The sequence below is a fragment of the Lepidochelys kempii genome, chromosome 1, assembly GCF_965140285.1.
Source record: "Lepidochelys kempii isolate rLepKem1 chromosome 1, rLepKem1.hap1, whole genome shotgun sequence".
In the NCBI taxonomy this organism is placed as follows: Eukaryota; Metazoa; Chordata; order Testudines; family Cheloniidae; genus Lepidochelys; species Lepidochelys kempii.
The window spans coordinates 11,653,620-11,724,901 of record NC_136380.1 but is presented as its reverse complement, the minus strand read 5'-3'; the positions used below and the strand labels follow the sequence as shown (position 1 = coordinate 11,724,901).

General features: G+C 50.0%; 2 protein-coding genes across 2 annotated transcripts; both read left to right on the top strand.

Annotated features, from left to right (window-relative positions):
• Positions 1–5,504: 5,504 nt before the first annotated feature.
• On the top strand, positions 5,505–10,897 carry LIPT2 (lipoyl(octanoyl) transferase 2). The gene is made up of 2 exons (XM_073334048.2): positions 5,505–6,111; positions 8,334–10,897. The coding sequence occupies exons 1-2, from the start codon at positions 5,631–5,633 to the stop codon at positions 8,564–8,566; spliced, it is 714 nt and encodes a 237-aa protein (XP_073190149.1). The 5' UTR covers positions 5,505–5,630; the 3' UTR covers positions 8,567–10,897.
• Positions 10,898–38,201: 27,304 nt separating this feature from the next.
• KCNE3 (potassium voltage-gated channel subfamily E regulatory subunit 3) lies at positions 38,202–56,177 on the top strand. The gene is made up of 3 exons (XM_073315801.1): positions 38,202–38,299; positions 51,814–52,019; positions 54,093–56,177. Exons 2-3 carry the CDS (start codon positions 52,006–52,008, stop codon positions 54,418–54,420), a joined length of 342 nt encoding a protein of 113 aa, XP_073171902.1. The 5' UTR covers positions 38,202–38,299; positions 51,814–52,005; the 3' UTR covers positions 54,421–56,177.
• The last annotated feature ends 15,105 nt before the right edge of the window (positions 56,178–71,282 follow it).

The window sequence follows — 71,282 nt, the reverse complement described above, 5'->3', positions numbered from 1 at the left end:
TGAAGCACTTACACAAGAGGAAAGTGATCAGGAACAGTCAGCATGGATTCACCAAGGAAAGGTCATGCCTGACTAATCTAATCACCTTCTATGATGAGATTACTGGTTCTGTGGATGAAGGGAAAGCAGTGGATGTATTGTTTCTTGACTTTAGCAAAGCTTTTGACACCGTCTCCCACAATATTCTTGTCAGCAAGTTAAAGAAGTATGGGCTGGATGAATGCACTATAAGGTGGGTAGAAAGTTGGCTAGATTGTCGAGCTCAATGGGTAGTGATCAATGGCTCCATGTCTAGTTGGCAGCTGGTATCAAGTGGAGTGCCCCAAGGGTTGGTCCTGGGGCCGGTTTTGTTCAGTATCTTCATAAATGATCTGGAGGATGGTGTGGATTGCACTCTCAGCAAATTTGCGGATGATACTAAACTAGGAGGAGTGGTAGATACGGTGTCAGGTAGAGGTAGGATACAGAGGGACCTAGACAAATTGGAGAATAGGGCCAAAAGAAATCTGATGAGGTTCAACAAGGATAAGTGCAGGGTCCTGCACTTAGGACGGAAGAATCCAATGCACCGTTACAGACTAGGGACCGAATGGCTAGGCAGCAGTTCTGCGGAAAAGGACCTAGGGGTGACAGTGGACGAGAAGCTGGATATGAGTCAACAGTGTGCCCTTGTTGCCAAGAAGGCCAATGGCATTTTGGGATGTATAAGTAGGGGCATTGCCAGCAGATCGAAGGACGTGATCGTTCCCCTCTATTCAACATTGGTGAGACCTCATCTGGAGTACTATGTCCAGTTTTGGGCCCCACACTACAAGAAGGATGTGGAAAAATTGGAGAGAGTCCAGCGAAGGGCAACAAAAATGATTAGGGGTCTGGAACACATGACTTATGAGGAGAGGCTGAGGGAACTGGGATTGTTTAGTCTGCAGAAGAGAAGAATGAGGGGGGATTTGATAGCTGCTTTCAACTACTTGAGAGGTGGTTCCAAAGAGGATGGTTCTAGACTATTCTCAGTGGTAGAAGATGACAGAACAAGGAGTAATGGTCTCAAGTTGCAGTGCGGGAGGTTTAGGTTGGATATTAGGAAAAACGTTTTCACTAGGAGGGTGGTGAAACACTGGAATGCATTACCTAGGGAGGTGGTAGAATCTCCTTCCTTAGAAGTTTTTAAGGTCAGGCTTGACAAAGCCCTGGCTGGGGTATTTAATTGGGGATTGGTCCTGCTTTGAGCAGGGGGTTGGACTAGATGACCTCCTGAGGTCCCTTCCAACACTGATATTCTATGATTCTATGATTCATTTTGAAGCACTTGGAGGAGAGGAAGGTGATCAGGAACAGTCAACATGGATTCACCAAGGGCAAGTCATGCCTGACCAACCTGATTGCCTTCTATGATGAGATAACTGGCTCTGTGGATATGGGGAAAGCAGTGGACGTGATATATCTTGACGTTAGCAAAACTTTTGATACCGTCTCCCACAGTATTTTTGCCAGCAAATTAAAAAAGTATGGATTGGATGAATGGATTATAAGGTGGATAGAAAACTGGCTAAATTGTCAGGCTCAACAGGTAGTGATCAATGGTTCGATGTTTAGTTGGCAACCAGTATCAAACAGCATACCCCAGGGGTTGGTCCTGAGGTCAGTTTTGTTCAACATCTTTATTAATGATCTGGATGATGGGATGGATTGCACCCTCAGCCAGTTCAAGATGATACTAAGCTGGGGGGAGAGGTAGATATGCTGGAGGGTAGGGATAGGGTCTAGAGTAACCTAGACAAATTGGAGGATTGGGCCAAAAGAAATCTGATGAGGTTCAACAAGGACAAGTGCAGAGTCTTGCACTTAGGATGGAAGAATCTCATGCACTGCTACAGGCTGGGGACCGACTGGCTTCGCAGCAATGCAGGAAAAGGCCTGGGGATTACAGTGGATGAAAAACTGGATGTGAGTCAGCAGTGTGCCCTTGTTGCCAAGAAGGCCAACGGCATATTGTGCTGCATTAGCAGGAGCATTGCCAGCAGATCAAGGGAAGTGATTATTCCCCTCTATTTAGCACCGGTGAGGCCACATCTGGAGTATTGCATCCAGTTTTGGGCCCCCCACCAATGTTCCCTCTAATTTTTGACAGGCCATGTGTGCAAAAAATTTCTTCTGTGCAAATTTTTGACAGGCCATGTGCACAAAAAATTTCTTCTGTGCAGATTGTTGTGCTTCTGTGTACATTTTTGTGTGCACGGTGTTTCATCGTGTGCACGGGGTTTAGGATCTGTGTGCGCGTGCACATGCGTACAGCTTAGCGGGAACAGTGTCCCCCACTACAGAAAGGATGTGGACAAATTGGAGACAGTCCAGTGGAAGGCAACAAAAATGATCAGGGGGCTGGGGCACATGACTTACGAGGAGGGAACTGGGCTCGTTTGGTCTACACAAGAGAAGGGCGGGGTGGATTTGATAGTAACCTTCAACTACCTGAAGGGGGGTTCCAAAGAGGATGGAGCTCGGTTGTTCTCAGTGGTGGCAGATGACAGAACAAAGAGTAATGGTCTCTAGTTGCAGTGGAGGAGGTCTAGGTTGGATATTAGGAAACACTGTTTCACTAGGAGGGTGGTGAAGCACTGGAATGGGTTACCTAGGGAGGTGGTGGAATCTCCACCCTCTCTAGACTTTTGAGGCCCGGCTTGACAAAGCCCTGGCTGGGATGATTTAGTTGGGGATTGGTCCTGCTTTGAGCAGGGGGTTGGACTAGATGACCTCTTGTCTCTTCTAACCCTAATCTTCTATGATTCTGTGATTTACAATAATCATTTGTAAGTTTAACTACAATATAATTCTAGACTTGGTTTTGTTACTAAAATTCATTAGCTCCATTTTGCACAAATGGGTTTATTAAAAGGCTGCTCAGTAGTGCTGTGGAGTTTTGCTCTGGTTTGTTATGGTAGGGTTACTCATCACAGATTGGTATGTTCCTGGAGCATGCTTGTGAATGCTGGGTAAGGGGAACACTGGAGTGTCGCTGTAGAGTTGTTGCAGTGAGATGAGCTCCTTGCAGTTTTGTTTAAGAAAAAACTCAAACAATATATTTTGCTGCTTTCTAAAAAAACATATTAACTAATCTATACTAAATGTCATGTGGGGAATTTCCCCACTCAGGCTGGTAAGATCCATTCCTTACTTCTGCCTGAAATGAAACCTACATTTCACAGGGCATACAACTGCACAAGTCACAGGCCCTCCACTGGGCCAACAGCAGTCTGTGATAACTTGACACATGCCATGCACCCACAGGTTTTGCCTGTTGAGGTTGCTCTTAGGATTTGATGGCCATTCTTTGTACTGTTCCAATGTGCAACGGAGCACAGAAGAGGGGCTGTGCACACTGTATAAGAATCTCCAGGGCAGCTCACTCCCAGTAGTTGTAGAGGCAAACTTCATTAGTGTAAAGAGAGAGCTGGACAAATTTATGAGTGCAGTTGTATGACAGGGTTGCTCCTGATGGTCAGAGGCAGGGCTCAGCAGCCCTGGGGCTCACTTCCAGTTTGTTTCCTTAATCCGGGTTTCAGCCAGCCACCTGTAGGGATCAAAAAAGGATTATTTTTCTCCCCCACCCAATGTATTCTGTTTTGGGGTTTTTTTTTTTTGTTTTATTTGTTTTTGTCCCCTTCCTCTGAAGCATCAGAGATAGCCAGGGCTGGAAATGGACACTGGACAAGGAGGGCCAGGGCTGTGAGGTGGGCGACACCAAGCACACCTTCTCAGGTGCTATTCTTGCTCACATGCTCAGGGACTGATTGCCATACATGGGATAGGGAAGGAATTTTTCCACAGGTCAGACTGGCAGTGACCTTGGGGGGCTTTCACCTTCCTCTGCAGCATGGAATGGGGGTCACTTGCCAAAGTTATATCTGGGTCTATCTCACTTAATCACATCCCTTCCATTGCAGGGGCCTCAGGCACTGATGCATCTTGGTCCCTTGTATTGTCTCCCTGTGGCACATAACAGTCTAGTCTCCAGCAGGCTGAAATACTTTGGTCTAATTTGGGTTGTTGGGTTAGTATGCGGATGCTGGATGGTGTTGGTAGCCTATGATATACAGGGGGTCACACTTGATGATCTGATGGTCCCTTCTGGCCTTAATCTCTATCACTCTAACTCACCAGAGTCAGTTAAAAGGACATGACATGTAAACCACTGGAAAGCATCAATTCCACTTAAACTAAATAACAAGATGCAATGGTGGGGAAAGCAAAGCTTCAGCTGTTGATGGGTCAGACACTTGGCTGATGGGCATGGGGCTAAGAGCACAGACTAACCCACTACATTTTACCTAACTTCACCCTACCCCACCTCCTGCTCCACCCCCAGACACCCCTATGCTACCCAAAATCAACCCCACCCCTGATTCCCCATCCCACCCTTTCCCCACCTTCACCTAACCTCTACACTCACGCTACCCTACCTCTGTCCCCTACTGTATCCCACCCCAACCCCAACTCTGAGCCTACTTACAGCCCATCCCAGCCTAACCTCAGCTCCACCTCTGACCCCTTCCTCACCCTGCCTTCCCCCGCCTGTCCCCTACCCACCCCTGACTCCACCCCAATGCCATCTCTGAACACTACCCCACCTTACATTCCCCTGCTTCTGACCCCACCCCCAGAGCCGCCTGACCCGTACCTGACCCCACCCTGCCTGCCCCTACCCCCCCTCTGACACTACCCCACGCTGCCTTCCCCAACCCCTCTCATACTCCTATCCCAGTCTGCCTTCTCCAACCTCCCTCATACCCCTACCCCACATTCCCCTGTTGCTGACCCCACCCCCAGATCCTCTTGACCCCTACCCCACCCTGCGTTCCCCTACCCCCCCACCCTGCCTTCCCCACCTCTGATCCCACCACACCCTGCCTTCCCCCACCCCGCCTCTCACCCCTACCCCACCCTGCCTTCCCCTACCCCAACCCCCCTCTCACCCCCTACTCCACCCTGCCTTCCCCAACCTCCCTCTTACCCCTACCCCACCCTACATTCCCCTACTGCTGACCCCACCCCCAGATCCTCTTGACCCCTACCCCACCCTGCGTTCCCCTACCCCCCCACCCTGCCTTCCCCACCTCTGATCCCACCACACCCCGCCTCTCACCCCTACCCCGCCTCTCACCCCTACCCCACCCTGCCTTCCCCTACCCCAACCCCCCTCTCACCCCCTACTCCACCCTGCCTTCCCCAACCTCCCTCTTACCCCTACCCCACCCTACATTCCCCTACTGCTGACCCCACCCCCAGATCCACCTGACCCCTACCCTACCCTACCCTACCCTGCCTCTCACCCCTACCCCACCCTACCTTCCCCAACCTCCCTCTTACCCCTACCCCACCCTATATTCCCCAGCTGCTGACCCCACCCCTAGATCCACCTGACCCCTACCCCGCCTCTCACCCCACCCAACCCTACACCTTCCCCTACCCTACATCTCACCCCACCCTGCCTTCCCCTACCCCAACCCCCCACCCCACCGTACATTCCCCTGCTGCTGACCCCTACCCACCCCGCCTCACCTCACTCCCAGCCCCGCCTCGAGTCGCCCCCCGTGACCCCTCCCCGCGCCCCCCCAGGCAGCGGCGGGGCGATGCGGGCCCGGCCGGCGGTGCGGCTGCTGCGGCTGGGCCGCCTGGCCTACGCGGAGTCGCTGGCGGCGCAGGAGCGCTGCGTGGGGCGGCAGCGGGCGGCGGCGGGGCCGGGGCCGGGGCCGGGGCCCGGGCCGGGCGCGGCGGGCTGGCTGCTGCTCTCCGAGCCGGCGGGGCCCGTGTACACGCGCGGGCTGCGGGGCGCCCCGGAGCCGGCGGCCGAGGAGCGGCGGCTGCGGGCGCTGGGCGCCGAGTTCCGGCGGGCGGCGCGCGGCGGGCTGCTCACCTTCCACGGCCCGGGCCAGCTGCTGGCCTACCCGGTGCTGGACCTGCGGCGCCTCGGCCTCTCGCTGCGCGCCTACGTCGGGGCGCTGGAGGCCGCGGCCCTGGGCCTCTGCCGCCGCCTGGGCCTGCCCGCCGCCGCCGCCCGGCCGCCGCCCTACACCGGCGTGTGGCTGCGGGGCCGCAAGCTCTGCGCCGTGGGTGAGCGCCGGGACGGGGACATGGGGGGCAGCGGGGGGGGGTGTGGGAGGAGTGCGGGGTTCGGGGGGTCCCGGGGGAGGAGGGGAACATGGGGGGCAGGAGAGAGGTCGGGGGTGGGGGGGGCTCGGGGTCCCTGGGGAGGAGGCAGGAAGGGAGTGAGGAGGGGAACATGGGGGGCAGGAGAGAGGTGGGTTGTGGGGGGGGCTCGGGGTCCCTGGGGAGGAGGCAGGAAGGGAGTGAGGAGGGGAACATGGGGGGCAGGAGAGAGGTCGGGGCTGGGGGGGGGGCTCGGGGTCCCTGGGGAGGAGGCAGGAAGGGAGTGAGGAGGGGAACATGGGGGGCAGGAGAGAGGTCGGGGGTGGGGGGGGGCTCGGGGTCCCTGGGGAGGAGGCAGGAAGGGAGTGAGGAGGGGAACATGGGGGGCAGGAGAGAGGTGGGGGGGGGCTCGGGGTCCTTGGGGAGGAGGCAGGAAGGGAGTGAGGAGGGGAACATGGGGGGCAGGAGAGAGGTCGGGGGGGGGGCTCGGGGTCCCTGGGGAGGAGGCAGGAAGGGAGTGAGGAGGGGAACATGGGGGGCAGGAGAGAGGTTGGGGGTGGGGGGGGGCTCGGGGTCCCTGGGGAGGAGGCAGGAAGGGAGTGAGGAGGGGAACATGGGGGGCAGGAGATAGGCCGGGGGTGTGGGGGGGCTCGGGATCCCTAGGGAGGAGGCAGGAAGGGAGTGAGGGGAACATGGGGGGCAGGAGAAAGGTGGGGGGTGTGGGGCACTGGCAAAAATTTTTGCACTTTTTTTTGTGGGTGGTGTAGTCTAGTCATCAAGCATGGAAAAAATCACACCCCATAACTGACCTGTTGGTGGTGGCAAAACCATAAGTGTAGATGCAGTTATACAACATGCTTTTGGTGATATAGTTTATTTCATTTAGGGAACTGGTATAAGTTATACCAGCAAATGCACTGTTTTCCTAGTATAAACGGCACCTCCACTAAGATGGTTTGCCAGTATAGTTACACTGGCAGATCCTTTCTAGCAGAGACAAGGCAGTATGCCTATATTAAACTGCTTCTCCTTTCGTGTGTTGCTGTGTGAAAGATCCATGGAAAATAGCAGGTAGCGTGAACAGATTATACATGAAGTGTGGCTAAAGGCAGTCCACATAGTGGAATAATAGATTCCCCCCCACCCATGCTAATCTCAATTCTAATGATTTTAGGGGTTACTTGTAAATCACTAGAAGCAACACTTTTATGCCTATTCCTGGAAAGATTTATGCACGTGTGTACCATTGCTCATGTGTGTAATCTCATTGGATTACTTCTCTGACTAAAATTGTGCACATGTGTAAATCTTTCAGGATGTGGGCCTTAATAATTCCTGGAAATTTTCTGCTACTGAAAAGCTCTATGATTCTCTATAAACAATGGTCACAGAAGGAATCTACTGGAATCAGGAATCTACTATGTAGATCAGAAATCTACTATGTATGACTGTGAAAAATTGCACATCATGCTGTCCTTTGTCCTCATTCGCTACCAGAGCCAAGCCTGCGAATAGGCAGGATTTTCTTGGCTAACAAGTAGATATTTACAAGAATTTCACTTCCTCATGAGGGACTGCACACCGTGCATGCATGTCTCTGCAATAACAATGAACCCAGTGTCCTGAGCTATCTTACTTACTGTTATTTACAATTGGTATTGTAATAGGGTCTGGGAACCCCAGTCACAATTACAGTACAGATAGACGGGTGTCTGCCCCCAAAAGAGCTTGCAGTTGAAGTGTAAGACGAGATAACAGATGCAGTCAGCAGATGGTGGGGGAGTACAAGGAAATATTGAGACGGTATTGGTGAATGGGATAAACTATGGTATGTGATAAGCTATGATAAGCACCACAGCACTGTTGTCTCATCAGCTGGACAACCTGTGTGGTAAGGTGGATAGGAGTCTTAGTGTGAAGGGGACATTTAACCATTGGAACAACTTGCCAAACGCTGTAGTGGATTGTCCATCACTGATAATTTTTAAAGCATTGGATGTTTTTCTGAAAGATCTGATCTAGAGGTTATTTGGGGGAACTGCTACAGCCTGTGTTGTACAGGTCCGACTAGATGATCACGATGGTCCCTTCTGGCCTTGGAATCTGACATTTAAGACGACTTTGGGGAAGGGGTGGTGTGTGGTTCATAGCACTGAACGAGGTGACATGTATGGTTTGCTTTTCAGGTGTCCATTGTGGAAGGCATATAACCTCTCATGGTCTGGCACTGAACTGCTGCACAGACCTTACGTGGTTTGATCACATTGTTCCTTGTGGACTCGAAGGGACGGGTGTCACCTCCCTGAGCGAAGAACTCCAGAGACATGTCACAGTTGATGAAATCACTGAGCCTTTTCTGGATGCTTTTGAAGAAGTGTTTCAGTGTACCCTAACTTCCCATGAGGAATCTATGGGATAAAGGGCTCCCAGCACCTCACTTACCTGTGGAAATGTGAATATACTTTGGTGCTTTCATGTTTTACTAGAAATCCAGCTTGCTTGTTCTGTCTTCCTTTCAGCAATTAAATATGTGTAACAAACGGTACTCCCAGCATTTGAAACCTATTTCTTGCTTTTGTAAAAATGAGCTGCTGTGTCTTTAAGTGTACATTGCATTCTGACACTGATCCTGGCCACCGGGAGCTCTTTCTCTTAATGATCAAATGACATACAAAACTGGGCAAAAAACCCAAAAGGGGTTTAATTTTCCTTTACATTAAACCCCCTTTACACCATTCTGGTGGTATTACAATGCTTTAAAGTGGGTGCAGGTGCAATTTACTCCCACTTCAAGCCCCCAGTGTACTGCCAGAGCAGTGAAAAGGGGTTATAGCATAAATGGGGATAAAGCCCAGGAATTTCATTTACGAACTAGGTGCTGTGACTGAGTTGAGCTTTCCCGGAGAAGTAAGTTTGAAATTGAAACAGGAAGGGCTATGTGATTCATGTCTAGTTTATGATTCATGCTAGCAGCCAGATCCTTTTCTGCAGTACTCCTGCCTAGGCGGTTATTTCCCACTACGTATTTGTGCCATTGATTATTCCTTCCTAAGTGTAGTACTTTGCATTTGTCCTTACTGAATTTCATTGCATTTATTTCAGACCACTTTACCAGTTTGTCAAGATCATTTTGAATTCTAATCCTGTCTTCTAAAGCGCTTGCAACCCCTCCCAGCTTGATATCATCTGCAGACTATAAGTTTGGTTCTCCGTGCCATTATACAAATCATTTATGAAGATATTGAGTAGAACTGGACCCTGGACAGATTCCTGTGGGACCCCACTTAATATCCCCTTCCAGCTTGACTGTGAACCATTGATAATGGCTCTTTGAGTATGCTTTTCCAACCAGTTATGCACCCACCTTACAGTAGGTTCATCTAAGTTATATTTCCTTAGTTTGTATATGAGCAGGTCATATGAGATGGTATCAAAAGCCTTAGGCTAAAGTTAAGATATATTACAAGGCTTCAGAGTAACAGCCGTGTTAGTCTGTATTCGCAAAAAGAAGAGGAGGACTTGTGGCACCTTGCTTATGCTCAAATAAATTGTTTAGTCTCTAAGGTGCCACAAGTCCTCCTCTTCTTATTACAAGGCTTGTTATCCTGTCAAAGAAGGATATTAAGTTGGTTTAACATGATTTGTTCTTTGACTAATCCATGTTGACTGTTACTTATCACCTTATCTTCTAGGTGCTTACAAATTGATTTTTTGATTATTTGCTCCATTATCTTTCTAGGTAACAAAATTAAGATGATTGGTCTGACCGGTCAGACCAATTCTTTAATTTGTCACGGTCATTTTGAATTCTAATACTGTTCTCCAAAGTGCTTCCATCCCTCTCAGCTTGGTGTCATTCTCAGATTTTATAAGCATACTTTCCACTCCATTATCCAAGTTAGTAATAAAAATATTGACTAATATTGGACCTCTGAGTGACCCCTGCGGGATCCCACTAGATATGCTCTCCCAGTGAACCCTTGAGAGCTACTCTCTGAGTTCAAACAATAAGGAGTACTTGTGGCACCTCACAGACTAACAAATTTATTTGGGCATAAGCTTTCATGGGCTAAAACAGGAAGGGCTATGTGACTCATGTTTAGTTTGTGATTCACGCTAACAGCCTAATTTGAACAGACTCCAACGAGAAACTGCAGAACTGGAATTAATTTGCAAACTTGACACCATCAAATTAGGTCTGAATAAAGACTGGGAGTGGATGGGTCACTACAAAAACTAATTTCCCCCTACTGTTATTCACACCTTCTTGTCAACTGTTTGAAATAGGCCACCCTGATTACATTGGCCTCATTACCACTACAAAAGTGATTTTTTTTCCTCCCTTGGTATTCTACTGTTGAGAATAGCCCACTTCCACTTTAAGTGAATTGTCTTGTTAGCACTGACCCCCCACTTGGTAAGGCAACTCCCATCTTTTTGTGTACTGTGTTTATATACCTGCCTACTATATTTTCCACTCCATGCATCCGATGAAGTGGGTTTTAGCCCACGAAAGCTTATGCCCAAATAAATTTGTTAGTCTCTAAGGTGCCACAAGTCCTCCTCATTGTTTTTGCTGATACAGACGAACACGGCTACCATTCTGAAACCTGTCTCTGAGTTCAGTCTTTCAATCAGCTGTGCACCAATGTTATATTATTTCATCTAGACCACACTTCCCTAGTTTGCTTATGAAAATGTTACATGGGACTGTGTCAGACACCTTTCTAAAATAAACATATACCATGTCTACTGTTTCCCTCCTATCTGCTAGGTTTGTAACCCTGTCAAAGAAGGAAATTCGGTTGGTTGGCATGTTTTGTTCTTGAAAAAATCTATGCTGGCTATTCCTTAGAACCCTATTATCATTTAGGTACTTATAAGTTGACCATTTAATATTGATGGTTCGAGTATCTTTCCAGGTATTGAAGTTAGGCTGACTGGTCTATAGTTCCCCGGCTTGCCTTGTTCCCCAAGAAGAATGATACCAGGAGCATGTAATGGAATTGAACTAGATAGTTATTTATTAATAACCTGATCAAATTATTTCTTTCAGTGAATTCCCTTCTGGCATTTACAGTGCGTGGGTCCTCATCTTGCAATAACCTCTGCTCAGGTGGACTCCACTGCAGAGCTCCCATGACTCTACTGGGTCTCCATACAGTCATAGCTCTCTGCCCATGTAGTGCACCCTTGCAGGACTGGGACCTTAGATCTCTTCCCCCCCGGAAGACTGTGTGGACAACTGGGAAAGTGACAAGATTACCAAAATCCTTAAACAATGGGAGGAAGGGTTGTCTAGTTGACAACTGAGCACAGGACTGCGACTCGGGAGATGTGGGTTTGACTCAGCCACAGGTTTTCTAAGTGCTTCCTTGGGAGAGATTTCCAAAGGCACAGAGGACAATTAGGCACCAAATACCCACTGAAAGTCACTGGGAGTTGGGTACATAACTCTGATTCAGGCCTTTGAAAATATCCCCCTTTATCTCTCCATTCTCAAGTCCCCATCTGTGCAATGAGGATAATACTTTCCTACCTCACAGGGGTGTTGTGAGGATAAAATCTATTGATGACTGATGCGCTCAGGAAGAGCCTCGCATGGATACAAAATTTGTATCCACGTCCAATCCACTATCTGCAAACATGGTATGCGGTTATCGGCAGATTTGCAGAGCTCTACACTTAGGTACCACGGTGATAAGGGCCGCCTAAGTGCTTGGTAGATATTGGATGCCATACAAATGAAACCTGGTTAACAAAGAGGGGAAGTGATTGTTATTCAGACTGTTTAACTCAAGCTGACACACAGCTGGAAGGAAAGATTTTGATTCAACACCCATGTAAATCGATTAATGGCTGCAAGAGCTGACATCCCGGTTCTCGTGGCCCTGCAAGGGCATGTGCAAGACATGATTTGATATTGCTAAAGTAACAAGAAAAAAGCAGGTCCTCCCACCAACTGCATTAAAAAAAAAAAAAAAGCATGGCCCCCTCCCACCTCCTTTGCAGTCATCTTTAACAGCATATGTATTTTTAGTGTGATTCCAGTGCAGGCAGGCTAAGGCTGCTATCGTTTTCTTTGGGATTGTCTGTAGAAGACTCTTAAGGAAGTGGCCAGTCACCCTCAACTAGCTCCCCCTTGTCTATCTAACATAAGCTACTTGTCTTCACTTTCAAGACCTATCCTCACCCTACTTATCTCTCATTCAACCTATGATATTCATCGCGGTGACATTCCCCAGAGTACAATCTGGACTGATGGACAGCTGTGTCCCCTCAATTCTACAACCTGGGGGTGCCTTTTACACTGCTTTGCTGTGAGAACAACCACTCCCAGCCTTCTCACAGCCAGCCTCTAGCATGTAAATTATTCTAGCTGAGTTAAATGAGTGCTCTTCGCCAGCCATTCCTGAATTATATTTCAGAGTGACACCAGAAACTTCCCAGTCCCAAATTTGTCTCCAGAAATGTGCTTCTTGTACTGCCCACCCAGTACCTTCCACACATATTTACCAGGACAATAACGTTCAGCAGGTTATGAGCTTTCAAATGATACTTCACAACGCATACTTTATACAAAGTTTATCATAGGCTGGTAAAACACAAGGGTACAGACTGTCACAATTGCCCACTTGTTAAATTTTAAACAAGCACCTTTGTGCTTTCTCCCATGGTGCCCTTAAGCTTGGGAGGTTCTCCCTATAAACATCTGCAAAACTAACTTGTTGTCCTACTCCACAGCCCTTCTTAAAATTCTCCTTTTCCATGATGTCTGTTAAACACCTGACAACAGTTAGGCTGCTGGTATGCTGAGACCACCGCCTGTCATGCTGACCAGTGGTGTCTCATTGTTACCCTGTACTCCCCCATCTCTCTCTATCCATCTGTTGTCTCTTATCTACACTTAGGCCTGATCTACACAAGAAATTTACATCGGTACAGCTACATCCACACCCCAAGAGCCATAGCTATGCCAACCTAACCCCTGGTGTAGACTGCCTAGCTACCACCTCTTGGGGAGGTGGATTACTTATGCCGATGGAGAACCCCTCCTGTCAGTGTAGGTAGTGTCCACACTAAAACACTACAGCAGTGCAGCTGCAACAGTGTTTTAAGTGTAGCTATATCCCTAGACTGTAAGCTCCTTGGGGCAGGGGCCATCTTCTAGTTCTATGTTTGTATAGCACCCAGCATAATGCTGTCCCAGTCTATTACGAGGATTCCTATCTTAATACAAGTAATTAATTCTAATAATAATGTTGAAGGGCTTATTCAGAAATGCAGGATACAGCGTGCATCCTTTCAGCACCTGGGGAACTTTAGAAGAAAAATGCCACTTATTTTTAAAGTCTCATCACTTCACCTGCTTATAAAAATAGATAAAACAGTAATACAATAAGATTAAATATAATAAAACAAGTAAAGAAGCAGGTGTTATTTTGCTTGTCTAGTGACACAAAATCTAGGGTTGCTGGTTTGCGTAATACATTGTGTATTTACCTTTAGGCCTTCAGCCAAGCCCTTGAGAATGTGTTCAATGAATAATAGCTTGCTTTTATTGTACAGCCAGAGAAACTCCTTTGGTTTCATTGAAAAGCAAAGGATCCATATTATGTTGTCAGAACGGGTTGAAAAATGGTGCCAAAGGCAGATAAATATCCGGAAAAGGTGATTTAAAAAATTCCACTAGCAGGGCGAAAGGGTGGAAAAGTTAAGTAAAAGGAAAAATGACAGAGTGGCAGAAAAACAGTGAGCAGAAAATAGGAGGGTGGTTTGAACTGACACGGCCCAAGGTCAATATTTGGTTTGAAAACAAGTTAAAAGATTTCTTGTTAATCTGTTTTCCTCTCCCATTTAATTGTGATTCAGTTGAGGAATTCAGTCTCTCAGGGTTTTTGCCTTCAGTAACCAACTACCAACATTTTGATGTATTGGAAGGGAGAGATTTAAACAAAGAGGACGTTACCACCAGAATGAATTCAGGGGACAACATTCTCTAAGTGGAGGCTGAATTCATTTCTGAAGTGAGTGGAGCCCCAGCATTAAAACCCTCCTCAAGCTTTGATCCCATCCCAGGCAATAACCACTTAAAATGTGCAACTTTGAGGGGGAGGAGGCTGAGATTTTAAAAATTGCCTAGGGGATGCTCAGTTCCCATTGACTTTAATGGAATTTGGGCATCTCAGGTGGCTCTGATACTCTCAGCCTTTGTTTGCATGGTTTTTTAACCTACTCTTCAATGCAGTCAAAGGGAGGAGCGATACAATCCATGGCCTTGGCTAAGTCAGTTACACTTTGGCCCTCTGCTTCTGGATCATGGCAATGATAATGCCTAGAGCTCATGGGGACATTGGGAGGCTTAAAGGATTTTGAGACTTTCAAGACAATTAGGTGGCATGAGGTGAATTCCACTTTGTGAGGTAGAGGACCACAAAGTATACAAGTGTACAATATTTTCTGCCAGTACTCCTGACTTACTGTTGAGAAGACAGGATAAAACTAGCCAGCCCAGTGGACGTGATATACCTTGACTTTGGCAAAGCTTTTGATACGGTCTCCCACAGTATTCTTTCCAGCAAGTTAAAGAAGTATGGATTGGATGAATGGACTATAAAGTGGATAGAAAGCTGGCTTGATCGTCAGGCTCAATGGGTGGTGATCAACAGCTTGATGTCTAGTTGGCAGCCGGTATCAAGCAGAGTGCCCCAGGGGTCTGTCCTGGGGCCAGTTTTGTTCAACATCTTTATTAATGGTCTGGATGATAGGATGGATTGCACCCTTAGCAAGTTCGCGGATGACACTAAGCTGGGGGGAGAGGTAGATACGCTGGAGGGTAGGGGTAGGGGTAGGGTCCAAAGTGACCTGGACAAATTGGAGGATTGGGTCAAAAGAAATCAGATGAGGTTCAACAAGGACAAGTGCAGAATCCTGCACTTACGATGGAAGAATCCCATGCACTGCTACAGGCTGGGGACTGAATAGCCAGAAAAGGACCTGGGGATTACAGTGGACGAGAAGCTGAATATGAGTCAACAGCATGGCCTTGTTTCCAAGAAGGCTAATGGCATATTGGGCTGCATTAGTAGGAACATTGCCAGCAGATCAAGGGAAGTGATTATTCTCCTCTATTCGGCATTGGTGAGGCCACATCTGGAGTATTGCGTCCAGTTTTGGGCCCCCCACTACAGAAAGGATGTGGACAAATTAGAGAGAGTCCAGCGGAGGGCAACAAAAATGATTGGGGGCTGGGGCACATGATTTACAAGGAGAGGCTGAGGGAACTGGGCTTATTTAGTCTGCAGAAGAGAAAAGTGAGGGGGGATTTGATAGTAGCCTTCAACTACCTGAAGTGGGGGTTCCAAAGAGGATGGAGCTCAGCTGTTCTCAGTGGTGGCAGATGACAGAACAAGGAACAGTGGTCTCAAGTTGCAGTGGGGGAGGTCTAGGTTGGATATTAGGAAAAGCTATTTCACTAGGAGGGTGGTGAAGCACTGGAATGGGTTACCTAAGGAAGTGGTGGAATCGCCACCCTTAGAGGTTTTTAAGGCCCAGCTTGACAAAGCCCTGGCTGGGATGATTTAGTTGGGGTTGGTCCTGCTTTGAGCAGGGGGTTGGACTGGGTGACCTCCTGAGGTCTCTTTCAACCCTGATCTTCTCTGATTTACACCTTCATTCCAATCCTCCCCATCCGTAACCATATTATAGCAGAGTACCAGCTCTGTTGCAGTTAAGGTTGAGGGTTGCTACCTCTTGAAAGTTGGACTATTCTAAGTGCTCTACAAGCCACATGCTGAAGTGGATTGTCTTGAAATTTGCCACACCTCATGGGGGCTAGGGTTAGTGATCCAAATTTGGGGTCATTTGATCAAGGGCTTCCTGAGGTGCAGCCCCTGCAAGCAAACAGCATTTTACAAAATCATCTTATTCTTAAAAACTTTTTTCTGTGTTTTGCGCACACCTGGGGCTTTAGCTATGGCTTTGATCCTTCCCACATTGGTCTCAGTCATTCAGGGTGTACGTCAACTACTGCATGGTCCCCCACAGTTCCCTTGGAGAAGCCATGGTGAAAAAGTCATTAAGGGTAAGTTTGTCACTCCCAGTCTGTGTGAACGAAACGGCGCCAAATGTACATGTGCGGCAAGAGGGTTTCCAGGCACTCTGTTGTCATAGTAACTGGGCGACTCAAGGGGACATGCTGTAGCCATTCAATCCCAGCTTCACCCATAGAAAATGCCCTCAAACTTTGTTTGTGCAGAGCTCAGGTTGCGCAATGGTGCCTTGTGCCCTTCCAAAATGTGGAGCGTGACTAAACTTAAAAATGCCTGAAAACCAGGAAATACAAAGTTAAGGTCGCAGTGTAACCTTAACTCTGCCCCCCCTGGAGCTGGCAATAACCACTGGGAAGGGTTCAGTAAGAGGGATGCAAAACTTAAACTACCAAGGGAAGTGGTGGATTCTTGTCTCTTGATGTCTTCAAATCAAGACCAGATGCCTTTCTGGAAGATGCTTTAATCATTATAAATTACTGGCTCAATATGGGAACGCCTGGGTGAAATTCTTTGGCCTGTGATATAAAAGGAGATCACTGACATAAAATCTATGACTCTGCTACATGTAGATATGAGGAAGGACTAAGAGAACATGCCATGGTTTGTGGCGTTCTACAGATTTGAATTCTAGCATTTGTTTGCATGCACTCTAGCTATGCTGGCCGTGTGAAGAGTAGCTGTGCTGAATGGTGGCGGGATTACTTGGAGCAGCTGGACACAGATGTGACTGCGACTGAGAGGTGCACATGTGCCTTGAGAGATCATATATGCCTCATTCTGTAGGTTGTGTATGTAGAGATCTACCAGGGTATCTTCTTGCCATGGGGATTGTCAGCAGCCTGGTGGCAGACCTGACAGTGGTTGCTGGGGCTTAGTGAGGGGTAGCTGAAGGCAATGCTTCAGAAGGAATCCCAAGGGCAAGGGTGAAGAGGCATGTCATGACTCATTTGTGGTAGAGCGCCCCCCCTTGGGCTACATGGGAAGCGTGCACACGAGCCCAGTGAATCTCTCATCCTGGCAGGTGTTTCAGGGTGTCTTTCTACCAGGCCAGTGCTTAATTCTCCAGCTAAGGCCTCTCAACCTTCTCATCTCCTCTCAGGGTCCCAGCTGAAATCACAGAACAGCTCACACTCAGCAAGCGGGGTTAAGCAAAAGAAAGGTAAAGAAAAACCTGTGAGCATCTCCCTCCAGGCTATGAGCCTCTCTTACTTCAGAGGGGGCTGTGCGAGTACCACGGCCCACTTCAGAGTCCACTGGGATTGCCGTGCACGTCTCAGTCCTTTTCCCCCTTCAGCTCAGGGGTTCTGCACCCACTTTCTGCGAGGGCAGGGGGCTGCAGGATGTCAGTCCTCTCTCCAGGGCTGGAGAAGCTCCACAAGATTACCCCCATCTCAGCGGAGTTCTGTCCTTTTAACTCCTCCTCCAGTCCTGGCATGATTTGCCAGTATGGCAGGGGGGACCACTCCAGCCCAAAGCAGCTCCTTAACCCCTTCCATGCTACTGCGGGGTTTATATGACCATGTCACAGGGTGGTGGCATTTAGCAAGGCTGGGGTGTTTGCGTGAAGTAGGCTCGGGGTTGAGTGTAGGTAGCTCCTGTGTGTGACACCTGACTTAAGCCCGAGCTCTGCCTTAGCGAAGCGAAGGTGTTGGACTTTGTCCTACAGTGCCCATGGTGCTGAATGCCCAAGTATTCTATAGCATCTGTAAGTGGAGAATCTTAGTATGTGTGTTATTGGAGTGCTGGGGCATGGCTCAAAGAGGACTTGGTCACATTGTGGAGGTGGCATGCACCTTCACTTCTTATTTCAGAAGTTTAGGTTTAGCCACTCCACATTTTGGAAGGGCATGAGGTACCACAGAGCAACCTGATCTCTGATTAACAAAGTTTTGGGGCATTCAATACCCTTCATAGCAACAACCATGATTTCTGAACTCGGTTGTTCAGAGAACACACTCAGATACTGCAGCTTCGCTCCATAACCAGTGGCTGGGGGTTATGAAGAAGGGTTGTCCTCTTTCTTTTAAAACCCAAGAGTAACATTTGCATATTGTTCCCAGCCAGCAAACCCCACCCCATACTCTCCCCATAAAACCAAACCAAATCCTGAGACCCAAACCCCAAGATTTGGAGATCTGGAATCTGTGACTGTTGAGACTCAAGATTGGTTGTTTGCCACCCACTGCATCTTCCTTACCCAGGACAATCCACATCCTAGAGGCCACCCTGTTCTTACAGGGAAGGAGAAGCTTGGGCCTTCGACATCAGCCGTGGGTTCATGTTCAGATTTCACCAACTTCTCAGCAGGTGTAAATCCCATAGCTCCATGGACTTTAGCAGAGCCATGTGGATTTGAACCAACTCAGGATCTGGCCCAGGGTGAACAATCCGGTGCTTCCATATAAAATATGCACCTCGGCTGCATTGCTTCTCGCGGTTTGTTTGGAAAGGCAGCGTGAGAACATGCCCTTTTTCAACTTTATTATAATAGACATTACAATAGCAGCTAGCAGTCCCAACAAGGGCAGCCCCAGCCATTCTGCTGGCGAGGGCAGCAAACGTTTTTGGCACCCTGCTGGCCACTCAGTCGAGAGGGTGGAAAAAACCCCAAGTGGCACAGCAGTCCAACAGCTGCTCTGATTGCCCACCCCTGGGTCCCAACCATGACTGGGACCCTGTTGTGCTCGGCCCTGTACACAGTGAGAGCCAGTCTCTGCCTCAAAGACCTTACCGTGTAAATAGGCAAAGGACAGGAGGGGAAACTGAGGCATGCAGAGGTGAACTGACTTGCCCAAAGCAGATTAGTGCCAGAGCCACAACAGAACGAAAGTCTCCTGGCTCCAAGGTCAGTGTCCCCGCCTCTCCTCCAGGTCAGTGCAGTAGAGAAGAGAGTGAGGGTGTGACATTCCAGGGGTACAATCCAGACTAGTGGGGGGCTGTGTCGCTGCCTTACAATGCCTTGCTATAGGAGTTCCCACCTGGGCTGCTCACAAAGAGCCTTCCAGCATGCAGGTCACACCCTGAGTGTCTGTGTGTAACTGCAGCCTGCTAGCTACACCCTCTCTCACCAGCCTCAGTTATCCTGCACCCCGGGGTGAAAGTAAGTCTAGGGACTCACTGGTACAGGGCTGGGCTGGGGACGGCTCTGGCCCCCGGAAGGGGCGGGGCCTTGGGCAGAAGGGGTTGGGCTGAGGGAGGACAAAGCCAGCCCCGGCCCACCCTGTACCGGCACGTGCCTCCTTCCCCCCACCCTGGGTAACAACAGCAGCCGGGGGCTCTGGCAGCGGTTTAAAGGGCCCTGGGCAGTAGCGGTGGCCGGAGCCCTGGGTCCTTTAAATCATTCCCAGAGCCCCACCACCGTTTCCCCCGGGGCTCCAACAGCAGGGATCTGGGGACAGGGCTCCGGCTGCCACTACTGCCCTGGGCCCTTTAAAATCATCCCCGGAGCCTGCCCGAGCCCTGGAGAAGTGGCGGCGGGGCTCTGGGGATGATTTAAAAGGCCCAGGGCTCAGCCACCGCTACCGCCCCGGGCCCTTTAAATCTCCACCCCGGCCCTGCTGCCGCTACCCCAGGGCTCCGGCAGCAATTTAAAGGGCTGGGGGCTCCAGCCACTGCAGGCCCTTTAAATAGCGCCTTGGGAAGCCGATCCATCCCAGTACAGCGCACCGGCTCTTGCCGGTACGCCGTACTGGGGTGTACCGGCTTACTTTCACCTCTGCCTGCACCCTCCCACACCTCCAGTCCTGGAGCTCCCCCCAGAAATGTACATCCTGTACTGCCCAGCCCTCTCCTGGACAGTGCAAATATATTAAGTCTCTTATTCCTCTAAGGGAATAATATGCCACTTTATTATTTTAAATAGAGTATCCAGACATTCCAAATGAAACTCACTGGATTAGATAAAACAGTAAAACAGGTTTATTACCTACAAAGAGAGAGATTTTGAGTACAAGTAATGAAGTAGACAAGTCAGAAATGGTTACAAGAAAAATAAAGATAAAATGCTTACCAGTATCTATTTAAGAAACTAACAGTATCTGTTTAAGAAACTAACAGTTTAAAAGGAAAATTTCTCGCCATGTTTCCAGCATGGTTACTACAGGTCAGGACTCCTCCCCCAAAGTCCAAAGGCTGTTTATTCTTGTCTTCTCAGGAGCAGAGAATGAGGTGTGCGTGTGGGGGGGGGGAGGTTTATGATGGGTTCAGTCACAGAGACCCCCTTGGGACTGTCACCTGACATGCTGAGATTACCTCTGAGTCCGGTTTCCCTGCCAGCTTGGGACTCCAGAACCCTGCCTTGTTGAGCCAGACACGCCAGCCTGCTGCAACACAGACCCAGGTCTGATCCACGCTCCCAAAGCTGCAGGCTTTAACCAAAAACTGCTCAGCAGGTTACTTGCCTCCACCACCCAGACACCCAGCTCCCAGTGGGCTCCAAACCCCAAATAAATCCCTTTCACTCTGTATAAAGCTTACACAGGGTAAACTCATAAATTGTCTGCCCTCTATATCACTGATCAAGAGATGTGCCCAGCTGTTTGCTCCCCCAGGTATTAATCACTTACTCTGGGTTTATTAATAAACAAAAGTGATTTTATAAGTATAAAAAGTAGGATTTAAGTGGTTTCCAGTAATAACAGATAGAACAAAGTAAGTCACCAAGCAAAATAAAGCAAAAACACGCAAGTCTAAGCCTAATACATTAAGAAACAGTTTACAGGTAAAATCTCACCCTCAGAGATGTTCCAATAAGCTTCTTTCACAGACTAGACTCCTTCCTAGTCTGGGCCAAATCCTTTCCCCTGGTACAGTCCTTGTCAGCTCCAGCAGACATCTTAGGTGGAAAGCAGGGGTGTTTTCATGATGGCAGCCCCTTTTGTTCTGTTCCACCCCCTTTTATAGCTTTGGCACAAGGCGGGAATCTTTTGTCTCTCTGGGTCCCCACCCCTCCTTCTAAATGGAAAAGCACCTGGTTTAAGATGGATTCCAGTATCAGGTGACATGTTCACATGTCCTCCGAGACCCCAGCCTCCATTCTTCCTGGGTGGGCTCACACAAACACAGGAAAGCTTGCAGGTAAATAAATATTTACAACCAATTGTCCTAGTCAATGGGAGCCATTAAGATTCTAAACCACCATTAAAGGCCCACACTTTGCATAATTACAATATGACCTCAGAGTTACACTTCACATTTCTAGCTTCAGATACAAGAATGATACATGTATACAAATAGGAGGAATATATTCAGTAGGTTATAACCTTTGTAATGATACCTTACAAGAGACCTTTTGCATAAAACATATTCCAGTTACATCATATTCACACTCATAAGCACATTTCCATAAAACATTATGGAGTGCAACATCACAGGGGTGTCTTGGGGTGTCCATCCCTCCTTTTTGTAGTTTCAGTCCCCCTCTTGAAACACATTTCCAGCTGAGCCCCAGGAGAAAAAGAGTCCATGTGGAAGGATGAACCCTGCTGTTTTTTTCATCTGTTTGAACTTCCTTGGTTTTCTACTGCTTAAATTAAGGCATGCACATATTCCTTCCACTGTTTAGAGAGACATGGTGGGGTGAGTAATATAGTTTATTGGACAAATTTCTGTTTGTGAGGGAGACAAGCTCTTGAGCCACACAGAGCTAGGGTGACCAGAAAGCAAGTGTGAAAAATCGGGACAGGGATGGGTTGGTGGGGGTAATAGGTGCCTATATAAGATAAAGCCCCAAATATTGTGTCTGTCCCTATAAAATCGGGACATCTGGTCACCCTACACAGAGCTCTTCTTCAGGTCTGGGTAAGGAATTCCCAGCAGCACAGCAAAATGCGAGGCGTAACAGACTGGTTACCTGGTCAGCGCATTATAGATGGTGAGACCTCAGGGGATGATGTTTTGTTTAATGCATTTGCTCAGGAAGTAGATGTCACTATTAAATTTTGCTTCCTTCTTCTTCATGTGGTAGTGTTTCAGAGCTGACTTCTGCCTCGGCAGGACTGTGGGGTTTGGAACATGTGTTAATAACATCACAGAGGGGAATCTTATAACTTCACATGCAAAGTTGCCACACATATTTGACCAGGACAATACTGACCAGCAAATTCTGAGTTTTCAAATGATACCTCACAAGGCATTCTTAGAACAAAGATTATTATGATAGTGTATAGGCTGTAGACACAGGGTACGTTCTGTCACAGAGGGAAGATGCTAAGTTGTGCTGATCAATCAAATTTAAAATGACTTCATTTGAGTTGACTGAATTCCATGTTTCATTCTATATTTTGCTTGGAATTTCAAAATGTTTTTTTTTTTTGCATGACTTGCAGAAAGACACATCAACAACTGAGGTTTACAAAAAGTCTTTCACCCTGATCGATCCCAAAGGCTTTGCTATGCAGATGGCAGCACTGAAATGCAGCCATCTCTGGGGTGGAGGGTCAGCAGATGTTATTATTCACAGTTAGTGCTTAGAGGCCACAATCTGGGCTGGGTCTTATCATACAGGCACTGTACAAACAGAGAGAAAAGGAGAGTCCCTGCCCCAAAGAGCTCACAGTCTAACAAATGAGGTACTGTCAGGTGGATGAGGCAAAAATGGGGTTCAGTTGTTGTCAAGGTTCCTTCCCCACTCTGAATTCTAGGGTACAGATGTGGGGACCTGCATGAAAACCTCCTAAGCTTACTTTTACCAGCTTAGGTTAAAACTTCCCCAAGGTACAAACTATTTTCCTTTTTCCCTTGGACTTTCATTGCTGCCACCACCAAACGTCTAACCGGGTTTATTTTATTAGGAAAGAGCCTGTTTGGAAACGTCTTTCCCCCCCAAATCCTCACCAAAACCTTGCACCCCCCTTCCTGGGGAAGCTTTGATAAAAATCCTCACCAATTTGCACAGGTGACCACAGACCCAAACCCTTGGATTTTAAGAACTAATGAAAAAAGCATTCAGTTTATTAAAAGAAGAATTTTAATAGATGAAAAAGTAAAAAAGAATCACCTCTGTAAAATCAGGATCGTAAATACCTTACAGGGTAATTAGATTCAAAACATAGAGAATCCCTCTAGGCAAAACCTTAAGTTACAAAAAGACACAAAAACAGGAATATCCATTCCATTCAGCACAGCTTGTTTCCTCAGCCATTTAAAGAAATCATAATCTAACACATATCTAGCTAGATTACTTACTAAGTTCTAAGACTCCATTCCTGTTCTGTCCCCGGCCAAAGCATCACACAGACAGACCCAGACCCTTTGTTTCTCCCCCCCTTCCAGCTTTGAAAGTATCTTGTCTCCTCATTGGTCATTGTGGTCAGGTGCCAGCGAGGTTACCTTTAGCTTCTTAACTCTTTACAGGTGAAAGGGTTTTTCCTCTGGCCAGGAGGGATTTTAAAGGTGTTTACCCTTCCCTTTATATTTATGACAAGTGTTATGCTGGGAAAATACAGGGTGACAGAACCAACAGGATGTGTGCAATGCTTCAGTGAATAATGGGCACACAGTGTATTGGACAACAGTACTATAGGGGGGTGAAGTGAAATAAGGATGTAGTTTTGGCCAGTTATACCAGGGCAAACTGCTTCTCATACCAGAAGTGCCATGGGATCTTTAATGTCAAACAATGCAGCCTTAACCTTGGGCTCTTCTGAAAGCATCACCTAGTGCAGGGGTGGCCAACTTGTGACTCCAGAGCCACGTGCGGCTCTTCAGAAGTTAATATGCGGCTCCTTGTATAGGCACCGACTCTGCGGCTGGAGCAACAGGTGCCACCTTTCCAATATGCCAGGGCTGCTCACTGCTCAACCCCTGGCTCTGCCACAGGCCCTGCCCCCACTCCACCCTCTCCCGTCCCCTTCCCTGAGCCTGCCATGCCCTTGCTCCTCCCCCATCCCCGCCTCAGCTTCCTGCACAAAACAGCTAATCGGGAGGTGTGGGGAGGGAGGGGGACGCGCTGATCGGTGGGGCTGCCAGTGGGCGGGAGGCGCTGGGAGCAGGGTGGGGGGGAGCTGATGAGGGGCTGCTGACGTATTACTGTGGCTCTTTGGCAATGTACATGGTAAACTCTGGCTCCTTCTCAGGCTCAGGTTGGCCACCCCTGACCTAGTGCCAGGTGTTTCTGGCTCTTGGTCCTATGCTTAGACCGCTAGCCCATACGTCTCTTGACTGTAGATTGAGTCTCTCAAAGAAAGTGGTGGAAGCCATATTGCTTGAGTCACAAATCTACAGGATAAAGCAATGGAAATAATCCCCCATTGATCCTTACATCCATTTTACACCTGCGTAAATGGAGGCACTGAGAAGTCGTCCCATAGGTCATGCAGTGAAATGATGGCAGAGTCGGGACTGGAACTCACATCTCCTGATGTTCTGCCCATTCCACCAGAAGAACAATTGGTGAGTTGTGATCAGCACCGTGGAAAACCCTGGACTTCTTTAGAAGAAACGAGAGAAGAAAGTATCTCATGGTGAGCCATGAAACTCCTCCCTCCCTTCCTCTATCAGGTGCAATTTAGAAACAGTCTATTAATAATTCTAGAGAAGGGTCACCCCTTTTAAATGATAATTAAATCATCTATGAGTAAGACTCAGTGATTAAATGGGTAAATCACAAAAGACTAAGTAACCTTTGGAAGTGGCACCATTTCAGCTAGCAAACCAGCTCCTCCTGTTTTGATTCCCTCCATACCAGCTAACAGGCAGCTAAATCACAGCTTGGAGCCTTTCTGCCAAACACGCCAGGCTCTTTTACATCCAGATGTAAACCACTTTGCCAGCTGTGCATTTGGTTCAAAGTTGCTGCAATTGCCTCTTGCATCTTGATAGGCTTGGGATAGTCGTTGCCCTAGCAGACCCCGGACACATAGTCTAAGGCAGCGGTTCTCAAACTAGGGTCACTGCTTGTTCAGGGAAAGCTGCTGGTGGGCCGGGCCGGTTTGTTTACCTGCCGTGTCCACAGGTTTGGCCGATCACGGCTCCCACTGACTGCGGTTCGCCGCTCCAGGCCAACGGGGGCTGCGGGAAGCGGCATGGACCGAGGGATGTGCTGGCCGCCCTTCCTGCAGCCCCCATTGGCCTGGAGCGGCGAACCGCGGACAGTGGGAGCTGCAATTGGCTGAACCTGTGGATGCAGCAGGTAAACAAACCGGTCTGGTGCGCCAGGGGCTTTCCCTGAACAAGCAGCGGCCCTAGTTTGAGAACCACTGGTCTATGGTACTTATATGGCCTCCATCACCATAGCAACTGAGGTTCTTACAATCTTTAATGTATTTATACTCAGAACACCCCTGGGAGGCAGGGCAGTGCTGTTATGCCCATTGCACAGTGCAGATCTGGGACTCAGAGACTAAGTATCTTGCCCAAGGTCACAAAGGAAGTCTGTGGCAGGGGAGGGACTTGAGAAAGGATGTCACTCTTGGTGTCCTGGCTAAGTTTCAGTTTGTGTAGTTAATGGTCATTTTTCTCCTTATATTTTCCCTGAAGTTTCATATGGATCCAGAATTCTTCTATATTTCCTGTTCTAAAATGTTAGGTAGTGTTGCCCTGTGCTGTGAAACAACTGCCATGTTACACCCTAGAACTGGCTGCGTTTCGGTGGTGGTGGAACTGATACCTGCAGTTCATGCCATCTGGAAAGCTCTTTAGATTCTTTGAGCAAATGGGAACAATTATTCATAAACATTCCTTCCCTGACAGCTATTGGCCAAACAATGACAGGTCAAAATTGCATTAGTGCTTTCAGAAAGCTGAGGCCACAAACTCATTTCACCTCTGACCTCCGCCAAAGTTGAAACTACTGGGCCATCTATTTCAATACGAATCTGAGAACAGAAAAACATGTGAGCGAAGAATTAAACCAAGTTGAAGGAATCTGTTGAACTATGTTGTCTCCTAATCATTTTGTTCTAAGCAAGCTGTCTTTTTCCCCCTACATCATTTTGGGATCGTGGGGGAGGAGAATTTGGTAACTTATTTTGAATAGAAACAAAGATGAGAGCCTCTGTGTCAGGACAGGGGGAGCTGGAAGTTGGCAGGGGCAGTTGGAGGACGTCAGGCCTGATAGCTCAAATGAGTAATGCATCATCTGTCTAGTGCATGGGCTTGTAAGACAAGTATTCATGGGGTAATATCAGATGATCTATGGAAATCCCTGACCCACAGCTAACTTCTGCCTAATAACACAATAGCAATCCTGTGGGCACCCAGGATATGTGGCTGTAGATTTGTTACACTGGCAGGATTGAGTGTAGGTAAAACCCAGACATGGGAGCACACGTTTTTCGTAAAAAGAGGAGTGTGCAATGAACTAGCTAGTTTGTATAGGAACCACTGTCTTCTATGGAATGGAATTGATCAACTCTTTGTCATAGGCCCTATACTGCTAACATTAATGAAGATTCTCCTTCAGTTCAATGGAAAGGGCCTGTGCTTTCTGAGTAGGAGGATCTGAGCTCAATCACAGTTGTCACTGAGGTATCTGGGTGCTCCTGGTGCCCAGCACAGGGACATAGGCAGACATGGATTTGCTCCAGTAGAATAGAATAATTAGCCATGGGGGATCACTGTCATACCACCCCCCGCCCCAGCAATAATACATATTGAATAGAAACAAATGCATACATATGCATGTGCTCCCTGTCCCTGCTGGGAACCACTTTCCTCTGCTGCAGCTAGTGACCATGATGCCGAAGTAAGGGGAAGTTCAGCTGTGTCCAGCTCCCGGGGGCTAGACTCACAGCCCCCGTGCTCCTCTGGAGAGAGAGCTAACAAGGTGGCGCTTGATCCTCCTCGCGAGCCTCGTGAGCTGAACTCTGTGCTCCCGCTCATGATTGATTAGCTTGTGCTGGGCCCTGCTTTGTTCTTTAGCCCTGGGGATGTTTGACACCCTGCTGCAACAGCCGATGGAATGGAGCCAGCACAGAGATTAGCGTGGGTAATAATTACCTACACGCTAACGGAGCCGGCCCAGAAATGCTTCAAATCGGGGAAGCTGCTGCCTTTGGCCTCTGCCGTGTGCTTTCTGCACAGCGAGCTGCGGAACCTCCAGAGGCATCGGTGGTTTGTCCCAGCTTGGAGATGAGGCCCTGCTCCAATTTGGAGTGACGGTACCTGGGGGCCATCCTCCCCTGCCAGACAGCAGCTGCATGGGGTCGTCTATCCCCACCCCTTGCCTTCAGGAGTAGCGGGGGTGGCAAAGGGGTCCCCTTTCCGCCATTCCCAGAGAGGCAGGGATGCCCCCCCCAGTACTTAGCTTAGCAGATGGGGTGTATCAGCTTTGGTGGGTGGGCTGGGCCTGCCTCCCTCTTCAGCTACACACAGGCTCCGTCCACACAGCAAACAAACCCCTGCGGGTGTGAGTCTCAGAGCCCAGCTTGACCGACTCAAGCTCACAGTGTGGGGACAGAAATAGCGGTGTAGACCCTCGAGCCTGGGCTTGAGCCTGGGCTGTGGAACCTGGCGAGGGAGGAGGGGCTCAGACCCTGATCCTGAATGTCTACACAGCTGCCTTTAGCCTCACGGTGCGAGCCCCCTGGGTCAGAGTCAGTTGACCCAGGCTCTGAGACTCACTGCCATGGGTCTTTTTTTGCAGTGTGGACATTCCCACAGAGTCCTCTGTTGGAGGAGTGGGGGGGGAGGGAGTGGCAGGGCCTTCACCCCTCACTTCCGGATGTCATTAGCAGTCATTCCAAAGACTGGAAGCTGATGGGAAACAAATTCAGACTAGAAATAGTGTGCACATTTTTAACAGGGAGTGTAATGAATTAATCCCTGGAGCAGCCGACCTAGGGAGGTGGGGGATTCCCCATCACTTGGACTCTTTACATAGAGCGTGGATGTGTTTCGTGAATAGACATGCTGGCCTGTTTTATGCAGGAGATCAAACTAGATGAGCATGATGGTCTCTTCTGGCTTTATCCGCTTTGAATTGCTGAACACCCCACTGTGATACGCAGGGCAATTCATCTCTCCGAGCTGTTGGTTCAGGCTGGCTGCAGGCTCAGGCAGACATCACTGCACTGGCTACAGTCAGGTCATGTTTTCAAGTCTGAATTTGCCACCATGCTCTGCACTTGAACACAATTGTTCTTAAGGCCTCGTCTGCTCACAAAACTTGCATAGGTTTAACTAAAATCGGTTTTAAAATTAAACTGCAGCAAACCCCTATGTGGACACACTTAAATCGGTTTACAACTGACTTACCTCGATCTAGCTTAAGGCAGCTCCTTACCAAATTAAGGTAAATTGATATATATCATTTATATATCAATAAATATACATATATATAAATATATCATTTATAAACTGATTGGAATGTACCACACAGGGATTTGTACTAGTTAAAATAAACCCATTACAAAATAATGACACAGCTCCCCAAGGGTTAAATGTGCTCATTTGCCTTTATTTTCTGTACCTTAGACCAGTGGTTCTCAAACTAGGCCACTGCTTGTTCAGGGAAAGCCCCTGGCGGGCCGGGCTGGTTTGTTTACCGGCCGTGTCCGCAGGTTCGGCCGATAGTGGCTCTCACTGGCTGCGGTTCACCGCTCCAGACTAATGGGGGCTGCAGGAAGTGTGTCCACCACATCCCTCGGCCCGCACCATTTCCCACAGTCCCCGTTGGCCTGGAGTGGTGAACCACGGCCAGTGGGAGCCGTGATTGGCCAAACCTGCAGACGCGGCAGGTAAACAAACTGGCCTGGCCCACCAGGGGCTTTCCCTGAACAAGCGGTGGCCCTAGTTTGAGAACCACTGCCATAGATGACACATATCCCCTTAAGGAAAGCATAACAAAACTTCTATATCAGCTGCCATCCAAAGATCTCAAAGATCCTGGATATATTAAGCCACACAATACCCCTATCAGCTAGTTGTTATTACCAACTTTTACAAGGGGGGAAACTGAGGCACAAAGCTGCTAAGTGACACTGAGGAGGTGGATGGGCAGACCCTGAATAGAATTCAGAACTCCTGATTCCTAGCCCGGTGCTGTAACCAGAAGTCCATCCTTCATCCCTATGTTTAATAATAATCATGTTTTAAAATGGGTGTTTAATAGCAGACCAGTTTTATACCTAAGGGTGAAGGTGCATTCAAGGACTCTGTATGGCACATGTAGGTCAATGGTAGCTTGTAGTGTTACCAGTTGAGTTCCCATTCCCAGGGATACCTATGTAAGCAGGGGCTGAATGAGTTCTCCCCTGACAACTAGCTGGGAGGGGGAGAGATTTTAGGAGCAAACTGTATTTACATGAACATATCTGCTCTGCCAAGATATCCAGCAGATAGAGCTGTGTTGCTCAAAGTGATCAACTTTGGCTGGTGTTGGGTTACAAATCACTTTAGTACTGAAAGCAGGGGTAGGGAGATGTAGTTATCAATGTTGCTGTATGAATAAAGGGGAGCAGAACTGTGCTTAACCTGTCCCTAATGAAGGGGTCACCCTCAGCTGAAAGGACCTCATTAAGCCAGGGTGTCAAATGCCAGCTGTCCCAGCCATAAAATGTGGGCTCTTCCCAATGGTTCCTGGTCTGGTTTAACCTGGTCCTCTCTGCTGTTCAAAGATATAGCTAAATAGGTTCCATTAAGAGTCTTTGGGTATGTCTACACTACGGAATAAGGTCGAATTTATAGAAGTCGGTTTTATATATTCGAGTGTGTGTGTCCCCAGAAAATGCTCTAAGTGCATTAAGTGCATTAACTCAGCGGAGTGCTTCCACAGTACTGAGGCAAGCGTCGACTTCCGGAGTGTTGCACTGTGGGTAGCTATCCCACAGTTCCCGCAGTCTCTGCTGCCCATTGGAATTCTGGGTTGAGATCCCAATGCCTGATGGGGCTAAGCATTGTCGCGGGTGGTTCTGGGTACATATCGTCAGGCCCCCGTTCCCTCCCTCCCTCCGTGAAAGCAAGGGCAGACAATCGTTTCGCGCCTTTTTTCCTGAGTTACCTGTGCAGACGCCATACCACGGCAAGCTGGAGCCCGCTCAGGTAACCCTCACCCTATGTCTCCTGGGTGCTGGCAGACGTGGTACTGCATTGCTACACAGTAGCAGCAACCCATTGCCTTCTGGCAGCAGACGGTGCAATATGACTGGTAGCCATCATCGTTATGTCTGAGGTGCTCCTGGCCACACATGGGCGCAGGGACTAAATTTGGAGTGACTTGACCAGGTCATTCTCTTTAGTCCTGCAGTCAGTCCTATTGAACCGTCTTATGGTGAGCGGGCAGCCGATACAGATTGCTAGCAGTCGTACTGTACCATCTTCTGCCGGGCAGGCAAGAGATGAGGATGGATAGCAGTCATATTGCACCATCTTCTGCCGAGCAGCCATGAGATGTGGATGGTATGCAGTCCTTCTGCACCGTCTGCTGCCAGCCAAAGATGTAAAAGATAGATGGAGTGGATCAAAAGAAGAAATAGACCAGACTTGTTTTGTACTCATTTGCTTCCCCTCCCACTCCTCCATCTAGGGGACTCATTCCTCTAGGTCACACTGCAGTCACTCACATAGAAGGTGCAGTGAGGTAAATCTAGCCATGTATCAATCAGAGGCCAGACTAACCTCCTTGTTCCAATAAGAACAATAACTTAGGTGCACCATTTCTTATTGGAACCCTCCGTGAAGTCCTGCCTGAAATACTCCTTGATGTAAAGCCACCCCCTTTGTTGATTTTAGCTCCCTGAAGCCAACCCTGTAAGTCATGTCATCAGTCGCCCCTCCCTCCGTCAGAGCAACGGCAGACAATTGTTCCGTGCCTTTTTTCTGTGCGGACGCCATACCAAGGCAAGCATGGAGGCCACTCAGCTCACTTTGGCAATTAGGAGCACATTAAACACCACATGCATTATCCAGCAGTATATGCAGCACCAGAACCTGGCAGAGCGATACCGGGCGAGGAGGTGACGTTAGCGCGGTCACGTGAGTGATCAGGACATGGACACAGATTTCTCTGAAAGCATGGGCCCTGCCAATGCATGCATCATGGTGCTAATGGGGCAGGTTCATGCTGTGGAACGCCGATTCTGGGCTTGGGAAACAAGCACAGACTGGTGGGACCGCATAGTGTTGCAGGTCTGGAACGATTCCCAGGGGCTGCAAAACTTTCGCATGCGTAAGGGCACTTTGTGACTTGCTTTCCCCTGCCCTGAAGCGCATGAATACCAAGATGAGAGCAGCCCTCACAGTTGAGAAGCAAGTGGCGATAGCCCTGTGGAAGCTTGCAACTCCAGACAGCTACCGGTCAGTTGGGAATCAATTTGGAGTGGGCAAGTCTACTGTTGGGGTTGCTGTGATGCAAGTAGCCCACGCAATCAAAGATCTGCTGATATCAAGGGTAGTGACCCTGGGAAATGTGCAGGTCATAGTGGATGGCTTTGCTGCAATGGGATTCCCTAACTGTGGTGGGGCCATAGATGGAACCCATATCCTTATCTTGGCACCAGAACACCAAGCCGGTGAGTACATAAACTGCAAGGGGTACTTTTCAATAGCGCTGCAAGCTCTGGTGGATCACAAGGGACGTTTCACCAACATCAACGTGGGATGGCCGGGAAAGGTATATGACGCTCGCATCTTCAGGAACTCTGGTCTGTTTCAAAAGCTGCAGGAAGGGACTTTATTCCCAGACCAGAAAATAACTGTTGGGGACGTTGAAATGCCTATATGTAACCTTGGGGACCCAGCCTACTCCTTAATGCCATGGCTCATGAAGCCGTACACAGGCAGCCTGGACAGTAGTCAGGAGCTGTTCAACTACAGGCTGAGCAAGTGCAGAATGGTGGTAGAATGTGCATTTGGACGTTTAAAGGCGCGCTGGCGCAGTTTACTGACTCGCTTAGACCTCAGCGAAACCAATATTCCCATTGTTATTCCTGCTTGCTGTGCACTCCACAATATCTGTGAGAGTAAGGGGGAGATGTTTATGGCGGGGTGGGAGGTTGAGGCAAATCGCCTGGCTGTTGGTTATGCACAGCCAGACACCAGGGCGGTTAGAAGAGCACAGGAGGGTGTGGTACGCATCAGAGAAGCTTTGAAAACAAGTTTCATGACTGGCCAGGCTATGGTGTGAAAGTTCTCTTTGTTTCTCCTTGATGAAACCCCCCGCCCCTTGGTTCACTCTACTTCCCTGCAAGCTGACCACCCTCCCCTCCTCCCTTTAATCATTGCTTGCAGAGGCAATAAAGTCATTGTTGCTTCACATTCATGCATTCTTTATTCATTCATCACACAAATAGGGGGATGACTACCAAGGTAGCCCAGGAGGGGTGGTGGAGGAGGGAAGGAAAATGCCACACAGCACTTTAAAAGTTTACAACTTTAAAATTTATTGAATGCCAGCCTTCTTTTTTTTGGGCAATCCTCTGTGGTGGAGTGGCCGCCACATTTGAGCTTCAGCCCTGTCTTCAGCCCGCCACTTACTCTCTTCAGCCCGCCACCTCTCCTCCCGGTCGTTTTGTGCTTTCCTGCACTCTGACATTATTTGCCTCCACGCATTCGTCTGTGCTCTGTCAGTGTGGGAGGACAGCATGAGTTCAGAGAACATTTCATCACGAGTGTGTTTTTTTTTCTTTCTAAGCTTCACTAGCCTCTGGGAAGTAGAAGATCCTGTGATCATTGAAACACATGCAGCTGGTGGAGAAAAAAAAAGGGACAGCGGTATTTAAAAAGACATATTTTATAAAACAGTGGCTACAGTCTTTCAGGGTAAACCTTGCTGTTAACATTACATACATAGCACATGTGCTTTCGTTACAAGGTCGCATTTTGCCTCCCCCACCGCGTGGCTACCCCCTCAACCCTCCCCCGTCCCCATGGCTAACAGCAGGGAACATTTCTGTTCAGCCACAGGCAAACAGCTCAGCAGGAACGGGCTCCTCTGAGTGTCCCCTGAAGAAAAGCACCTTATTTCAACCAGGAGACCATGAATGATATCTCACTCTCCTGAGGATAACACAGAGAGATAAAGAACGGATGTTGTTTGAATGCCAGCAAACATACACTGCAATGCTTTGTTGTACAATGATTCCTGAGTACGTGTTACTGGCCTGGAGTGGTAAAGTGTCCTACCATGGAGGACGCAATAAGGCTGCCCTCCCCAGAAACCTTTTGCAAAGGCTTTGGGAGTACATTCAGGAGAGCCGCGAATGCCAGGGCAAATGAATCCTTTCACATGCTTGCTTTTAAACCATGTATAGTATTTTCAAAGGTACACTCACCGGAGGTCCCTTCTCCGCCTGCCGGGTCCAGGAGGCAGCCTTGGGTGGGTTCGGGGGGGTACTGGCTCCAGGTCCAGGGTGAGAAACAGTTCCTGGCTGTTGGGAAAACCGGTTTCTCCGCTTGCTTGCTGTGAGCTATCTACAACCTCCTCCTCCTCATCATCATCTTCTTCGTCCCCAAAACCTGCTTCTGTGTTCCCTCCATCTCCATTGAAGGAGTCAAACAACATGACTGGGGGAAGTGGTGGCTGAACCCCCTAAAATGGCATGCAGCTCATCATAGAAGCGGCATGTTTGGGGCTCTGACCCGGAGCGGCCATTCGCCCCTCTGGTTTTCTGGTAGGCTTGCCTCAGCTCCTTAAGTTTCACGCAGCACTGCTTCGGATCCCTGTTATGGCCTCTGTCCTTCATGCCTGGGGAGATTTTGACAAAGGTTTTGGCATTTCGAAAACTGGAACGGAGTTCTGATAGCAGGGATTCCTCTCCCCAAACAGCGATCAGATCCCGTACCTCCCGTTCGGTCCATGCTGGAGCTCTTTTGCGATTCTGGGACTCCATCATGGTCACTTCTGCTGATGAGCTCTGCATGGTCACCTGCAGCTTGCCACGCTGGCCAAACAGAAAATGAGATTCAAAAGTTCGCAGTTCTTTTCCTGTCTACTTGGCCAGTGCATCTTAGTTGAGAGTGCTGTCCAGAGCGGTCACAATGGAGCACTCTGGGATAGCTCCCGGAGGCCAATACCGTTGAATTGTGTCCACAGTACACCAAATTTGACCCGGCAAGGCCGATTTAAGCGCTAATCCACTTGTCAGGGGTGGAGTAAGGAAACTGATTTTAAGACCCCTTTAAGTCGAACTAAAGGGCTTCATCGTGTGGACGGGTGCAGGTTTACATCGATTTAACGCTGCTAAATTCGACCTAAAGTCCTAGTGTAGACCAGGGCTTTGTTATTTTAAGTGCTTTAATGAGAGCTGAGATCACTTGTGGTGGGGCGGTGTTTCTGCCCAGCCTGCAAAAAGCTGAAAATCACTGGGAGCTGACAACTACTAAGAGACTGACCTGCAGAGGTCACGGCAGAGAGGCAGGTGGCAGCAAAAGGTAACTGACAGTCGGCCGGTGGGACTGGCGAGCAGTCAGCTGGTGGGAGTGGCAAACAAGCGGCTGGCAAGGCGGCCAGTGGAGAGAAACCGCAACTGGTGGGGTGGCCAGCCAGAGCAAGTGCTCAGATGGCAGAGAAAGCCAGGTGCCTTCTTCCCCGGACGGGAGGTGAACTTACACAAATGCACCTCTGAACCCTGGGTCCTCACTGACCAAGGACAACCGCTGTGAGTGGGGTGTGGTGAGGGAGCAGAGAGGGGCACAGAAAAGGAACTTTTGGTTGTAGGACTCAAGAGCACGAGGCGTAAGGCTCTGCCCCACGCACTCTGGGGTGGGCGTCCTGCTCACAGTTCTATGTTTATGAATCCTGCTTGCAACTTTTCCCCTAATTAATGTCAGGTGACTTCCCGCCTTTCATTAAAAGTTTCTTTTCTGCACTCAGACTCTGTGCTTGCAAGCTGGGAAGTATTGTCTCTCAGAGGTGCCCAGGGAGTGGTGTGTAATTTTCCCAGGTTATTGGATGGGGGCTCGAGCTGGTTCTGTGTTGCATTGTTGAAAAGGAACCCCTAGGTATTGAACCTGGCCCTGGTTGCTGCCGGCTCCACCTGGCAGAAGGGTTACACCTTGTCTGAAGTGTAACTCAGGTATATCTCTTCAGTTTGTCTATTAATAAGCTAGGGTACACAGAAATCAGACTGAATTTGGATTACAGTCATGCCACAAAGCACAAATAACATGGTGCAGACTGTTCCCACTAAAGTTGATGGGAGTTTTGACCTTGATTTCAATGGGAGCAGGAGTGGACCCACATGTTGTTCTCTTCCTTTGCCTGAAGCCAGGATTGTGAAATGCTGGTTTCTCTAGTAAGAGATTAAATAATGGTGCTCTCAGACATCTCCTCTCAAATTCCAGACAGTTATGTGTGCCAACACTTATGTGCACAGAACTTCCTATGCAACGTCCTGGATACCCCAGTCTGCAACCTTTACCAAGGTAGCAGCAGTCCTTGCTCACAGCAAACCAAAGTCAATTGGGATCACTGGGGTGCAGGCCTGCAGGATCAAGTTCCAAGTGCACATGGGAAAAACCCTGATACCCATGTGCACAAAGCCTGTAGTGGGAAGGAGGGGGACTGTGTCTATTTATTTTGGTCTATAAAACCCAGCTAACGGAAAGGCTCATCCCAAGCTGGGGGAAAGGTTACAAGATTCCTTATTCAAAGTAACTATAACATTACATTAAAGGTCTAGAAAACATGACCTATGAGGGAAGATTGAAAAAATTGGGTTTGTTTAGTCTGGAGAAGAGAAGACTGAGAGGGGACATGATAACAGTTTTCAAGTACATAAAAGATTGTTAGAAGAAGGGAGAAAAAATGTTCTTCTTAACGTCTGAGGACAGGACAAGAAGCAAATGGGCTTAAATTGCAGCAAGGGCAGTTTATATTGGACATTAGGAAAAACTTCCTAACTGTCAGAGTGGTTAAGCACTGGAATAAATTGCCTAGGGAGGTTGTGGAATCTCCATCATTGGGGATTTTTAAGAGCAGGTTGGACAAACACCTGTCAGGGATGGTCCAGAGATAATACTTAGTCTTGCCTTGAGTGCAGGGGACTGGACCTGATGACTTCTCAAGGTCCCTTCCAGTTCTATGATTCTATGATTAAATAGCTTAGATCCAATGCCGCTATCCCCCATAACCATCCTTAGGTCCAGTCCCCAATGTAATTCCCCCATGAGCCTTGCAGTGCAGCCCATCAGCCCGGGCAGAGCAGGGTGGGAAGCATTTTCTAGAGGTGAGGGGCCCTCCTGGAGAATGCTCAAGGGCCTCACCTATCTAGGCCCCCAGCAGCAGCCCCAAGTCTAAGAACACCTGTAAATTGCTAACCTCTTTCACATATAGTGGCCAGTCACCATCAGTTGGCAGAGCTGATCAAATTCCAGTCAGTTCTTCTAGCTACGTCCCCCACCCTAACGAGACTACCTCTGTCTGGTCCTGACTGAGCCTCACCCAATGAGACCTCACGCCAACCCCAGTCTCCAGTAGGCAGCAGGTAGCCAGGCCTCTCCACCAGTGGTATCATCCATAATGGAGCTACACGGATAGTTATTCTCCACACACAGCAGATAGCATGACTCATATCTCCTTGCTAATCCACTTAGTATACACATACTGCATGACCGCACCGTATCCTTCGAAAGAGAGCCCTTGGCTTAGATAATCAATTGCCCTTGTTCACCATCTGGATCCTTCTGTATTAAAAGGAGTGAAGCCACTGCCGAGCTGAGTCACCTCTTCCTGCTAAGGACCACACACCCTTACCAACCACCCCTCATTACTCATCACAGCAAAGGCACCCAAGAGATAGAACGGAATCAGCTGGGACAAAGCTTCTGATACTGCACTCACCACCGTCATAGCTGAGCGCCTTCCGTAGAGCATTAAGCAAAGCGACTAGCAGCTGGCATGTGTTGTACGTTCTCTCATCCTCTTTGTGGGAATGCTCACCAGCCAACACCACCAGTGCAGGTTGGCTCCTGCACCCAGCTCTCAACCCAGATGGACAGGGGTTAAGGAGATCTGTGGCGCGTGGAACAAGCCCCGTGACCAGTAGGGGCAGGCTGCTAGGCCCCTGCCTCTGCTCTCTGGGGGATCACACTTCCCAGGGCTGCCAGCTGCCGTTGTGCACAAATGGCTCATTTAATTCCATGAACCAAGAGTGACTGGTGTCACAGACCCCTCCAGGCCAAAGGGTGCCAAAGCTGGAGCCAGCAGCAAGGGGTCATCTGGCATGGAGAAGAGGAAGAGGAAAGACCGAGAGTACAGAAGAGGGAAGTGCTGGGCCAGCCCTTTCAGCTCCTCCTGACTTCCCCAAAGGACTTCTCGAGACTTTTGCACCCGCCCTAGTGATGACTCTGGCCAAGCAGGGGGTGGGGCTGGGGGCATATGACAGGGAGCCAGGACGCCAGGCCTGGGGGATGTGGCAGGGAGCCAGGAACTAATTGCTTGGGGGCCTTGGCAGGGAGCCGGGACCCTGTACCCAGGGATATGGCAGGGAGCCAGGGACCCAGGCCCCGGGGATGTGGCAGGGAGCTGGGACTTCAGGCCCTGGGGACGTGCCAGAGAGCCGGGATCCCAGGCCCCAGGGACGTGGCAGGGAGCTGGGACTTCAGGCCCTGGGGACGTGCCAGAGAGCCGGGATCCCAGGCCCCAGGGACGTGGCAGGGAGCTGGGACTTCAGGCCCTGGGGACGTGCCAGAGAGCCGGGATCCCAGGCCCCGGGGACGTGGCAGGGAACCGGGACCCTGTATCTGGGGACGTGGCAGAGAGCCAGGACCCCAGGCCTGGGGCACATGGCAGGGAGCCGGGACCCTGTACCCAGGGACGTGGCAGGGGGCTGGGACCCATGGCCTTAGGGCTGCTGGCATATGGCAGGGAGCCGGCACCCCTCACGTAGGGGGACATGGCCAGGAGCCAGCGGGCCCGGGGTGTGTGGGGTGCCCCTTGGGCTGAGGTACCGGAGGGGGCAGGGGCTCGTCGCCAGAGGCTGGAGGGGCAGCAGGGACACGGATCGGGGAGAGGAGCCCCGTGCCCCGAGCTGGGGCAGAGGCGCCCCCGGCGGCAGTGTGGGGCAGCGGTAGCAGGTGGCCCTGCCCCGGGACGGGCGGTGCCGATGGCTGCAGCCGGGGGACGATGCGCTCCCCTCCCAGCCGCGGCGGGCGGGGCTGGGACCGGGGCAGCGGCCCCCACGTGCCGCGGCCACAGCCGGCCTGCGGGGAGCGAGCGGCGGGTGAGTGCGGGGCGGGCGGCCGGGGACGGGCGGGAACAGGCGCTGCGCGGAGCCACGGTCCGGGGGCTCGAGAGGTGCCGCATGATCCCCGGGTGGGGTCTTCCCCAGGGAGCTCCCGAAGCCCCTCCCGGGAGACCCCCCCCTCCTGTCCCGAATTCCCCCCAGGGAGTCCCCGTCCCCGTCCCCTGCCCTGGGGACCCCTGACCCCCCTCCCCGGGGAGCCGCCCTGCCCCGGGGACCCCCCGATCCCCCAAGGCTCCCCCTTCCCCTGCCCTGGGAACCCCTGCCACCCCCCTCCGGAGCCTCCATCCACTGCCCCAGGGACCCCCAACCCACCCAGGGAACCCCCAACCCCCCATTCATCTTCCCTAGGGAGCCCCTATCTGGTGTCCCAGGGGATACTTGACTCTCCCTCCTTCCCTAGGGGATCCCCGTTCCCCCCCACACACACTCACTGTACCAGGAGACCCCTGACCCTCCCCCCTGCACTTTCCCTATGGAGCTCCTATCCCCTGTCCCAGGGGACCCTCCAAACCCCCTGCACATTCCCCCAAAGATCCCTTACCACCTGTCTTCAGATCTCCCCTACTACCTACTTCTTGACCCAGCGTCCCTCACCTATCCCCCTGTCCCCAAATCCCTCCCACCCCGCTTCCCCGTGCCCCAGCCCCCTGTCCTTTTGCTGCAGGAGGCGCTGGGGGGCTCAGGGAGAACCAAACTGCTCAGGGGACTCCCGGGGTGACACATACCTGGCGTGTGTGAGCTGGGGGAAGGGGGATTTGTCCTGATGGAGACGTTCTGGCCCTGGGCATGTTGTGGAGAGTGCCTTTGCTTTGGAACTGGGTGATACAAAGCCAAAGTGGGTGTGGATGATGCGGATGCTGGGGCAAGGAGCGTATCCTAACAAAAGCACCTTTTCAGGCGCTTAACTTCTTCGCAGAAAATTTTAACCTTTGGGCTAAAAATATTATCATCCTTGTTGGCTTCTGAAATCTGAACTTCCTCTCGAGAGAGCTTGGCAAAGCCTTCTTAGCCAGCCTTATAGTAGCTGGGCGAGAGGAGGCATTTTTACACTGAAGACTTTTCTTAGGGTAGAGGTAACTCTAGGTGTGCAGGCACGGCGGAGTCTGAAGGGGGGAATTGGTTGAATAATTATTAGTTGTTACTTGAAAGTCCTGTCTAGAGTGCATGCGGGACTGCCCTCTACTGGATGGAGTGAACACTACTCACCTGGGTCATAAACATTATGCTGCTAATAGCTAATGGAGATTCTCCTTTAAGATCTTTCGGGGCAGGGACTGTTTTGTTCTGTGTTTGTACAGGGCCTAGCACAATGAGGTCCTGGTCCATGACTAAAGCTCCTGGGTGCTACCATATACAAATAATAATAAAAAATGGTGTGGGCTAATGGTTTGGGAGCAGGAGGATCTGGGCTGCCGCATGTCACAGTGAAGTTCTAAGTAGCCGTGGCGTGGGCACTAGGAAATCCTAGGTGACTATGGTTTTGTTACAGGAGACTGGAAATACTTTATTGGGCATATGTAACTTGAACCAACGTGGGCCAGTCAGGTGAGTTAGATAGGACCTTCAGTAACAAAAGCATAAGCCTCTAACAATTGAATAAAGAATTAAATCCCTTAGGGCTTGTTTAGGCTCGGATAAAAGGTGTGTTTTCAAAACATATTGGTTAAAGCAATGTAGCCAACGTGTTTTCAAACCCTAGTGTTGTGGACCGAACAAGAGGTATTTTAACAATTCCAGCTAACACACATTAAAATACAACTTGTCCTGTCCACAGCAGGATTTTAAAATGATGCCTTTTATGCCAGTCTAGATGTACCCTCGATTAGAAGCCACAGACTCTTCAACCCCTTCTGTGAATCAGCCACAAGAGAGGGACAAAGACTGACTTGCGGGGTTATTAAGGGTGATTATGCAGATACCTACCCCTATGTGGGTCGCTACCCCTTGAAATGAACTGTGAATTTCAATGATTAAATGTACAGGTAAAGCCTGACACCACGTGCGTTAGCAAGTGGCTTAAACAAAATTCCCAGCCTTCAAACCCCTGTGATGTTTGGGAGTGCTAAAAATCCAAATGTTGCAAGTCCCTGCCAGGTCTAGCTCCTCAGTAGCAATCTGGGAGAGAGTTACCTGCTGGTGCCCTGCTGGTCCTCTCTGCTCAGAGGAGGGTGGTGAAAAGGAACTATGGATAGACACTAACGGGAAAGGAAGCAAGGGGAGAAAGCGGCCATGTGAGCTGGGATGGGAACCACTTGCCTGGGTGGTGAGGCCCTCCAATAAAATGTGTTTGTCAAGGGGCATCGGCAGCACACAGCATCTTCCAGGAGTGGGAGGGCGAGTCCACCCGCCTCTCCTAAATCGGGGGTTTAGGGAGAGGAAATCACCATACGAGGATAGATGCTAAATTGTGTTTCCACTGGGAGAATGGGGGAGGATGTGGATCTTTCCGACGTTTCTGTCAAACTCCTGCGGAAGTGAAGCTCTAGGACAGGTATGGGGTCATCACTGAGGCAGAGTTTAACAGAGGTTGCCTCTGGGTTGGCAAAAATAAACCCCACGGTTCCCTGGTGGTGTAGATCCATAGATGGTAATAATAGTGAAAGTGCTTCCCTAGGCAGGGCTCAGCTGTTCTTAACCACTCTGCTGTTTAACCCTGCTCTGAGCGGTGTTAGACATCATACAGGGAGAAAAATGCCTGAGCCCTGTCTACACTATGGGTATGTCTACACTACGAAATTAGGTCGAATTTATAGAAGTCGTTTTTTTAGAAATCGTTTTTATATATTCGAGTGTGTGTCCCCCCACAGAAAATTCTCTAAGTGCATTAAGTGCATTAACTCGGCGGAGTGCTTCCACAGTACCGAGGCAAGCGTCGGCTTCCGGAGTGTTGCACTGTGGGTAGCTATCCCACAGTTCCCGCAGTCTCCGGAAATGAGATTCAAAAGTTCGCTGTTCTTTTCCTGTCTACTTGGCCAGTGCATCTGAGTTGAGAGTGCTGAATTCTGTGCTTGATTTCTGCCAGCATAGTCCAGGCTAGAAGGATCAGCCCTGGAATTTTATGGTGGGGGTTAAATACATTATGACAAGGGCACTGGGGTTACAGTCCTCTGTCTGAAAGAGGGTGGGACTTCATGGCAACAATCCACTGAGCTGGCAATAGGTCAGGGTACGCAGGTAGGACCGATTGCATTGCCTGTATTTCTTCCCACCGCGGAATCAGAGTTTGCAGGAAAGCCACCCAATTTTCTGTAGCAATCATTATTCAGTTTCACATAACAACCCCCCACTCCCGTGGCTCCAGTCCAGCATTTTAGAGCTGCACAATTACGTCTAGCCTCACCTTACATTCCATACTCTCACAACCCTGTTACTGCCTGACTTAGCCGTAATATCCAAACAGCCTCATAGCGCCAGGCTGGGTACAAACACTTAGCGAGAGATGGTCCTAGCGAGAGGCACAGATAGGTGAAGTTACTTGCCCAAGGTCCCTTATCAGATTAGTGGTAGTGGAGGAGAACCCAGATTGCTTGACTCACAGTCTGGGCTCTCCTCCTGGATCTACCATTAACCTGCAAATGCTTCTTACGGGCATTGCAGTGCGGGGGGGTCTTAAGGAAGGTTTTGAGGGAGCACAAAGTAGCAGCTGGAATCGGGCTGAATATTTTTCATCAACATGTTAATTTTCCCCAAAATGTGACCAGCTCTGTGATGTGGTTGAAAATCAGCCAAAAAAAAAAAAAAAATTCCAGCCAGTGGTAGCAGAAACCTTTGAGGCTGGCGTTGTAGGCAGAGTGGACGGAGTGCTGCTCTTTGAGGCATTCGTAACCTGATTGTTACCCTTACATTTATTTTTGTGTGATGGGCAGTATTTTTTTAACTGACTAGGTGTTTTCTCCCCTTTTTCCAATCTGTGGTTTGAGCTGATTAATGCCCTTTGCACTGCTCTTAATTATATTTTTATGTCAGATTTTGTCACATTTTCACTCGTATATCTGGAAGCAGTGAAACCATATTGAAATCCCCATTTGCTTTTTAGAGATTTTGACTGAATTACTTATAGTCCAGTTACTCAAATGAGATTGTCACTCTGCCCGCAGCTGCCGGCGCAGTTAATTATTTCCAGACACATTCATTGGGAAGGGCCCACTTCCTTCAGAATGGCTGTAACGGCGTTTCGGGGGGGAAAGCATACAGTGATGGTAGTTGTCACCACTTGACCTCCCCGTTGCAGAAATTATTTTATGACCAAGGGTGTCACCGGACATGACTGCACAGAGTTTTACTGCCATCACTGGGTTTCAATCTTAAACTGAGCATTCTCTTCTTTAACATGTTAACGTCCTTTTAAACATTTTTGCAACCCCCAACTGTTTAATTCCTTCTCAACTCAGCAGGGTTTATTTGTCCAAAAGTTTTTTTTTAACTTTTAAGGGTTTTTTTAAATTAATTATTTTTTAAACTGACATTTTTTTCAGGGGCTCTAAGCTTATTGTTTGTTTTTTGCACTTATTTTTTAACTTTGTTCATTTTGCTGCAAAACTGTACTCACTAAATATAGTCCTGGAAGGGCGCCTGCTTTTTACTTTGGATTTATGCAGATAGGGAATAGACATTGTTTTCCTCCTGCCTTTTTTCAGGAATTTTTGAACACTTCAGTGGCATTCGGAGGACCACTGCGGTGCTCTGCCATGCTTTCTTTTCTCTCTCTCCAGTACCACTCTCTGGAGTTCCTTTTTTCACCCAATCCTAGTTTCCCTGTAATACTTCTGGGGCGTCCCTTAGATTTAACCTACTTTTCCAGTGTGGTGCTAACTTTGTTTAAACCGTTAAACCCTTCCAATGCCATTTCCTTTAACACTGGGTCGCGCCCCTTACTGTAAGGGGTGTATACGTTACCTGCTCCAGACGAGGGGATCTGAGTCATGGCACCACTGTGTTGGGTTTCCCCTGAGACCTCTTCCCCTCGATTCCCCAAGAACTCAGTTTGACTCCAGTCTTGTCACTCAGGTTCCTTTATTTGGCATACGGCACAGCTAGGCTGAGTTGTTCAGACTCAAGCATGGGGTGTGTATAGGGCGTACCACACATCCAAAGTTACATAGTAAATCTCTTCCTTTATATACATTTACACGTTCTATGGCATTTACTGTGTACTGGATCACCCATTTTGGGATTGGTCACTTTCCAGAAACCAATCCCTGTACAGTGTGCACTGTCCATGTGCAACTTACTCTGTACCTACCTCATCTTATGTTCCAGGCTTAGCTTATCCATTATCTTGTCCATTATAAATGGTTTCCTGGGTGTTCTCCCTTATCTTAACTAGTCCAGACATTCTGTTTCCAGCGTGCTGATTCATTTACCTCCCTAATCCTATCTCCTAAGAAATAAGGCTTCCCCCATATTGTATTACTCATGTCAAGTGAGGCCCACAACTCTCTCATAGATTCGTCCTCTGAAAGCCTCTTTGCTTCCCTCCAGGGGACATTGTAAAGGCCAAAAGTATAATTGGGTTAAAAAAAGAATTAAAGAAGTTCCTGGAGGATAGGTCCATCAATGGCTATTAGCCAAGATGAGCAGGGATGTTCTGGATGTCCCTAAACATCCAACTGCCAGAAGCTGAGAATGAACAACAAGGAATGGATCACTCAATAATTGCCCTGTTCTGTTCATTCCTTCTGAAGCATCTGGTACTGGCCAATGTCAGAGGCAAGACACTGGGCTAGATGGATCATTGGTCTGGCCCACTATGGCTGTTCATGTGAAGTAGGAGATTCAAGATCCACTGCAAAAAGGGCTTTCAAGCTGAAGCGAGCTAACATGTAGTTGAAATCATAGAATATCAGAAGGGACCTCAGGAGGTCATCTAGTCCAATCGCCTGCTACAACCTCCCTAGGCAATTTATTCCAGTGCTTAACCACCCTGACAGTTAGGAATTTTTTCCTAATGTCCAACCTAAACTGCCCTTGCTGCAATTTAAGCCCATTGCTTCTTGTCCTATCACCAGAGGTTAAGAAAAACAATTTTTCTTCCACCTCCTTCTAACAACCTTTTACATACTAGAAAACTGTTATCATGTCCCCTTTCAGTCTTCTCTTTTCCAGACTAAACAAAACCAATTTTTCCAATCTTCCGTCATAGGTCATGTTTTCTAGACCTTGTATCATTTTTGTTCCTTTTCTCTGGACTCTTTCCAATTTGTCCACATCCTTCCTGAAATCTGATGCCCAGACCTGGACACAATACTCCAGTTGAGGCCTAATCATAGCAGAGTAGAAAAGAAGAATTACTTCTCGTGTCTTGCTTACAACACTTCTGCTAATACATCCCAGAATGATGTTCACTTTTTTTGCAACAGCATTACACGGTTGACTCATATTTAGTTTGTGATCCACTATGACACCCAGATCCCTTTCCGCAGTGCTCTTTCCTAGGCAGCTCTGCGCTGATTCTGTGTCGACCTAATGACATTGACCGCTCGGGGAGGTGGCATTACTAAATCGGTGTAGGGAGGCACTTTACGTCAACGGGAGCCGAATTTAATTGAAGACACTTCCACAGCTCAGTGGACTCAAGGCAGCTTACGGTGACCTAACCCTGAAGTGTAGACCAGGCTTCACTTTTCTGGAGGCATTAGAAAGGGGATTGCAATAATGGGCCTGACAAGTGCCAAAGAGTTGTATGGGATACAGCTCCTTAGCAGGTGACTAAGCCGTTGACATCCCAAGATATCAGTTTACCCTCTGACAGAACAATTGCTGCATTCATGAGAGACATGGGCAGGTATTCAACTCCGCCCCTAGGCAGGACCCTGAATAATGGAGACAATTATCCTTTCCTTTGTTGCGAGAGCTGCAGAAGCCAGTGTCTGGCCCTGGCAGGAAGCTCAAGTGGACCAGCCCTGTTGGCGCTACAGAACCTTGTTGTCCTTTCAGAGAGGTGTAGCTGGGAACTCGTTAGCTTGTGGGATTGGTCGTGAATTGCAGCCCCTCCCAGCTCTAGGTCAGCAGTTCAAACCCAGCCTGTGTTGGGAGTTGGCTGATGGGTGTTACCATCTGATGCCTTACTCAGCCAGCTATGAAATAAACTCGGCCTTGGTCCTGGGTCTAGGCCACAACAACCACCCCAAGAGGTCAGGGGCTAACTTAGTCCTCTTTCCCCCAGTGGGGAGATTGGTGGGTCCTCTAGAGTATGTCTGGGGCACATGAGTATGTCATCAGTCCATACTTGCTTAGTGTGGCTCTTTTCCTCTAGCGGCTGGACCACAGAGAATTATGGCTCTTCTGCTGGCTTTGAGCTAAGAGACCTTCCCCTCTGGGGTAGCTCACCCTGAGCTTCCTGTGGGGGCCACCACTTATAATGTGATACCCCTGAGCATGTGAGCAGCCGCAGGGCTTGAACCTGCGGCCTCTGTGTCAAGCTGTCCTGCAGTGTCTCAAGAGCTTGAATACCAACCTCAGGGCAGTCTGTTAAGAGCCAGGCACAAACTCTAGATTGGTTCTATACACCGGGCCAGTGTTCCCTCTAATTTTTCCCACCCATGTGTGGAATGAATTTTGTTATGAGCACCGATATGGAGGTGATGTGTGACACATCACCTTCATATTGGTGCACATAACAAAATTCATGTGGTGTAGGAGGGGGCTACGGGCTGGGGCAGAGGGTTGGGGTGCAGGATTGTGAGGGCTGGGAGTGCGGGCTCTGGGGTGGGGTCCAGGATGAAGGGTTTGGGGTACAGGAGGGTGCTCTGGGGCTATGGTGGAGAGAGAGAACTCCCCCCAGCTCTCTCTCCCTGCTGCGGCTCCGGGGCTGGGGCTGTGGGATAGGTGCCCCACGGCTGTGGCAGGTCTGGGCCGGGACTAGGTTCGGGCTGCCCCTCCCCCAACCGCGGCAGGTCCAGGAGCACTCACAGAGAAAAGGCAGCCTCTCACTTGCCAGTGGCCCCGCTGACCAACTCTTCCCCTCCCTCCCAGCACCTCCTGCCCCCCGCGAACAGCTGTTTCCTGGCGTGTAGGAAGCTCCAGGAGGGCGGGGGAGGAGCGGGGATGGGGTGCGCTCGGGGGAGAAGGCAGGGAAGAAGCGGGATGGGGGCAGAGCGGGCGTGGGAAGAGGCAGGACGGGGACTTGGGGGAAGGGGTGGAGTGGGGGCAGGGCCTGGGGCAGAGGCGGGGGTCAAGCACCCCCTGGCTAGAGGGGAAGTCGGCACCGTTGGCGGGCCCTGGCCGCAGCAGGGCGGATTCCCTGAGTGCCTGCCTGGCGCGCGATAGGCTGCTGCCCAGCTTCCTCAGCACAGGGCAGGGCGACACTAGAAGGTCTGCATTGGCGCCGTTGCCCAAGTGCAGCTCCACCGCTGCCGTGCATCTGGTGAAGACCGTCCGTGCCCACGGCAGGGCGCTCTCCCGTCAGCATAATCGCGCCAGCTCCGCGAGAAGCTGCTGGGGGCAGCGCTTAGGTTGCTGTAACTTGCGTCACTCGGGGGTGTGCGCCTTTTTCACGCCCCGGCGCGATGGAAGTTGGATTGCTTTACCCGGTAGTGTAGACCTGCCCTGGGATTTCACCAACCAAGTGTAAACTCCTCAGGTGCTATAACAGGCTTAATTAACATGGAGTCACAGACAGTCCCCTTGGATACTCTGATCTGTTTCGCCACCCAGCTGAGGGATCTTTTGTTTATGGCTAGCAATCCTTGCCTTCCAGAGTCCAAGCAGTGCACACAGTTTATTGTTAGGGGCTTTTATCCCCTTCCGCACCTTGTGCTTTGAGCTGCAAACTCAGCTGATGGAAGGAATTCACTTGTATGACTCATCTTCATGGAGGAGAGAACAATCAACAAAGTCTTTTGTCCTCTTTAATGTTCCACAATAGTTTGTCTGGTTTTGGTGTCCCTTCCTTGTTGGGCAGGATGTAATACCTTCTGTTGGAGATCAGCACTTTACACTAGTTAATGTCTCTCTCTCCTGTCTGATGATTCACGGAGACTTTTAGTACAAACGCTTAAATATTACCATACAATATTGGATACAGACATTATAAGTGAGATTAATGCATGCAGCAGCTTGCAAGCATTCAAAGAAGGACATTTTTAAGCATACTAAATACTAATAACACACAGGGGAGCCAGACTGAATCCAGCTAGGTACTGGTCAGTGTTTCATAGAGGCCTGGGGACCTTGGCAGGAGCCGGCACCTGGTCAGCCAGCGTCACACTCTGCAGCTAGATGTATGAGCCTCAGCTGTCTGATCTAAAAGACCCCTCCCTCTGAGCTCAAAACCAGTAGCCGATTCATAAACCTCATTGTGGTCCAGCTGCTTGAGGGGCACAGAGAGCCACCCCATGTAAGGGTGGGTTACAGGTGGATGGTGTAAGGATGCTTGCTCTACGGCTACCTCTATTGTGGGGAGCGAGTGTCCATCTACAGAAGGGGCTGTATGACCCCTTTCACCAGCTGGAGTAATTTAAAAATGGCTCATGGGTATAACTGTAGAGGTAGGATTATGCTAGTAAATTTCCCCATGTAGACAAGCCCTTATTGGTGGCATGCTTCCGATGAGATGTTAAACCAAAGTCTCTTCTGCCCAACTCTGGAGGCTGGCCAGGGAGAAGTGACCTTTTACGTGGAGCTTTTCAAAAGAGATCAAGGGTTAGCCTGGTACTGTGGCAAACGCTCCCTCCCTCCAGGGTCGGTGCACGCCAGCAGCCCATAGGAAGCAGTGATCTTGCTACCAAACTAGGAAAGGAGCCCCCTGGCCAGGGCTTCTCCAGCCTCTTCATTATGCAGAGGGTGTGAAACTTCCTGTAGTGGATCATCTCCCTTTGCAACACCCTCCTGCTCCCCTGCTGCTTCGCTCCTTGATCTCTTGAATTCTGTAGACCACCAAGGGGGCTCAGCTGAGCGCCTCTGACCGGCGCTGCTGCTGGCAGTTCCTTGGCAGGGCGGGATGCGTGGTTCTAAAGGCAGCTGAGTCCAGGCAAACAAAGGACATTGACCCCGGTTTCAGCTCCGAGATGGTGTGACTGTAATGCTCCTGGGTGTCGTGGCCAGCTCTGTCACTGACCTGGGGCAAGTGCCTCTTTGTGCCTGGGTCTAGCTTTGTAAAAGAGATGTGATGTGTCACCTCAGCACAGGGGCAGTGCAGGGGCATTCGTTAGTATAATTAGTGACAGGTGTGTCTCCCTGTGAGTGCGTTGATCAGAGAGGACCTTAAGCATAAGGACGGCTTGGGGGCCCTGCACATGCTTACAATTTATGGGCCAGCTTGGTTCCCTTCCTTGGCAATGGGACCAGAGTAAAGGGCAAACCAAGGCCTAATCTCCTGCTCCAGCAATGGGGCTGCTGTTTGCAGCTGGAACCTCTCAGCCAAATGCAAAATCCAGATCCAGGGTTTGCCTGCCTCTGTGTCTAACAGGACTGACCAGTTGCTGCTTATTAGGGGCTTGTTATGTCACTGCTGTGTTTGTAAATGGACTTCAATATTCTGTAATTCGTCTTGTTGGCTAATGCGTTATGAGGCCCTGTGAATTCCTGTAGTGCCTCCTTGGGCCAGCCCCTCCAGGTGATCCGTAATAAAATATCATCATTAAATGCTTCTGGCATCCAGTGAAATGGATTATTTGGCAAGAATATGTCTTTACCCAGCCTTTAAGTAGGAGCTGACCAGCTGTTGCAAGGCCAGGGCATGGTTAGCCCAAGCTGTGTTTATTGTCTCTGTGTGTAAGGTATGAGCTGAAGTGTTAGCCAGGTTGGGAGAAGGACAAATTCCCACTGATGCTGATGGATGCATGTTGGACAGATGGTGCTGAGCTCCGGGGCAGGGGAAGCAGAGGGAACGTGATCTGTAGAAGTAAAGGCACCAGGAGCCCTGGCTGCATGACATCCTCCCCTTTCTCTACTGTCTGCGTCCCCCTCTGCCTGGGCTTAGCGGTTCCTTCCTTCGCCCGGGTACTGATCGAATGCAGGTGCTGAGCACCCCCTGTCAGTCGTTCCTCGGCTCTTGTGACCCCTGAGTGCTGGCACATGGGGGACCAGTGATGCGAGGGAAGGAGAGAGGGCATTGCCAGGCTCTGGCTAATAACCACACCACGACGTTCTCCTTCAGCCTTGGTGAGGGGCTGAACAATGGGCAGCTGCTGCCGTTTGTCTGTGAAGGAACGAAGGGCCGCAGCATCAGTGCGAGTGGGTGAAACTCCTCAGGTGGCTGAAGGAGGCCATAACTGCCTCCCCACCCTGGTGTAATCAGCCAAAGCTACTGCCTCGCAATGCAGCAGTAGAGCAGTTGTGAGCCTCTCCACTGACGGAGTTAGACCTGCTGTCACCACACCTCAATTTGGCCCAACCCCACCGAAGGAGCTCTAAGCACTTCCCAAACACTAGTGAGCCTCGCCGTGCCCCTATGTGTCAGGGACGTATTGTTATCCCTGGGTCTCAGATGGGGAAACTGAGTCAGGGAGCGGCGACAGGACTTGCTTTGGGACATTCTGGGGTAGCGCTGGGAATAGAAGCCAGATCTCCTGAGACCTAGTCCTAGGCTTGAGCTGCAAGGCCGTCCTGTGTGGGTCAGCTGACCGGCACAGACCTTGTGTTGTGGAGGGGAATCTCGGCCAGAGCAGCAGTGACCGGCGTGGGTCTGTGCGACCTCTGCAGGTCACAAGGGCCTGTGCTTGCTTGGGCTTCCGTTGCTCTCACACAACTGCCCGGCCAGCCAGAACACGGAGCCCCAGTGCTGGCAGAAAAACCAGCAGCACCGAGGGCAGCTCTACGCTGAAAACACTGCATCGGCCCAGCTGCCCCTGTAGCGCTGACGTGAAGACGCTCCTACGTCAAAACGAGAGTTTCTCCCAGCGGCGTAGTTAACCCACCTCGCCGAGAGGCGGAGGGTGTTGGCGGGAGGAGTTCTCCCATCAACATAGTGCTGTCCGCACGAGGAGCTAAGTCGGGGGGGTGGATTTTCACATCCCTGAGCAGCGTAGTGATGCCAGTACGGGTCTGTAGAGTAGATGTGGCCTGAGTCTGGGTCCTTCTCTTGGCCTGGCCCTGTTGGGACGTTGCTGAGAATCAGGACGAGGAAGGCCCAGCTGTGTCATGGTGGATCCTGGGTCCCAGGAGCCGGTGGGGGTGGCAGCCGTGATGGGGAATCTTGCTCCATTCCCGTTCTCCAGTCTCTCAGCCAGTGGTTGTTGGCAGCCAGTTTCATCCTCTTGACTCCCCCGCTGCCCCGGAAAAAAAAAGTTTTTTTTTCTTTTGAGGACCCCAGAAGGAAGCGATGGGTGCAACAGCCCTTCCCCTCGTTAATTTGTTCACCAGTTAGACCTAATTTCCGACACACCAGTTTTGGTCCATTGATTTTTGGTCCAACCCTTCTCTTGGTTACCAGGCATGGTGTTAACACAGTCCCTGAGTTATATCAACAGGCCTTTTTGTTTGGACTCCTTCCCTCTTTGTGTCGTCCCTTTGCACCTTTCACCATCAACATTTATTACTGTAGGTGTGGTGCTGTTGTAGGAACGTTCACTCCTTACAGCTGAGCTCACAGCGAGGGTACATTTGTAGGCCCAATTAATACAACGGGCTTGATCCCAGGGAGCATCCTCCATGCCCCACAAGTCCTTGGGACTTGAGGGTGTTCGGCCTCACTCAGCAGTTGGAAGGAGGATCAAACCCTAGCAATTAGCTGTGATTAATTCCCTAGCTCGAGCTTTGAGTGCCCAACGCAGCCCCACTCTGCAGTGTTTCTGGGGGGCAGTTTAACTAGAGGGGCGCACGGTTTGGTGCTGCTGTGGGATGAGTGTATTGCACACGCCAGGCGCTCCTGGCATCCCTCCATTCCCCTCCTGCAAGGCCCCTGTGTTCACACCTTCAGCCTCCTTTATTTCCGGGATTCCCTGCACCTCCACTCGCGCCAGGGGCTCACCTTTCCCCAGATTCACTGTTCGGTTAGTTTGACTTTTACATCCTTTCTGGTTTTCTTAACAAATAGCAATATGTTGGGAAGGAGAGACCAGCTCCAGGCTGGGGAGCAGCTAGAACCAGAGCAGACTCAAAGCGTAGCCCCTAAGCAGGCCGAAAGCTTTTCTGAAATCTCGGGAGGTTTGATCAGGTGGTTGGTTGGTTGGTTGCATTACCACAGTGCCTTGCGTGACCGTGTCCCAGGCAGGTTGTCTGCTGGGATCGAAGCTCTGAATCGAAAAGCGCCAGTCTCTACTGCTTCAGTTAAATGATCAGATCCGTTAGCTCAATGGCCGTAGCACCATCACAAATCTCTGTGGTCTAGCCACTGGGGTGGGCAGAGCCACACATGGCATGGGTTAAACTAGGGCCCCACTGTAAGATCAGGGCCCTGTTGTGCTCGGCACTGTACAGACGCAGAACCAAGTAGTTGGTGCCTGCCCCAGAGAGCTCTCCCGTTTTAATGTTTAGTTTAACTGAATGATAGTGCTGGTGAGGGGTGCCTCATCGACAGCCCTGGAGACTCATCCTCTGTCCGTCTGCAGGACGGGCCCTGTGAACCAGCTCCTCCGCCCCACCCCACCAATGGGCCAAAGATAGAGGGCTATCCACGCTGTAGACCAAGTCATCTGTGGACGTCTGTGACTTCTTGTGTGTCCTTGGGGATCTCTGTACCTGTCCGTCTCCACAACTGGACGGATGCCAACACCACATGGCCCCTTTGTCTCGCTCTTTGGATGGGAGACGCTGTGTAAGTACAAAGAATTTACCCTGGCTTACCTGACATGAGGTTAGGCCCCCAAGGATGACTGCTCTCTGGCTGCCCCAGCACACGATGGACAGGGCCTGATTGCGTGTCTGTCTACCTGGGTCTTCCACTGGTGCCCCTCCCAGGCTGAGAGCACAATGAAGGGATAGCTTCATCAAGATAGCTCAAAAAGCATCAAGATAGCTCTCTTGAGGTTCAGCTTAAAGGTTACAAGCAAAATAAAAGCATCTGGGGTTAGCACAGAGAAGATCCACAAAATAAAGAAATAAACCTAATCGCGTCTATTTAAACATGCCCTGTCCAGTGATACCTTCTAGGTATGGAAGATGAATTTTTATACCTGATTTAAGCCTTACATTCCTGCTTATAGCATTGCTGCTCTGTGTCTCCTTCTCCAGAGAACAGCAGACAAAGTACTCCACAAGTCCTCCTTTTCTTTTTGCGGATACAGACTAACATGGCTGCTAGTCTGAAACCAGACAAAGGGAAAGTTTCTTTCCCAATTTTAAAAAGTTCTACCTTCCCATTGGCTCTTTTGGTCAGGTGCCCACTTCTTTACCTGGGGGACTTTTTAAGCCTTTACAGGTAAAGCAAGTAGAGAACAGCTACGAAGAGGGATTTTACAGTTAACTGGCTGACTGGGTGTCCATCAAAGGGAGCTACCCTCCGGACTTCATTTATCACAGGCCTTCAGAAGGCAGGCTGAAGCTAGACCCCCAGGTTGGGAAGGAAGGGACCGATCTGTAGCTTGTCACTCTTGGCTGAGGAAAAGTCCCCAGGGTGGCTACAGAGGGACGATGCAAAGCGGGCAGCAGAAATACGAGGCGAACCTCTGCTGAGGCCCACACCTGGTGAGGGGTCACCAGAGCTTTGGTGTAGTGCAGTGTGGGGGAGACAGGCTTGAAGCAGGCCTCGGCGTGGAGACCCTGAACCTCCTCAGAATGACAGGGCCAGGGCTGCAGGCCCGGCCCAGCCCTTCCTCCTTCCGAGGTAGGTCCTTTGGAGCGTTGTGCAGTTTAACAGCTGCTCTTAGATGCTGAAGATCGTGTGGCAGATATGATGGGGGACAAGCCTTCCAGCTGTGCTGCACCTGAATAGCTTCCTGTCCCACCAGGCCTAAAGAGGCAGTTACTGTCGGTGGGCTCTGCTTACCCCCCCTTCCCCAGCACCCTGTACATCAAGGCGTAGGGCTGGTGGATCCGTGTGGTCTCAGACCCTCCTGCCCCAGTCGCACCCTACCTCAAGCCATCGTCAGAGCCATGCACAGAGAGCCCCTGCCCAGACCTGATCTGTAAGGCCTACACCAAAACCTCTCTACAGACTCCACAAATCCTGTGCCCTCCACCCTGCAATGGACCTGTTGTGACTACCTTGCTGCCAGGGCCCACAGCAGCCCCAGAGGAAGGGAGCAGGATTTCCCTACGTAAGAACAGGGGTTTTCCAAAGCGCACGTGGCCAAAATGTCCCCACTGTGCGCTGTCTGGTTGCTGTGCTCTGCACCAGAGGTGGCTTATCTCAGTGTCGCTGCGTGTCTGTGGCTGGCGATACATTGGGATTACGCATTGGGATCCTTCGCGGGAAGGTGACATCACAATGTTATGTTATCTGGGGTCTGCACTTTGATCCCACCTCACCAATATGCACAAATTGTGCGCTGGTGTTAATCAGCCAGCACGACCGCAGGGCCTGTCTTGAAGCAGTGATGCTGTGTGACTTGTAAGCTCCCTCAAACCATTGTGAAATAAACTGCAAGTCTCAGAGTCCGGGTCAACTGACTCAGGCTTGTGCTGCCGGTCTAAAACGAGCAGTGTAGACATTTGGACTCAGGCCAGATCCAGGCTCTGAGCGCCACCCCGACGCCAGGTTTCAGAGCCCGGTCTCTAGCCCAAGCCCGGACGTCTACACTGCTATATGTAGCCTTGCAGTGCAATCCCAGGTAGTAAACCCGGGCTCTGAGGCTCGTTGCAGTGGGTCTTTCTTTACTGTGTATGTGCCCTCCCCCCGCCCCGCCAGTGAGGCCTGACTGAAGTCATTTTTCCCCTTTTATCCTGGCAGAAAGTTTCCTGGGAGTTGCGAGGACATGGAGGTGGGGAACCTGACGGAGACGTTGTACCAAAGCCTGCACTCATTGCTGAAGGCCCTGAACCAAACACTTCACGGTGCCATCCTGTGCCCACCAGACCAGGCCACGAGGTGGACGAATGGCAGTCACATCAAGCTAGCCAGCAAAGACGACTATTCCTACATGTACATCTTGTTCGTGATGATTCTGTTTGCCGCCACGGTGGGGAGTTTGATTCTGGGGTACACCAAATCCAGGAAGGTGGACAAGCGGAGTGATCCCTACCACATATACATTAAGGACAGGGTGTCCATGATCTGAGCAGGACAGGGACCCTGCTGCAAGGACATGCACAGCTACCGGCATCTGCCTTCTGTAGCAAGAGAAGCCCTTTTCCCTGGTCCAGTCAGACTCTTCTCAGAGGGGCCAACACGCGGCTCCATCTTGCTAAGAGACAGCCACGTGGACACATTTAGTGCCGAGGAGCACTAGTAGGCCTGATCTTGCACACAGGCAGAGAGTGCCAGATCTTAGAGGCCGCAGAATAGTTATGTGACGGCTCTGGACGCTCTCCAGCAGGCCCGTCCTGGATCACTCTGCATCAGTTGTGAAGTTCCCACCAACCTTGTCCTCCTCCAAAGGAGCATCTCTGTTTACGCCAAAGGGCATGGGGATAGGCTGATGGAAGGTCTTAAGTGTATCCCAGAATCCTTTGCTCCAATGCAAAGGAGCATGGGATACACGTGAGTGCTGCAAGTTCTTATTTATTGTGATGTCGGACGCCATACGAGATTGTAGCTAAATGGATGCGGAGATTCAGGTGCATGGTGCATGCAGCTCAACAGTGAGTGGGCACCTGGCTAGGGCAGAGCATGACACAGTTCGGGGACTGGGTGGGAGCACAAGAGGAGGGCACCTCTTGTCTCCACCTAGAGTCCAGAACGTTGGTGCTATGACCCAGCATCAGTGTGTGAAGATGCCCCTGTCAGCAGAACAGAGAATGAATGGCTGGTGGATGAGCCAATCGGATTGTTTAATTTGTCCCTCCACGTCCTGTCAGCCTCTTGCCATGCATGTGCGGGCTGGAGTCTAATGGGCCTCTGAATAGGGAGGCCTCCCAATCTCAGGGCGGCAGCTAGAGAACAAATCTGTGGGGCTCATCTTGAGAGGGGCTGAGCGCACGCAGCTCCCACTGATATCTGTGCCGAGGGCCAAGAGGGTCTGTACGCCACAGGGAGTCAAGCTGTGTTCCCTGCACTGGGTAAACGGTTGTGCATTTTAATACATCCATGGCCACGTAACGCACACAGTTGTTGGCTACTCAGAACTTCCTGGGGACAGCAGAGATATAGCTCAGTTCCTCCTATTCCAAAAGCACAGGCTTCTACATTTGTAGCTGAAAGACACTTTTTAGCAATATAGGGCCTATGATATACAGTTGTCGTAGTAGGATTTTATGTTTGCATTTTGTGTAATTTAAAATGAAAAATAAAGAATAATAACGTACCATGTATGAAATGTATTGGTGTACGATTTGACCGTAACCTGCCAGCCACCCTTTTTGAACACCAGAAAGGGACGGGCCTAATGGGCCATTTGGTAAAGCTGCATCAGCCGGAATCTGTGTCTGGGCTGATTTCAAGGCAGTAACAGACGTTTTAAGGTCACCACTTTGTTGTAGGTTTAGCATTTTAAAATAAGTAAAAGAATGAGACAGGCACCTATCAATGGGGACAAAATATCTGTGATCAAAACCAGCCTGGGATAACTCCCTAAAAACATTAATAAAAACAAAATAAAAAGTAAGAAGGACAATTTAAGAAAACAAGCACTTGTCAAACAACAATTGATGACAGCATGACGGTGCAAAACTCATTGGTCCAATAAAGGAAAAGCACTATATAAACAGGGTGCCTAGCCATGAAACTTTGGGTTGGTCCTGCCAAGGCTTCCCCGGAGCATCGTGCCGCGACTGACGGAACCTGGCCACTGGATTGATCCGTGATCAACCTAGCTGGCCACTGGATTGATCTGGACTCTAAACTGGTAACTATAACATCGACTGGTGGGACAGTGTGTGTGGGGAGGGGGGGTAGGGGGGTGATTGAATGCATATGCTAATTGTTGTTTCTTCAATAAATGTGGCACATTGCCTTTTCCCCTGAAAAAGGTCCTGTGTGCTTCAGCATAACAATTTTGGTGGAGAATTGCGAAATGGGGAAGACATGCACTGTGATTGTTGAACATACTGCTAAATATTGCTAAAAGGTATACCATACCTATAAAGTGATCGATCATTCAGGTGTGCACACCCCCAGTCGTAGAAGTGCCGGGCTATAGGGGGAGGATTAGAGTCCTTGCTTTGACCCGTCTGTCAGGAAAAACTACACAAATAAGATGTATACAAACTGTCTAGGTAAATACACCCCAGGTCCTAGAGGTGCCGGGCCATAAGCGGGAGGATTAGAGTCCTTGCTCCTACCCATCTGTCGGGGAAAAATTGCATAGATCAATATACCCTTGGTCATAGCAGGATCGAGCCCAAAAGGTAGAGGCTTAGCATCCCGTCCCCCCCTGCTCTGTCAGGCAGAGTTTTTAGTGGGTATAGACTTTTTGTGTTTTGTAAGTCCCAGCACAAGTGTGGGCAAATAAGGAGTAAATTTCTGTAAGACCTCACTCTGACAGATACAGGAGTGTGGGATATTGTGATTTCAAAACTTAAAAAAAAATGTTTAAGAAAAGGGACCAGGAGGTGTGGGGGCTAGTTGAGGAGCCCACCCTCCTTGCTAAATTGGCAGTGGAACAAAGCCTGTGTCCATGAAAAGGGACAGTTCAGCAAGGAAAGCAGAATCGGGCCCAGACAAGCAGGCAGGCAACACATTTTAAAAAATTGGAAAACAGGTTGGAAGTCCTGAGGGCATAGTGGCAGGAGTAAAGAAAGCAGCAAGTACAGGCATGGGGAATTCAGATCCCTGGAACAATACTTGGAATGGTGAAATCTGAGTTGATGAAGGTGTCATTTTGGGAAATAAGCAAGTGATTTAAGGAAAGAGAGTGAGAAGTTAACTCTGCAGAGGCTGGAGGGAATTAAGCAGTTGAACGTTGTAAAAATGTTAAAAAGGAAAAGTGTTATAGAAAGAAAACTCTTGGTTTCTTTGCAGCCATTCTGAAGGAGAAATGGGCCCTTTACCAAAGGAATGTCTGTAAATAAGCCAGACAAGGAGACAATCTGATTTAAATCATTTGACTATGAACAATTTAGTCAAATTCCCTAAAAGAACGTAAGGGGTTTCTATTGGAACTTAACTGCCCCCAAATGTATACAAATGTAATCTATGTACACAATAATGTGTCTATTATTTATATGGATACATAATTGGTATAGGAACAGGTGAAAAGCAGCAAATAAAAAAAATTGCATATTCAAAAAAATAAAAATAGATTTACCAGTGGGTAGCAAAAAACCCTAAACAGTTAAAGGTGTGACATGTAAGGGCACACAGTAAAGAAACGGGTATAAAAACCACGTGGAATAATCGGGTAGATATAATAGCCGGACAGTATAACATAGCAGTTGTAACCAAAAGTCAAAAGAAGAATGTCTGTGCTGACACATCTGAGCCAACAGATGGCACCACAAATCACCCTAACCAAGATCCAAAAAGCCAGAAGTTACTTAGTGTAGCCCAGAGGTCTCAAACACGCAGCCTGCGGCCCCAGATGGGTGGCAACCCCTAATCAGGTGGTCAGTGGTTGGCTTATCGGCATCCAAGTTGCCTGTTCCTCGCACCTGGCCTTTACTCAAACTACGGGACTTACTGAGCTACGTTCAGTCTCAGTGTTAGCCCCCTGAACACCCACCAGGCCTGAACTCAACCTATTGGCCCTTCATGCTTCATATAAACACACTCCCACTAGTGCATCTGGTCTGTAGCAGTTATTGTCTCTTCTCCTGCTGCTCAGCGAAAGCTGCATTGCTGTAGTGGGCCCCTGGTGGAGGGTGTATTTGTTGTGGTGGTACAAGGGCTAAGGTCAGGTTTAGTCCCTTGTGATTTCACCTATCTCATTTATGGCCTGCATATTGGGTCTCTTTTTAATTTCCCAGATTTCCCCCATGATAGTGTTTGTACACCATGAGATATTCAGAAATAGGTCTGTCTTGCCACTGTATCACTAAATGCTTTCCTGTATGACTAAGCTAAGGAGACTTTGCGTTTCTTAGCGGACAGCGATCCAATGTCCTCAGAGTGCTTGATAAACATCTGTACCTGTTAGCCTCACGGCCCCCCCTCAGGAGGAGGGAAGGGTTATTAGCTGCATTGTACAGATGGCAAACTGAAGCCTAGAGAGGTTAGGGGAACCAGCCTTGGGTTACAAAATGAGTCTCGCATAAGAACATAAGAATGGCCATACTGGGTCAGACCAAAGGTCCATCTAGCCCAGTATCCTGTCTTCCGACAGTGGCCAATGCCAGGTGCCCCAGAGATAATGAACAGAACAGGAAATCATCAAGTGATCCATCCCCTGTCGCCCATTCCCAGCTTCTGGCAAAACCGAGGCTATGGCCACGATCGCTGCCTGTGCCCATCCTGGCTAATAGCCGTTGATGGACCTATCCTCCATGAATTTATCTAGTTCTTTTTCGATCCCTGTTATTGTTTGGCCTTCACAACATCCTCTGGCAAGGAGTTCTGCAGTTTGACTGTGCGTTGTGTGAAGAGACTGTGTGCAGGGTGAAGATGGATCCCATTGATAGACTGTCATGCAGGGATTGTCTTTTGTGCAGCACCTAGCACAATGGGGCCTAGTCCATGACTTGGGCTCCTAGCTAGTATGGCAATACAAATAACAACACATATCCAGCACCTGGCACAATGGACTGGGGCTGTTAGGTCCTACTGAAATTCAAATAAATAAGAATAATGTGACCACCAAGGAGATGACCTAAATTCCTGGGGCTCTGTCTGCTGGCAGCTCAGGGAGAGGCAGACTGTCCCTGGTAGGGAGGGGGAGCCAAGGCAGACTCACAGTCCGCCCAGCAATAGGGAGTGAGAGGCCCTCCCAGGCAGTTAAGAAAAGGGGAGAAGCCATTTTGGAGTCAGTCTGGAGCCAGCCAGGGCAAGGGCAGGACTGGCTGTGTGGGGAGCTGGGGAGTCCCAGGCCTGCATGCAGGGTTCCCCCAGAGATCTGGCCTCTAGGGACCTGACAGCAGATCCCTCATCTGGGTTTTTCCCTCCCCACTGATGACTCCCAGTTTGTAGCGTTTCCTGGGAAACTTCCCCAGCCAGACTGAGTTCGCCTCCCAGCTCCCTAGGTGAGCCCAGTCACCACATGGTCAGCTCTGTTCTGGCTGCTAGTCCAGGGCTGCTGCCTGCTGGGAGTGTGTCTGGACGCTGGGCTAGGAGACGACAGTTTGAAGTTTAGTACAGTTGTGTAATCTGCACCTTGAGCCCTGCACCCCTTCGTGGTGAGGGGAAATCCTGGGACCAAAGCAGCCTAATTCCTGCCCAAAGAGGATCCCTGCCAGCAGAAATCAGCCCCTCTGCAGTGACTGAGGAGTCCAGAGTCATCTCTGAACCTGAGGATCATTCATGGAGTTTGTGAGTGCACCATCTTTTAGTCAGTCAGTCAGGGAATTCATTTTGGGGACCCCCTACTCCCTGAACTGTGTCCTCAAGCCAGGGAGTAAGGGTTTGGGGATTTTATAACCTGCTGCATATTAAACCTGTGGAGGAATTTACCACCTTCTCCCACTTGTGAGTCCCGAACGCAGTCAGCCACACTGCTGAACCACTGCAGAGAAGAATTTTGTGGCCATAGGTCATCAAGGGCCTCAACAAGGTACGCGTACCAACGGGACACTGATCTTACATTTGCTACATCAAGTCACGTGACTGGGAAAAGTCACGGGTATTAGCAGCGTGGGCACTGGTGACCCTAAAAATAGTGTTTTACCCTGTTATGTTATATTTGTCTCCTGTTTAATATAATGATTGTGTCTGTGTTATTTCTTGAAAGTCTCCAACGATCTGGCAAGTAAGTGGGGGTTACCCTGTGGTTCCTCCCAAGCTGCCCTGGTGACCCTGCCAGGAACGAGCGAGGAGGGTGGAGGCACCGCCAAATAAATTCATAGGGAAAAATAAAGAAGATACACCCAGATCCAGAAGAACCCAGACCTGTCCATCAAAACCTGTCAGCAGATTGGCATTAAAGAAGGTAACCGGGTGGAGAGGGGGGCACTATAATAACAACAGATTTGAATTGTTCTGGGCATAGGGTCAGAAACCTATGCCCTAGGGGACCAGTGGTGTCAAGAACCTACCCCTGGGTCTGTTATTGTCTGTGTCCTTAGCTGCTCTTGTTGACACAGAGCTGAACCGGGGGTATTTTGGTGGCACTCCCTCTGGGGCTGCCTGTATTGTGGCAGGTGAAATACAGCCCGCAGGTGAAATACAGTCCAGAGCCGAACTTGCCGTGCCCTACAGCCTGGTAGGTTTGTTTCCTGCCATGGCTCCGTGTTTGATGCGGCTCTCAGGAGGTCAGTGAGAACGTTTGCGTTCCCATGAGTCACCCCGTGGCTTGAGCAATGCAGAGCGGGTGTGTTTTTCCCACAGAGAAGTAAGCAGAGGTGTGGATCATTTATCCTGTGGCCTCTGCATGGGGCAGAAAAAAATAAATCTTTCCAAGTGTCTCAGGCTTTTATCATCTGCGGGCACCTGAGGATTTGTTTTTGCAAGAGCTTTTAACTCATGATTGTTTACCTCCTCATCAAATGTCACTCAGATTTGCTTGGCTTTCCCCCTGGCCAACTATGAACCTTCCAGCCTGCACTGCTTGGGGCTGTAGGAGCTGGAGCTCCCCTACTGTCAGTACTGAGCCAGTAGGGCTAGGGGGCGCTATGCTGCTGGACCACCTGCCGGAGGAGGCGTAAAATTGAGATCCCAACCAGGGATGGTTCCTGAAGAACCCACACCACTTTTTGCCAGAATTGGGAGGTTACCCCCACTCTCCTGGCCCAATTTCAAGGTAGGGAATGAATGAAGGGTGGGCAAAGCAGAAGACAGGGTAGAGAATAAGGGAAGGAGGACCAGAGAACGAGGAACAGAGACGTGCACAGAAGAGGCATCGATCGAATGACCCACAGGGCAGGGGAAAGGGTGATTTGTGATGAAGACAATGATAAAATGGAGCAAGAAAACCCCACACTGCTTGTAGGTGTTTCTTCTTGAGAGAAGGCAGCTTGTGTTGCAGGTAGGGTTGCCAAGCCTCAAGGATTGGCCTGGAGTCTCCAGGAATTCAAGATTAATCTTTAATTAACAATTATGTCATTTTATGAAACCTTCAGGAATACATGCAACCAAAAGTGGCAACCCACAAGGAGGAAGTACCTTTCCCCCTGCCCTGCCCATTCCATTCCCCTCTCCCTCTGTCGCTCGCTCTCCCCCACCCTCACTCCACTCCTTTATTTTCACCAGCTGGGGCAGGTGGTTGGGGTGCAGGAGGGGGTGAGGGCGGGGATGAGCAGTTTGGAGTGTGGGAAAGGGCTCTGGCCTGAGGCAGGCGGTATGGGCTCTGGGGGGGGGTGCAGGTTCTGGGGGGGGGCTAGAATTGAGGGGTTCAGGTGTGGGAGGGGGATCTGAGCTGGGGCAGGAGGTTGGGGGTGAGGGCTCCAGCTGGGGGAGCAGGCTCTGGGCTGGGGACAAGGGGTTTGGAGTGCAGGAGAGGGTTCCAAGTTGAGGCGGGGGGTGGGGTGCAGGCTTCAGGAAAGAGTTCGGATGCGGGCTGGGGCCAGCAGTTGGAATGCAGAGGGGAGGTGAGGGCTCCAGCTGGGGGTGTGGGCTCTGGGGTGGGGCTGAGGGTTTTGGGGTGCAGGGAGGCTCAGGGTGGGTTGGGGTCTGGGGGGAGGACTCAGGGCTGTGGCAGGGGGTTAGGGTGCAGGAGGGGTTTTGGAGTGTGGGCTCCAGGCAGTGTTTACCTAAGGCGGCTCCCAGGAAGCGGTGACATGTCCCTCGGCTCCTAGGCAGAGGCACGGGCAGGCGGCTCTGTGCACTGCCACCGCTCTCAGGTGCTGCCCCTGCAGCTCTCATTGGCTGCGGATCCTAGGCAATGGGAGCTGCTGAGCTGTCGCTCGGGGCAGGGGCCACACATAGGAGCTGTGTCCGCCCCTCTCTCTAGGAGCTGAGGGACATGTCATGCTTGTGGGGAGACGCGCAGAGCCAGGTAGGGAGCCTGCCAGCCCCACACCCACTGGACTTTTAAACAGCCCAGGCAGCAGTGCTGACCAGAGCTGCCAGGGTCCCTTTTCGAGGGGGCGTTCTGGAAAAAAACCAGACACCTGGCAACCCTAGTCAGCATGCTTGCAGCCAGGAAGATTCTTCTACAATTAAAGGTGGAGTGCCCAGAAAAGAGAAGGATGACATCTCAGTCACATGCAGCCTAGTGCTCAGTGAGGAAAGCAGGCCCCACACACTTGGAAATCAGCAGCAGCTTTATTATGCAACTAACAAACTCTGCCATATTAACTCTGGACCGTATGTCTGTGATGCTTGGAAAGGCTCCTATGAGAGGGGGAAAAAAAAAACAACACACTATAAAAGCAATGATCTTCAGCTATCGATCTTCCAAACTCTGTTTCTATCCATCCACCTTGCATCTAAACACTCTGCACTCATATTAAAAACACCAGAAAGGACCCCATGTCCTGCCTCTCTAGGGTTAAGGCGAGTACCTAGAGCTGTAGTGTACAGCCCATGTCTGCGCTTACCTAGCTCGTCCTGGAACAAGCTCCTTGGGAAACAGCGCCTCAGCCCTTCCAGACTGGAATAGGTAGAGGAAGGATTAAGCATTCAAACACGTAACAGCCCATGCCACCGCAGGGATGAAGGGCTCTTGATATTCACTAGGGTGACCAGACAGCAAGTGTGAAAAATCAGGACGAAGGCAGGGGGTAATAGGAGCCTATAGAAGAAAAAGACCCCAAAATCAGGACTGTCTTTATAAAATCGGGCCATCTGGTCACCCTACTGCTCACACTGTGTCAATGGGCAAAGAGGCTGGCCATAATCTGATCTGCTACCAAGGGACCTAGGAGAAAAAAGTAGGGGAGGCAAAGCATCAGCACCACCCTGTGGTGAGTGGCTTACATGACTAGTTTCTGCCTTACCCCAAAGAGCACTCATTTTTTGGAAAAACAATACAGAGTCCTAAGTGAGCTGTAGCTCACGAAAGCTTATGCTCAAATAAATTGGTTAGTCTCTAAGGTGCCACAAGTCCTCCTTTTTTGTTTCCCTGCAGTGAGTCCAGGAGGAATTCCCACCAGAGGGGCTGCTGCTGGGCTAGGGTGTTAATTTGGACCCTTTGCAATCCCCAAGCCTCTTCAAGCGCAGGCAATTAGGACTCTAGGAACAGAGGGGGGTTGCTTTGGGTAAGTCTACACTTGTGGCTATTTCTATCCTGCTAGCACAGGTATAAACAGTGTAGATGGTGAGGCACGGCTTAGGTGAATAAAGGGACGCTCGAACCCTATGGATACACACCTTACATGCCCATGCAGGGCCTCCCATGCCTACACTGCTATATTTAGTAGGGTAGCATCCTGCCCCTTCCCCTCTGCCAGAGCCTTTCCCCGCCACAGTGAAAGATCCCTCTGCCAGAGCCTTTCCCCGCTGGAGAGGCAGCGGCAGCTCCCCGAGCCGAGCCTGGCTGCCCTCCCCACCACAGCCGTTCGCCTGTAGCTACCCGTACCCTACATGCTCACGTTAAGTGTAGACAAGGCCAGCTGCGTAATAAGGACCAGAGCAGGATGGAAGAGGGACAAGGACAGGATTTAAGCATAATGGAAGTTTTTTTTTTGTTAGCGGCTGTATGGAGATGGCTGCTGTGTTCGTAAAGGGACCCCAGTACCACAGAAATAGCTCAGGATCTGGGACAGCGTGTCATTTTTCTTTGTCCTTCTGCACCTCAAGATTTTTTTTTAAAAGAAGACTACTAGACAAATCCTGCAGTTGGGAACCCAGTGTGCAGCGCACACAGCCCAGCTATACACCAGGGGTTATTGTAATCAGCGACTGCCCCAAGCCACATCATTCAGCTGGATTTGGATCCAGATCTCAGCGTCCCCAAGTCCACCAGTGCTGGGTTTGGGGTTTCCAGTCTGAGCCCATCTCTCATTGCCATGATCATTTCAAAGCCTCAGCCAACACACTCCAGTGTCCTGAGTCACTGACGCTGCAGGGCTAGCTCCTCAGCTGGTGTGAATCTGCGGAGCTCCGTTGCCTTCCATAGCGTGAAGCCAATTTGTGCCATCCAAGGAGCTGGTTCTTGGAGTCTGGTACTGACTAGTGAAGGAATATCTATAGGCCTCAGTAGACTGACTCAAAACTGAGTTCCATCCAGTCCAGGACCCCGTCTCCGTCAGCGGCCAGCACCCGATGGGTCAGAAGAAGATGTCAAAACCTCACAGTAGCAGCTGTGGAAGAATACGTCTCCCAGATCGGCCCCCTACAGATCTCTACTCTCCCCCAAAGCGGAGTTAAGTTAGCACAGGAAGGTATCTGTTATAAATAGAATTCAGCCTGAGAATTAGTCTGAATCCAATATGCTGATAGGCTGAAAAACTTTAAAGGCCCAGCTGGCTTCCAGGGTGACCAGACAGCAAGTACGAAAAATTGGGATGGGGGTGGGGGAATAATAGGAGCCTATATAAGAAAAAGACCCTTAAATCAGGACATCTGCTCACCCCAGCGGGCTCTGAGCTTTCCTAGCCAGCCAGGTCCTTCCTGAAGCTGTTGCTCAGAAAGAAGGGGTCTCCTCAGAATCGCCCTGGGCTGTATGGTGACTGGGGTGGGAGACTCAGAGGGGACGGGAGCCAGAGTACAGAGTGACTGTAGGAGAACTACACTGCAAGCTCAACTGTCCCAGGCAACCGACAGGCTGCTTTAATGGTTAACATGGGCCTGCCTCCGGCTTTTTTTGTGCACATGTGTGTGTGGTGGCAGCAAAGAGAGAGCTTGTCCCTAGCTCTACGGAGCTTTGATCTCCTTGTTTCATCATGTGATTCACACCCTTACTGCTGCGTAATATAGGTGAAGGAGGCATGGCCCAGTCTAGTGCATCAGCTCAGTCTAGTAGAAATAGCCCGTTTCAATCATGAAGAGAGAGGTTGCTGTGCTCTGGGTTTATCCTGCCTGACCTGCCAGCCTGGGGCTGGCCAATCACAGTACTGTTATGTAATAAGGGTCCCCTGAGGAATGCATAGTTGTTGGATCATATTGAAGAAGTTCTGTATTAAATCACAAATGAGTTTGATTCCCCATAATTAGTAATACCCTGGAATTTAAACTAAGAGGGAGGTCTCTTGGTTTTTGGCTGCTAATTGCGTTAGTACATCCTAAGACAGAGTCTGTTCTCAAAGCAATACTTTGTAACAGAAACAGCACACAGACTCCCCGCCCTTTTGTTGTATTTATCTCTTTGTTAACAATTGTGATTAAAATAGAGATGGAGGATGTATGTGGATGGATGCTTGGTGTGGATAATAAAGGAACGATCATGGAGGTGCCAGCCTAAGAATCCAGTGTCCATCAGCCGAAGAAGGCGTCAAGTGGAAACAACCAGAGGCCCCCCCCGGAGGGCAGACTGGAATCCACCCAACAGCCTCAAGGATGGGAGAACTGAGAACCGAAGAACAAGATAAAATCTGGCAGCACGGAGCTGTCAGGAATGTGCCTTCTGCTGATTGAATCAGCAACAGCATGGTGAAGCAATTCCCATAGACTGGCATAGGAATAAATTCCTATAAAAATGGACTCTAGAACTGAGAACTTTGGGGTCTGCAATCCAACTTCCAGGAGCATCAGATGTGCATCTGAGAAAGCCCTGCTCCCTCCTCTTGTCCAGGCCACCTGTCCAGTGGCTTGGCACGAGCAACTCTAAGGCTGATAACAGGTTTCAGAGTAACAGCCATGTTAGTCTGTATTCGCAAAAAGAAAAGGAGTACTTGTGGCACCTTAGAGACTAACCAATTTATTTGAGCATGAGCTTTCGTGAGCTACAGCTCACTTCATCGGCTGTAGCTCACGAAAGCTCATGCTCAAATAAATTGGTTAGTCTCTAAGGTGCCACAAGTCCTCCTTTTCTTTTTATGATAGCAACCTTGCAGAACCTGTGTGTGTATATATATATATATATATGAATGAATGTGTGAATAAATATGAGATTGAATGGAATGTTATAGCTATAACTAACTGCTTACTATGATTCTTCTGTAGTCACAATAAATGTGGCATTTTGCCTTTTCCCCTTTAAATAAGATCCTGATGGTTTTTATTTTATAAATGAGATAGCTAAGGTCAAAGGTTACTTGGTCCATCCTCACCCATGAATTTTAGCAGGTGGATGCTGCTCCTCCCTCTTTTCTCCTGTTTGTGACATTGGTGGTGCCCAGCAGTTGTGTTGGGGGATCAACAAGGAGAAGAGAAGTTTAGCAACAGCAGAGAAAGGGGAACCCTGAATTAGCTTTATTCCAGCTCAGTCTCTGCTCTGTCCTTTGTAGGGCTCAAACACCACATTCTCTTCTCTATTGCCCTGGGCCAAAGCCCTTTAAAGACAACGGAAAGACTGACTTCTATGAGCTTTGTTTGGATCAGGCCAACATGAACAAAGAGGTAGAAGGGGCTTTACTTTGTTGGACTCATTCCTGCACCTCTAGGCTTAGATTATAACCATTGCACTGTCCGGTCTCACCCTCACTCAGATCCCTGACTAAGGAACTGTATCTGGGGAGTTGTACCCAGTATTCCCCACCTCCTGCCTCTTTATATCTGATGGTCTCTCTGATGAGTCCTTGCTGAGGACTGTCAAGTCATATTGCCCTGATCTTCTTTGACTAAAAACCAGGAAATATGGGCTTCATCTGTGTCTTTGTATTAACCAGGTGTATCTTCTTCCTGCCTCATTTACCTACCAGGCTCCTCTGATCAGCAAAGCAGCAGAAAAGCTTCCTGACTCAGGATACCGAGTCACTGTACTGCTCAATGCAGCATCTGCCAACCTGCCAGACTTGAGGGCCAGCCTGTGATCTGGTTCTGCAGATCCTAGGCTCAATGCAGATCCTGCAGCTGTGTAGGAATGTGCCTGAAAGCCGCTTTTGTGCACCACCCCCACCAACTTGGAGGGGATCTGGCCACTGGGGAGGCCCCCCAGCATAAAGTAGAGCAGCCTCGGGGATGCCGCAGCCATGCCCTCTTTCCCTCAGGAACGCCCTCTTCTCCTCAGGCTGGGAGGAGGGTGGTGTTGGAGCCATTACAACAGGCCGATGGCACCCATTACAGAAGAGGGCCATCACACAGTGGATGACCAAAGCACACAGTGAAAATTAGACCCCATTGGTGCCATGCCAGGGCCTCTGCCTCCCCATTGGCATCTCCTTGACCCACACCCTGGGACCTCTACTTCCTTACTGAACTAGCCTAAGGACATTATTTACATTCAAGTACCAAGCCCAGGCCTTCTGATTTGGGTCTGTCTGTCACATGCTGGACAGTGCACCCTAGGGAATCATAGAATATCAGGGTTGGAAGGAGCCTCAGGAGGTCATCTAGTCCAACCCCCTGCTCAAAGCAGGGCCAATCCCCAACTAATTCATCCCAGCCAGGGCTTTGTCAATGGCTCTCCTGTTAATGCTTACCTTTTCCAGGGCTAACTTTCAGAGCTTCAGCCTCTCAACAAAGAGCAGCTTTCAAGATATCTCACAGGAAATCAAACTGTAGCAGATCATGGATGCACTGGTGCAGCACCTCCTGCTGGTCATCTTGGGAATTAGCTCAACTCCAGCTCCAGAGCACCCTCTGCTGGCCAGTGTCTCACCTACCTCATATCCCTCCCAGACCCCAGTGCTCTTTACCTCTTCTGCCTCGGCAGTACCCCCACACTCTGGGTCTCCCCTCCCAGGGGAACCTCTAAGCCCACTTTGCCTCAGTGGCTACTGCCAGTCATCATCTGGCCCCCTTTCTCTGGGGCAGACTGCAGTCTGTAATGGCCACTCATCATCAGCAAGGGGTTAGGACCAGCTGCCTCTGCCTATTCCCAGACTGCACCTCTGTAGCCCCAGTACCCACATAGGGCTTTATCAAGGCCTCAGCCTGGGGAATTACCAGGCTGGAGCTCCTCTTGCCTGTGCCCTGCTCTAGGTACCCTTTTCACCCAAGCAGCTAGATCCTTCTCCCTCTAAGGCTAGAGAGGGACTGACTACCTTCTCCCCAGGAGCCCTTCTTATACTGGCCCAGCCAGGCCCTGATTGGCTGCCTCAAGCCAGCCCATGATTCGCTCCCTGGGGCAACCCTTTCCCTGGGCTGTTTTAACCCCTTCAGGGTCGGAGCGGGGTGACCGCCCTGCTGCACAAACGCAGTCACAATCTGGGAAATTACTGAGAGACTGATGGCCAAATGCTATGCTATTTCCACTGTTCCAGAGGGATTTCCTCAAAAGTATCTGGAAGATTATGGTTTCAACCCAATCCCTGCCTTTTACATAAACCCCAGGCCACCCCGCTTACAGGTCAGGATGCAAGGTGCCCCCGACATACATATGGGGCATTGCCAGTTGTGAGACTATGGGTCTGAGCTACGTGCTGCAATCTCAGTTCAACAAGTCAACAAAACTTACCTCAGCAAAGAAGACAACTGAGGTGAACCTGTGCTTCTTCCTGCCCTGCTTGGGCATGAAATCCTTCCCTCTCTCATGGCCAGCACAGTGATGGGGGGCTCTGGAACATAAATACCCATGAGTAACAGGGACAGCAAGCTCTACAGAGGAAATCCATATGGCAGATGGTAGAAAGAATGGCTTATACTATCATCTATCTATCATTACATGTTAATTCACTTATAGCATCTAGACATTGTTAATAGTAGCAGAATGGCTCACAGTCAGAAGCTGGGATGTGTCTGTTGAGAGGCTGGATTGTAGGGTGAGAGTCCATGTGTAAGGGGACTGTTGCCCCCTTACTAACATTCAGTGGGGGTGTTTTAGTTGCTAGCTCCCAGTACTAAAAAGAGGGAAGGGTCGATCGGAAATCAGGACCCTGAGCCTGACAACCGCCAGGACAAATGGGGAGTGGCCAATGCTCCAGGTGAGCCTGAATGACAGGGTGAGCAGGCTAATCAGGGAGTCAGGAGGCCAGGGAGGTCCCGTCCTCCATGTGAGCTGCAATTGCCTGGGTCAGACAGAGTGGGGCCAAGGTGAGCTGTGGAGCAGAGCTGTGCCAGATCCAGAGGGACCAGAAAAGCAGCTCAGAGAGAGCAGACTTGCCCTGGGAGCAGAGCTGCAGCCCCAAAGCCAGAGGCACAGCCCAGAGAGAGGAGACTTGCCCTGGGAGCAGAGCTGCAGCAACCAGAGCCAGAGGGGCCAGAAAAGCAGCCCAGGAAGCAGGTCAGTGCTGGGAGCAGAGTCACAGAAGCAGCCTGCAGAGCAGACCTGTCCTGGGGGCAGAGCTGCAGCAACCAGAGCCAGAGGGGCCAAAGAAGCAGCCCAGGGAGCTGGAGGCAGAGCAGCAGCAGCCGTGCAGAGACCGCGTGATGCAGCTGGGGCTGGAGCAGTCTGGAGCTGGGTGTGGTGAGCAGCTGGGGAGACCGAGGGGGACCCTGGGCAGCGGGCCCAGCACAGGGAGAGGCCTCGGCCAAGGGGCTCTGCAGGCCAGGCGTGGATCGTAACCCCGACAGGGCGGGGGAGACACTGGGAAGAAGGGTCCTACCACTTAGAGCCTGAGAGCGTGTGGCTACCACCAGAGTGAGTGTCCAACCCACAGCATCCCTGCAGCAAAGCCAGGGCCTGAGCAGGAGGCCTGGGACTTACGAGGAACAGACTGTGAACTGCCCTGATGTTCCAGAGACACTGTTTGTGATGTTCCCTGCCACAGAGCGGGGTGATGTGTTTCCTTTAACCTTTCCCATTTTTCCTTATTCTTTTTAAAATTAATTGTTGATTAAATAACTTGCATTTGCTTTAACTTGTATGTAATGGTCAGTGGGTCGGAGAAGTGCCCAGTGCAGAGAGAGTACCCCAGAGTGGGGACACCCTAGCCCCTGTCCTAGGTGACCACAGCAGGGTTGGGGGTCGAGCCCCCCAGGAATCCAGGGCCCTGCCTTGTTGGGGTTATGAGGACTCTGCCAGGCAGGTGAGTGGAAGGGGCGTCCTCAAGGGCAGGGCGGCCACTGGGTAAAGGAAGTGGGAGCGAGGACTCAGATCCTTTCGCTAGCCCACTTCACCGGGGTAGTGCAGAAGCCAGGAAAGTTCCCCACAAGAGCAGGACTATTCCCCGCTTACACATGTATAGGCTCAGGCCAGCGTCTTCCTATGTCACTGTCCAAAGTCTGGCACTAACATTCATATTCAGGCACCTCAACAAGTGGATTGATTTTCAGAGGAGCTGAGCAGCCGCAGCTTTGGCAGATTCAAGTGAGAAGTTATTGGTATAGAGAAGGTCAGGCCATTTATTTAGGTGCCTAAGTGGGGCTCTGCAGCCTCTCCCATGGCTCGTTTACAATGAATACGGAATCCATCATCTCGGCATGACAACCAAGTTCAGGATCTAGTCGGGCTGTATCCTCTCCATACTGCTGTACGGTTACAAAACATGGACACTGAGCCACTCAGGCTGGGCCAAGCTGGAGGCTTTCCACACAAAAGGCCAACGTTGTATATTGGGCATAGAGCGGAATGACTTCATCTGCAGATGTTTAGGGTCGCTCCGGTCTACAGACTGTGGGGGCCATTGTCCGCGGATGCGTCTTATGCTTTTCGGACATGTCGCGAGTATGCCAAAAGATGTTCCAGCGAACGCCGTTCTTTGAGTGGCCCGTAACATCAGAGAAAACTCCACCAATCAAGGGGTGGAGGCAGCCCAGAGGCAGGCCCCTTATTACATGGGTGCCTCAAGTCTATTCCGACATTGGGCTCTCGGCCCATCAAGCACAGGAACAGATCAATGGTGAACAATTGCTACGGCCAACCGTTCGGCTAAGTGTTGAAGAAGAAGTATGGATTTAGGTACCTAACTTTTGACATCCATCTTTGAAAGAGCTGGCCCAAGTGTCGAAAGAAAAGTGAGATTATATAATGTCAATGGATGGAGAGATGAAGCATTTTATTTAACTGTCCAGGGGGAACTAGAGGCCTGGATCATA

Coding starts and splice junctions, on each gene's coding strand:
- LIPT2 (XM_073334048.2), top strand. CDS start 5,631: ATGCGGGCCCGGCCGGCGGTGCGGCTGCTGCGGCTGGGCCGCCTGGCC. Junction 6,112..8,333: donor CCGCAAGCTCTGCGCCGTGG/GTGAGCGCCGGG, acceptor TTTGCTTTTCAG/GTGTCCATTGTGGAAGGCAT.